Below are 72089 nucleotides of genomic sequence, written 5' to 3'. Positions count from 1 at the left end.
CAACGAAATAGGATTCGTATACTGACTCCATAAGTTATCTCTCCATGCTAAGTAATAACCCTGATGGGTCGTGTCCCGATGACCTCTCATCATAGTCGGACTCAATTGATATGACCCCTAGGGTCGGAATAACAACTATCTTTCTAGACATTACCGAAACAATGGTAATGACATACTTGAATAAATCAGAATCAATTACTAGCTTCTTGATAACCTTGTGACTTCCCCTGATCCAAGCGTGAGTCCTGTGCTTCCGGTAGTATAGATCTCTACTACCATTCACACCTACTCATACTCGTCCCAGGTATTGTCTCGCAGTTAACCAAGTCACCATACATAAATCATATAATCATTCAACACATCAGATAACAAAACTAGGATTTATATTAATTCTTGAAACTATTACACAAAAGTTCAAGTTCACCCTATACTATGCCTCCAACAGGCTATGCCTCCTGATACAGACTTTACCGACTTTATATATTAATATGAAGTCTTCATCCTTTAACCCTCCCATCTCTTTCTGCTTCGTTGAGGAACATGTTGAATGCCCTTGGCTGTGGAGGTGTGTTTTTCTGTGGGCAGTCTTTAGAAATATGACCTTCTCCATTACACCTATAGCACATCTTCTTGTTAGGTGCGCACTTGTTGGCATAGTGCCCTGTCTTCCCACATTTGTAGCAAGTCAACTCCTCGCTACATTTCCCGAAGTGTTTCTTCTTACACTTCTCACACCACTTAGCTTCATCTCTTCCCCCAGATTTCGAGAATTTACTTTCTTTGTCGATTATTGAAGATCCTTCACGCTTCCTTTTCTCTCCAACTTCAGCCCTTTCCAGACCCTTTTCTTTTATTTGGGTCTCAACATTTTTGGCTGCCCAGATGGCGGCTTTCAGAGTGGTTGCTTGTTTGACTATCGGACCAAAGTCCGCTGGTAATCCATTGGCAAATTTGTTGACCTTGGAAAGTTCAGTCGGAATTAGGTATGGAATAAGCTTCATCTTCTCCGTAAAGCTCGTAGCGTATTCAGTAACGCTTAATTTTCCTTTCTTCAGATTCTGGAACTCATTGTTGATTTCCAGAAGATCCTGCTCAGAGCAGTATTGCATTTTCATTTGCTCCACGAACTCTTCCCAAGACATCTTGCTAGCTTCCCCCTTGGGCATTGAACCAGCCAGTAACTTCCACCAGCTCAATACTCCAGATTTTAACAGAGGGATTGCAAGAGCGGTCTTCTGTTTGTTGCTACACTCGCAACTTTCAAACATTGTCTCCATCTCGGAGATCCAGTCCATGACTTGCACCGGTGTCGGGCTCCCAGAAAGACATGGTGGTTTGGATGCCATGAAATCCTTGTACTTGCATCCACGTCCATCATTTCCTCTATCCTGGTTGTTTTGGCGAACTATTGGTGGGTTGGCTTGACCAACGGTCCCACTATAGTTTCCTCCTTCAGAATGCCCTCCATTTACTTCGGGCTCTTCTACTCGAATTGACAATTCCTCGCGATTTTGTCTGATCAGACGTCTAGTTTCTTCCATCTGATTATTCAACATTGCCTGGATCATCACTTGAACTCCGGCCATTGTCATTGGTTCAGGCGCTGCTGCCACAACAGGTATTTGTTCAATTACTGGTACTTGATTCCTGTTCTCATCAGCATTTCCAACTCCACTCCTCGTTCTCACCATTTTTGATCTATACACCGAATATGATGAAATTAGATCCTTAATCACGATAGATATTCAAATCATCCTTATCACTCCGAAACGTTTATATGCTAGTTCTAATATCGTAGACGTACGCTTAGAATCCTATACACATAAGGTTTCCAGATCCGGTCGGCAACAGACCATAGATCCGAACAAATAATAGCATCAATATAGCTACCACACAAAACATTTAGCACGCAAAAGCATTTTAGGCAATTTTCCTAAAATAAAATAGTGCCTGTGTCAATTTAGGTGTACTACCTAAAATATAATGGACACACTCAACTCGCAATCATTGCTTAGCATTCTAAGTTTAAGTCTAGAAATCCTACAAATTCCTAGTTCGCTTAAACTAATGCTCTGATACCAACTGTGACATCCCCAATTTCACGGCCAGAAAAGACCGATTTGTTTATGCTTTGTTTTCAAAATCAGAGTGATCGTTTAAAGAAAACGGTTGCGGAATTTGTTCCCAAAATAAAATATGATAACCATTTTATCAAAACATTTCTCAAAAAGAATGTATTTTTATTAAATAATAAAACCTCGGGATGTCATGTTCGTTACAAACCAAAAGCATAAACAACATAAAATAGACCTTACAATAGTTATTCAACTACTGATCTATAATCCAAAATCTCTCGTCAAGTCCGCCGACTTATACTCTTGTGTCATTACCTGTAATGAAAAGAAAACTGAGTGGGTCAGGCTTGGGAGCCTGGTGAGCATATAGGGTTTTCAACCCACAATAATACATTTGTTATATTCAATTATCAAACAATCAACCCAAATACCCATCCCCATTATCTTCTTAAGGTTTCACCCTAAGAACCAACTATCCTTCATTCACTTATTCCTAAGGAATCGGCACGAAATCCATTGCTGCCAAAGTTTATCTATCGAGTACTAGATCCATAGTTATCAGACGCTAACTCCATAGTCGTCGGGGTTTACTCAAGCGGCGCTAACTCCATAGTCACCAAGGTACACTTAACAAGCGCTAACTCCATAGTCGCCAAGATTCATCAAATAGGCACGAAGTCACATCGTCGCCAAGGTCTATACAATAGGTGCTAACTCCATAGTCACCAAGGTTTATACAAAAGGCGCTAACTCCATAGTCACCAAGGTTTACCTAATAATAGGCGCTAACTCCATAGTCACCAAGGTTTATCTAACAGCAGGCGCTAACTCCATAGTCACCAACTAACCCATCTACCCATGTTCTACCCAACAATATTAGTAGATAAAAAAAATATATATACATTTGTATACATAGTTTAAAGAAAACCTGTATAGCATGCTTTAATCAACACATATATCAAATAACAGATGAGGCACACACACACGTAACACATATCTCATAAAGAAATAAGCAGATCTGTAAGATAGAAGAGAGTGAATACTCATTCACACATAACACAACCAAATATATACACATAGCACGTATTTTTTTTATATAAAATACTTCGTATTATTGTATTAGAAGAAATAACTACACACTCACTTGATCAGAAGACGATCCGACAGCACTACGGCTTATAGAAGTAGTAATCCATCGTAGATCTGGAAGATCTCCACAAAAATCGAACTTCTCGCGGGCAGAGCTTCGGCTCGGGAACCGCATTTCTCGGGATCTTCGGGATCTCGGGACTTGCCTCAGGGCTAGAGAATAATACCGGGGCTTCGGGGTATTTCTGGCACGCAAAACGATGCAAAACGGGAGAGAGAAGAGAAGAAATTGGCAATTGGGTCGGCTGCCCTCGCATCCTATTTATAGGAGGCTGGAGCCTCGGAGTACGCGGGGCGTACGCCAGTACGCGGGGCGTACTGGTCCGAAAAACGTCACTGCGTGCGTCATCCGAAGCCACTTGCTGCGAATGTCGACACTTCGGAGTACGCGGGGCGTACTCGAGTACGCAGCGCGTACCTCGGATCAGACCGGTGACTCCTTCGGATAATGCTTCCGAATTTCCTTTTAAATTTAAATACAAATTGATTAATAAACTTCGGAAATTCATATCTTCTTCATACGAACTCCGTTTTCGACATTCTTTATATCCACGCGAAGGTGAGACCACGCTCTACAACTTTCGTTTAGACTCCGTCGGCTAATTTTGACTTTTATTTTTATTATTTATTTTTAATAGGCCGCGACAGAAAACTTCGTTATAAATTCATAACTTCTTAGTTTGACGTCCGTTCTCGCCTAACTTTTTATCGCTTCGATACCAACAACGAGATCTCCGATTCTCGTTTAGATTGCTAAGGCTAAATATCGCTCTAACGTAAATTCACTTTTTACGTCGCGCTGCGTCGTGCCGGTTCTGTCGCGAAACTTCGACAGGTCATAACTTCTTCGTTATAACTCGGATTTTGGCGTTCTTTATATGTACGGAAACCTTGTAACATATACTACAACTTAGTTAGGATTATTCATCCTAAATAATCTTCTATCAAAAAGTCATTTTTGACTCTTATTGTCTCTAAATTGACTAGCCCTGATCTACGGGCGTTACAAAGTGGTAGTTGTGGGAGATTCAACTTCGGATATGCCTCTTTAGTTCAAGTAGCGTTGTGGTGATGTCAATGAAGGTTCGACCTGCAATATAGTAAAAGGACCTAAGTACCCCCTTCGTATTTAGAACTATAGTAAGATGGTAGGGTATTGTAACAGAGATGTTCAAGTTTTTAGGGTGTAAGGTTTCAGATGATAGAGAACACAAAAGGATAGTAACAAACTAGTGTAAATTTCCTAGACACATTCGTTCAGTAAAGGGTCACGTTAGATGGATCATTGAATGCGACTACGTATGAGTCTAGTAATGCATCGTTATTATCTTAAGCTTCAAGACAGGATACACTTTTGGTTCAGTGTTTTCTTATAGGAGTGAGTGTGAGTTGATAGAAGACTACAGTTGAACGATAGCAATCACAAGTTAATATAGGGCGACAAGTTAGAATTTAGAATTCATACTACCATGTAATCATATGTTAATGTGTCATTATTATCATAGGTTTAGTAATTCCTTTGTTGATAAGCATGAGACTTAATGTAGAACTATGACCAAATTTTAGCATTCATATGTTGACATAGGATGACGATTAGACTTTAGCATCCGTACGGTGTAGATTAAGGACCTCAGATTGGTTGTAGCCTCAGAAGTTTAAGTAGCAAAGATTTGTTATGATTAACAGATATCAAGGAAGGATGATGGTTGCATTCTTTCAAGACAATGGTATAATGATGGTGAGTCTTCAAGACCGATGGGGATGATGACAACAGCGGTCTGGCATCCTAATCCCAACAGTTGGATAGCTCCACGACGAGTCGTAAGCAGGAATAGGAACGAATTGCTCGAGCAGTAGTTATACCTTGATACACGTAAAGTATTTAGAACCTAGAAAGAAGACTATTGGTGAGCTAGTGTTCATTATAATCTAGTAGGTTGGACTATGAGCAAGCCTTATAATGAGTCCATCAACAATACTAGAGTATTGGTTCCAGAGTTTTCAAACCAGTGAACCTGTTATAGTAGCCTTGGTTAAGTTTCATGATGAAGAAACACCTGAACTAGGTAGAGAGACCACATGCAATCTAGTTTAGTGTGTGTTTTAAGGGTATACCATAGGAATATGTCATGGGACACAAACTCAAAACGATATACCATAAGCCTTTTGAAGGGGGTGTTTCGGAAGGTAGATTCTGTTAGGATGTCATAGATAAATTTCCCTAGTAATTCGCTTTATAACGAGTCGACGGTTTCCCTAGTCAAATGAACAAATTAACATTTTCCGTGTGAAGGGAATCGCCGATCGTAGAGTAAAATTATGGAAAACCAGACCGACAAGTTCCCATTTTCTGAAGACTTTTCAAGGAGTTCGGGAGTACGTCTAAGGTGGAGAATTAAGCTCTACTGGAAAATATTGATGCGTCAACATTGGCTAGATCATAAGTTTATCTCGATAACTCCAATAATATGACATGTAGGAATTATCTTAAGTTTCACTAATATTAGGATTTCTAGCGACAAAACCTCTGTAAGTGGGGGAGAGTTGTAACACCTGATTTTCACTTCACGATAGAATTAAATATAAATGTTTGTTTATAAAACTCGAAGTAGAAAAATATTACTTCTTAGCCAAAATAGTAACCAATATAGTTTTATTAGTCATGATGCCGATTATGTGGGTATAAAGAACGCCCAAATCTGACTTCGTATGAGGAAATTATGACTTTTCGAAGTTTCAGTACAACACAGAACAACAGTGTGCGACACTGAAATGGAAATTAAAATTGGTTGGGTGTTAGCCAAAACAATGTAACTGAGAGTTGAATTTCCCATCAATACCAATCTGTTGATATATAGAACATCGAGAACGGAGACCGTGTGAAGGAGTTACGAATTTTAGACGGTTTTTTGTAGTGTATTATTCATAGACTGTTAAATTTAAAATAGGATGCGAATTGTCCGACAGAGTCTAAATGAAATTTGTAATACTCGTCGAGAGCTACACGTCGATATAAGAACATTGAAAACGGAGCTCGTATTCAAAAGATACATTTTTAGAAGATTGAGAATTTTACCTGAATAATCGCGACGCAACACCAGCCACATCATGACACATGTCATAACCAGAGCCACCCCTACTACCTACCTATAGACACTGTCCACCCTAGTCTGGTGTGCGTCGTGCCTCCCCTATATAGGCCTATAAGTAGCAAGTCGGCCTTTACTTATTCATCACACCAACTCCCTCTTAACTTTCTCTCTCTCTCTCTCTCTAGTACAAGTCTTTGAGGCATTTTGGGAGCCTAGAGACTCGTGTCGAAGAACAAATGGCAGATGGGCTATAAGTCTAAACACACATAGACTCGTGTTGAAGACGAAATAGAAAGCAAACCGTAACTCTAAGATACACATATTATTGGTGGATCGGCGAAAGGTCGCTATCTAGTTAGTGGATTGGCGAAAGGTCGTGAGTCATTATTTCCATGCATGTATATGTATTGTGGTATATGGTTTTTGGGAAACTCACTAAGTTTTTTAATTACCCAGTTGACTACAAATGTATTCAGGTACTTCGTCGGATCCTGAGAAGGGCAAGGCTTGACTGCACACACGCATTGACATCATGTTTTCCGCATGGTTTAACTCTACTCTGATTTAATTGAATAAATAAAAATGAAAAAACTTATGTTAACAATCAGGACGTTACACTTTTCTTGCCATCCACCACATTTTAATGGGAAGAGGGATCATATTGTTAGTATGAGGTGAATTGCGGACATTGAGGATGCTTTTCATCCCAGTTATTTCCTGAAGGAGGAAAAGGTTCGTCATTCTAAGAACATTCTGAGAGATGTGTCCATGGATTGGTGGAAACTTATCGGTAACACCCGTTCACCTGCAGAGATGGTGACTATGGCATGGCCTGAGTTCTCGGAACTATTCAAGGAGAAGTTTATTCCAGCTGTGGAGATCCAGCAACTTACTGGGGACTTTATTTCTTTGAGACACAATATAGAGACTTTGAATGAGATTACTGCAATGTTTTACGAGAAGTCATTGTTTTTTCTAGAGTATCTAGCTACAGAACCCATCAAGATGTCCAAGTATAGTTCTATGTGGAAGGATGACATTTGCAAGTGTGTGTCATCACCGCAAGGTGCAAGACTATCCGTAAGATGATTGAGGTAGATCGCCTTCGTGATATTGAACTTGAGAGATAGTTGAATCTGAAGAGGCTGACACCAACTCAGGCGACCAGTAAGCCATAGAAGAAGTTCAATATAAATTGAGGCAAGGGGGATCGTAAGAGGATTATACCCAGGTTTAGCAAGTGTGCAAGAAATCATCCTGGGGATTGTAGGGTTCATCCTACCATGTGCTACAAGTATGGAAAGTCAAGGCATATCAACAAGGATTGTAAGGAGTCTTCAAAGTTGTGCTTCAGATGCAATCAGTTTGGTCACTACAAGGAAGAGTGTAGGAGCAGTACCGGTCAACAGCTCATGGCTCTTGCTCCTGCCAAATTGAGGATTCCTGAAGGAGGGCATAAAAAGCCCGAAGACACAAGGGCATTTAAGCTTACAGCCACAGAGGTTGTCACTGCCCCAGACGTTGTGAGATTTATATGCTATTTCCTAGTCTATATGAATTTATTACAATGGTATGCTTATTTATGTGTTATCAGGTACTTTTCTGTGAATTATATGCCTGTTCTTATTCTTTTCGACTCAAGGGCGATCCAATCGTTAGCCTTTATTGCTTTTAGCAAGAATTTTAGCATTACTTTAGGGGTGCTTGACTCGCCAACGTTAGTTGATATTTATAATGATACACTGGTTAGTGCATCTGTGGTTTTCCAAGGTAGCTCTTTTGATATTTATGATAAGAGATTTTTGATTGACCTCATCATGATTCCTATGGGGGAGATCAATTTCATCATGGATATGGATTGCTTAGATCGTCATCACGTATTTATTGATTGTAGACATAAAGTAGTTTGATTTCAAACCATAAGTGGAGGAAAAATGGCTATCTATAGAGAGAAGAGGAAGAGAAATTTGGTTATATGTTCCACAGTTAAGGCTTGGAAGTACCTTCAGTATGGATGTGTCGGATATTTGGTGTATGTTGTGGATAGAAGGTGTGGTCGTCGGCAGTTATCTATCGATGAGGTCGCCATAGTCAATGAGTTTCCATAGCTGTTTTATGATGATTTAAAGGGTGTTCCTCCCAAGCAGCAAGTCGAGTTCCGGATTAATATTACTCCAGACCCAGTCCCACTTGCTAGGGCACCTTACCGGTTGGCGTCTCCTAAGATGCAGGAGTTATCCACTCAGTTTCAGGAGTTATTATATTTGGGTTTTATATGTCCCAGTAGTTCTCCATGAGGGGCACCAGTTCTTTTTCTTCGTAAGGATGGGTCCCTCCGTATGTGCATTGATTATCGGTAGTTGAACAAAGTCATCATAAAGAAAAATTATCCATTACCTAATTTTGATGACTTATTTGATCAGTTGCAGGGAGCGTCTTGGTTTTCCAAGATCAATCTACTCTTTGGGTATCACCAGATACGAGTTTGATAAGAGGATGTACCTAAGATGGCGTTTCTGTGACAACCCGAAATTTCTAGCTTTCATTCTTCATTGTTATTAAAGTTAGCTTCGATTTGCTATTTTATAATGAAGTTTTGGGTCTAAAAGAGTGCTTAAAGCTTTGTATAAGTGAGATACGTGTCGGAGGATGGGTTAGATTGGGTGTAGCATTGGAAAAACGGGCCAAACACACCAAATTAAGTGTATGCGGCCGCACACTAGAGTGTGCGGCCAGCCAGCCGCACACAGGCCAACCACACACACCTCCAGCCGCACTCACTCCCCTATATATACTATCCTTAGTCATTTTAATCATTTCTTACACTTCTACAAAACAAGGACCCGAAAATCCTCTCAAGTATCATCCAGAAAGGTAACATCTTTCACCAAGAACACCAAGAACACCATGTTTTTTGGAAGCACACGTTTTCTGGCAGCACACCTGGCCGCACATAGGTCCGCACACACGTGCTGGCAGCACACCTGGCCGCACACACACATATAGTGTGTATTTTGGCCATACACTCTCTTGTATAGCCTTATAACCCTTCATACAATCATATATGGTTGTAACACTTCAATATAAGTGTTTACTGGTCCCTAAGGTGGTCCCAATTCATTAATTAGTTGTTCATAACACTAATTATATTCATATATGTGCCAATATATGCTAAATAGGATTCGCGTGTGGACTCAAGTCACCACTTGGTACTTAGCAACTAATCCAACATTGTCATCGGAACCACTCACTACAGGTGAGTTCATACCCCTAAATTAACCTTTGAAATGTTTTTAAATGCTTTTATGGGGGGATACAAGTTGAACAATTATAGTTATTACATCAATCACATGTGATTAATGACTACCAAGCAAATGGTTTTCTTACTTTCCAAACTATTTATCAAACTGTTTTACCTCAAACTGTCTTACAAACTCCTTTAATTGTCAAATACTTTTACTTAAACTCTTTTAAACTTATATTTTGTGTATCTGTATAAATATAGTTATATAAGTAGGATTAAAAGGACTTAGGACTGCTAGTCTATCCTGCTTCCTGTTCTTGTTTGATGTGGTGTTAGGGTATCAAGGTTAGTTGTCCGAAGGTCATTTGAATCCTAGATATATATTATGTATATGTATATAGATATAAAAAAGGTTATTTCTTTCATTCAATTCCATGCCCTTGGGTAGCAAGGGTATACAAACATGTTCATACTTTACTAGTAAGCTACCATAGGGGTAGTTTAGGAAGATACTATTACTAGAACAATGAAACATACAATGAGTCAGTTCATACATGAGTCAATACATACTATGATGAGAATCAAACATGAAATAGAGTGATGAGAAACAAACAATAGACACTATGATGAGAAACAAACATATAGGCTAGACAGAGAAAGAATACACAAGACAGCTAGCACACAAATCACATTGCATATACATTAACCACATATATGTGAGCCATTAAGCAGGGCATGGCACTACCTGCCATGACTGTTTTTGTATCAGAATCTCCTTCATTGGGGAGCGTATTGAGTTTGCGTATACATTAACCACATATAACATTTTCCCTTTACTTTTTACTTTGTGATAATCACACAATAAACAATAATGTAAAAACTATATTTTGATTAATGATAGTCGGATTTGGGAAGATACACACTTTTACAAGAGACACACACACAAATACTAGATGCCTTGGTAGAAGGCTACTTGTAGTAGAAAACATTGGGTTTTCTAGGAGAGTTCAATCAAATACAAAACTTTTAAAAACATACACAGTACATCTTACAAAACACCTTACAAATGATTTCATACAAACACATACACTAATATACTTATGATCTCACCAGCTTTAAAGCTGATACTCGCTTTCAAAATAACTTGTACTCTCAGGTCGCCAGTAGACTGGTACAGGTGCCAGGTTTTGAGAAGAATGAGCTCGTTCAAGACTCCTCTTTTATTTTGATGTATATAATTTTTGGTGTCTATATTGTTGGGTTTTGAGCAATCTAACACTTCCTAAGTGTGCATGCAACCCTAATAAACCTTGGATCTATGTTTGTCTAAATACATGCAAAATAATAATTTTCCAAGGTTCATAACCTATCTAACATGGCATGGGGAACATTTAAACATAAAAGAGTTAGATGAGATTACATACCTTTTGATGAGATTGATTCTTTGGAGTTTGAGAGCCAAGCACCAATAATGTGAATGCCTCAAATGGAATCACAAATCACCACAAACACTTGGAAAACTTTGAGAGAGTGTACACACACTTATATTTTCGGCCAACACAAGCACACACACTAGTGACACTAGTCACACTAGTGGCCATTTCATGCAACATAAGCATGCTTATATAGTGTACATGATTAGGGTGAAACCCAAATAACCCATGACCTTTCCTTTTCCAAGGATCCATGGGTTAAAAGCTCCATGGATCATCCATGGACTTCCATACAAGCCTAACCCATTAACAAATGAGTGTTAGCCCACACCATATAAAACCAATAGCCCACAATCTAATTAGCCTTCCTTTAAATCTCTAAATTAATTCAAAATTAATTTAAGACTAAGACTAATTAAATAACATGACTTCATATTAATATATTATAACTTATAATATAACTCTCATAAAATTGTCCATAAATAGTTCGGGTGAAGTGCAACCCAAATGGACCATGCCGGGTCGGGTCAAGTATGTACCAAATAAGTTATGGACTTAGACACCTTATCCAACAGACTCCCACTTGGATAAATCTAATAACTATATTTGCGTATGTTACTTCAGGAACCAACCACCAATCGTAGCTCTCGAAAACTCTGTTGAACTATGAAGCGCCATTTTAGATAAGTGATCATATACTCCTCTGTTCTCATAATATCAGCCGGACAAATACATGGAACAACGTCGTACTTATTGTCCAACAGTTTGTTTCCCGATTTTCGATTTGTTTGACAAAGAACTTAATCGAACACATCAATTTAGTTCTGACCGGCCGGTACATAGGTCACAACAAAATCAACGAGGGGCCCAGATATCGCTTCTATTTCTAGAAGGAACAGATAAATTTCGACTCATATGCTTGTTCTACTACTTGTTGAATTGTCACAAAGGCACGTTTTATAACATCAAGTTACTGATGCGTTTACGTGCAATCAATGCACAACCAACTCATAGGTAACAACTCATATCTCTAGGTTTGAAGATTTATATAATATTACCGTCTCACGATCACTCGAGATAAATTCCATGAAGTGATACAAGTGAGCGTGGGTTTATTCCAATACTCATAACTTATGAGCACTCATGAATGTTGTAGCAACCATTGCTATGACTAAACCCATTTAGCCATCTACAAACTCGATTCATGACAGTCTTGATTCATACCTACTTCCAACATATGAACGACTGTGGAGTGTTTAAATAACTTAGTCATTCGGAAAGAATAACCTAGCTATTCTGGAAGTCAAAACGTGCAAAGTGAAACACAATAATAATCGAATCCAATATGGTCTCAGAACCCTTTTGAATATAAATAGAACCACCTTTTATTTATCACCATATTGATTACACATTATTCATTGTATAATGTTTCAAACAATCAACTTAAGACTTGAATAAAAAACAACAGTCGTCCCATGCTCCTAGCATGTACACTTTGTTTTTCTAAACAATAGTTATGCCATACTCCAAGTATGCAGACTATGTTTGTCTATGATCCTTACATTGTGATGTAGATCAATTGAACATGATTCCAATGATACTCATTTCACAATCCCAAATCCTTATTGTAAATGTGAGAATCCCCGATTCCTATCATTTACCCAAAAAACTGTTAGATTTTAAACTTTTATGCAATGTTCCTCTTGTAATGATTATGCACAAAGTCACCAAAACCTTGTCACCAGTCATTACAGAGTATTCCAAAGAAGGTCAACTTCTATGGAATGAAAGTCTCATATTCAAAGTACATTGCTTTGAACATCCTTCTTGCATTAAGGTTTTCTAATCTTACATAGATTGAATAACTTCCACCTATGGAGACATTTCCATAGTCCCATTTTGACTATCACTTCCGAACAAGAGTTACTTTTTTTCAGAATATGTCAATATGGTCCTTTCCGACAACTTACATCATACTTCCAACTGTCCCTGAGCAACCAATCTTTGGCGAACCTCAGATTCGTCCTCGACAATTGCTTAATCACTTTAGTCATATCCAGTTCTAGACTTTTCCCTTCTCAATGCCTTAAGCATTTGGAAAATTTAGAAAAGATGAATATTATAGCACATGAAATCGATCCTATATCTGAATCATATGGGACACGATTCATGATGTCTCACATAAAGACATGATACTAGACCAGTCTTTTGCTACAATATTTTTTTGTTTGCCATGTTTTCAAAATTTAACTATGAAGAGGGATGCCGTAGTCATAATTGAATTTTGAGAACGCAATATATATAGAATTTCCTTAAGTCGAACCATTCAGACATAAAATTCATATATATGTCCTTGACTAAAGATGATTAAAATCTCAATCTAAGCTTCTAGAATTGAAATGAAGTATAAATTCCTCTCCCTTAATTATAGCAAAACGACTTTTCAACCCCTGCAACTTCACGAATTGAAACTTTGTTTTCTATAATTAACATTGCTAACTTGCAACACTAAACGTAATAATCATGCTCCCACTAACATGATGATTATCAGCATAACACTTATGCTCCCACTAGCTCTGACATATTTCCAGAAATCTACTGGACTTCTGAAATTTAGATTCATACACCCTTTCTTAGATAGCTCACATGTGTGTCTAAACAATTTTCAGAACTATGAAAAGGGATACTGTAATCATAGTCTTAATTGTTTTAGACATTTGCCATTTCTCACAAGTCCATGTTAGTGTGCCGGTTAACCACACGCGCTCCACTAACGACTTTTGAAAATGCAAATAACACAATTGATATCTACGTAAAATCTACTTAGTGAAAGCGTTTCCTCACCATCATTTTCACGAATCGGAGAGAAACCTTATGACACTTAGATTTTATAGTGTATGAGTTCCTATCCATGTGAATTTGTCAAAACCATAATCACAAGATAAGGTTAGTGACAAATTCAGCCTTACATGGATTAAACTTGTTCAGTCTTAGTTTCTTGTCACCTTGGTAGCACAAGGCCCACCAATGCTTCCAAGTTGAACTCGGATAACTCACATGCAAATTCAACTTATTTGAAGTAGGTACAGAAATAAGAATTATGTCAACACGGTAGGTTGCAAACCTTAAGTCGTGTGCTAGTGATAAATTATAGGTTTTACTCTTGATTAAATCTTGAAACTCTTTCAGGATCTTTAAGGCTCCCACTGTCCCCTTGACATATAAGTTTCCCTAGTCAAGAACCATTCCTTAACAAAACAAACATTCAAGGGACAGTGCGGATTCTTATCAAGACTAACTCTTCACACAATTGGTCTTAGTTGGTCTTTGTCTCATCCAAGACATCACAACTTACCAATCTCAAATGTACAAGAGTAGAAAACATTTTACTCTTACATTTGACTAGTGTTAATAAATCTTCCTTTATGTCACTCAAAGTTACAATCTTGGAGTATGACTCTAAGAATTGTTTTGGAACGAAGTATGACTCATCTTCTTGATTTTAACCAATCCAACAATTCATTACCTCTCTTCTTAGCCATAACAATGCACTAAGACGTCCTTAGAGTATGAATTTGTGATATGGTTTCATAATCATTAAGATGATCATGAAATACGATACTAAAGTACTCTCCCATCCTTTCAGATTTGAGAAACTTTTATCTTTCTGCCTAATTTGATTCTTCTCATTTGTTTTGTCATACATTGTAACCTTTCCTATGTTACAGAATTATACTTAACCTCATAAGTATAATCATATTTACTAATCTTTAGTAAATCATGACAAATCAATCTTTGTGGTGGACCTTGACCAACGCACACCCAGTGTACCTAATTCCTTAGTCCTTCAATTGACTCACATATACATGTGATCAAAGAGTTAGTCTTAATTTTCAAAGATGAAAATTTTCATTCATCATACAATACAACTTGTATGATTCCAAGTTTCTGTCCAATTGAAACTTGGGTGATGAAAAACTTTCTTCATTCGGTAAATTCAGACACTACCACAAATGAAGGAATCAAATCCACTTTCCAATATTGCTATTACTGGAAACATATAAGCAACAATTTTCCACAGATGCCATTGTAAGGATATTTTTAAAATAAATAAAATTAAAACCCCTTTTTTTCTTTTATTTTAAAACTTTGCGGAAAAACTTATCCTTACAATCCACATGAAAACCTTGTTGTTATCTATTCATAAGCAATATATTATAACTCTTAAGCAACATCTCAAAATTCTGATTACCGAACCATGCGATCGAAACCCACCTTTGCAATCAGAATCAACATATACTTACTTTAAGCTTCCTATCTTTTCTTTGATTCTTAAAAACATCAGCATGTGACCCATTCACATTATGTAATAAGAATCTCCAAATAGGAACTTAATAGAGTTAGATAGTGGACTTTACCCGAAGTAGAGTCAAACCTCTTGATTTGATCAACCTTATGACTTTTCAGGTGAATAGGGCAGCTTCGCAACCAATGCCCCTTCCTTTGGAAACAAAACACATGGACCCTTTGGTAATGGCACATGAGACTATCTCAGAATTTGCATTTCTCTTTACTATTTGGTCAACCGAGTTGACTATAGCCGATCCCTTTCCATTGGGAAGAGAAATCATTTTCTAGATATCCAATGCTACCATTGTCAATGTCCATGTAGACTTGGGAAGTTGTTCTTTTAATCAAATTTGCTTTACTGGTGTTCCGAATCATTGCTGATTCCATAACACCAAGCAAAAAGATAACATCATTAAGGGTCATGTCATAGTCTGCCTCATAGTAGTCCCAAAGAGACTCACTATGTTACTAAGAAAGTGATTGAACATCTAACTTTCACGGGACTTTGACACCCAACTCTCCCGGCTTGTCAATATGTGACTTTATCTCCAAGATGTGAGCACACATAGACTATGCTTGCCAATAGGGATTGAGTGACTTTAAACATTTCAAGAACTTATGGGTGAGGGAGAATAATTGGAGGAGGTGGAGGAAGTGAAGCATGATGTTGAGGGACACCATCTTCAAGAGATTTGGGAAGATCATAGTTGTCTGAACCAGACATCTATAATGGGAGAAAATCAAGTTAGTTGATTCAAAGTCCTTAATATAACACCCAATATGAAATATTAAGGCTAGGACCCAACACAATATTTTATAATTTGGAAGAGGGATGCCGTAATCCAAGCTATAAAATATTTGAAGGTAGGCGAATGACGATTCACCAATTTCCACCATGAAAAATGAAATAATTTATTAGGTTTTAATTGGATTTGAAATTCCTAGATCTTTTGAGATTCATTGAACTTTTCAATGGCATGTTTCAATCTCGAGTGTGCCCTCTCAAATTTTGTGACTGGGATGCCGAGGATCACAAAACAAGGTGTGAATAACCATACCAATTCACTTGGTACCCTTAATATTATCACCCAATCAATGTGCCGGTTAACCACACACGCTCCATTGATCTATGACAAACATTAAGTTACCCTTCGTGATCCTTACTAGTCCAAGTTAGTGTGTCGGTTAACTACACACGCTCCACCAACGAGTTGGTAAGGTACAAAGTGTGAATTCCATGGGCTAGCACCAAATTCACATTTTTCCTAAAGCAACTAAGATTGGGAATTAAATAAAAAATATTTAGTTACTTTATAATAATCATTATACTTTTAATGAGAATTTAAAGTCATTGTCCTACCCGTTCGGCTAACGACCCTCCACCGATCAAGCAAGCGGTGGGTGAGAGTGGACATCCATTAAGTTGCCATTTTATAGGCAACAACCTTATACCCACCTTATAGACCGGCTTCGTGAATGAGGCCTACTAACGGTAAAACGACTTGTTCTTATACATATATATAATAATTAACCATTAATCTTATAATAGTATAAGGGTAGAATTTTAACTTTTAAAACTTCTAAGGGTTGGAATTAAAGTTTATTAAAGTGTGTGAAACTTTACAAATTCCAAAACTTGAGGGCAAGTTTTGTAACTATCCAAAACTTTTCATTTCATAACTTATGAATTAAAGGTTCATAAAAATGAAGACTCTTCATTTTCATGTAACTTATGTGTTTAAATGTGTGTGTTAAAGAAAAGTGACCTTTGGATATCCATAACTTGAGGACAAATTATGGACTCCATTAAAACACATAAATGATCAAGAATTAATTCTAAACAATTCAGCAAATAATTCCAATCATCTTCTAAATTCATAAGAACATGAACATGATCATCAAAATTTCAAGAATTATATGAACACATAAGAATCATGGAATTTTGATATATGCTATTGTAAATGGATTAGAACAACCATTACACCAACTAAAACAAGTTTTAAAACACCAAAACAGTTTAGGGTAATGTTTCTAGTCCATTTCCAGCAGCAAAAGTCGAAATTCTGCATTCTGATCATTCTACTCGCCGAGTGCACGAGCCTACTCGCCGAGTAGGATGAATTTTGCCTTGAACTCGGCGAGTCCATCAGCCAGACAGCAACAATTTCAACCTTTTTCACTATTTTGCATCAAGTATCAAACAAGCAAGCCTAGGCTCTGATACCACTGTTGGGTATTGAGCAATCTAACACTTCCTAAGTATGCATGCAACCCTAATAAACCTTGGATCTATGTTTGTCTAAATACATGCAAAATAATAATTTTCCAAGGTTCATAACCTATCTAACATGGCATGGGGAATATTTAAACATAAAAGAGTTAGGTGAGATTACATACCTTTTGATGAGATTGATTCTTTGGAGTTTGAGAGCCAAGCACCAATAATGTGAATGCCTCAAATGGAATCACAAATCACCACAAACACTTGGAAAACTTTGAGAGAGTGTACACACACTTATATTTTCGGCCACACACAAGCACACACACTAGTGACACTAGTCACACTAGTGGCCATTTCACGCAACATAAGCATGCTTATATAGTGTACATGATTAGGGTGAAACCCTAATAACCCATGACCTTTCTGATGGGATTAAACAACTTTTAATCTAAGAAGATCGATTAGATCTTGAACAAGTATATGAATATGAAACAGCAAGAACGCAATATTAATAACAAAGCAGAACGCAATATTAAGAACAAAACAGCTTGAATCAATGGTGTCGAATGATTAAATAAAATCCTTAGAAGAGCTCGATTAAGAACATCAACTGTAAAGGATTAGAAGATTACAAGAAAGCTATATCGTAAAACTCTGGAATCTTAAATCTGAAATCTTGAATCTTAACCTAATATGCATGCAAGCATTAACTTAAATACTATACATAAAAGGCTCTCGGTTGGACAGGCCCAAACCGGAGAATACAAGGCTAATCTAACGAGACCAAAAGACGCAACATCAAAAATTTCAGCCCAACAATCTCCCCCTTTGCGTCAATTTGGAGCGAGACCTTCACTTCTTACTTGGGCCGGCAGCTGAAGCTGGTACCTTCTTCTTCACGGTACTAAACAGACACTTGGTTATTGAAAGGATGGTCTGTCTAAACCGGATGTACCAATTGATCATATCACTGAAGTACTTGATGTCATCAGCCGAATTGTCTTTACACCTCTTGACGATTGATAGAACGTGTTCCAAGCAGGTAGTGGTGTAAAGGTGCTTGTCAGCTAAAGCGAATAGACATTTCTGTCCTTCGGCTCTGGTGAACATCACTGAGTTTCGCCTTGGATCTATCTTGCCCATTTTCATTGTGTTTAGATCACTAGCCGATCCCACTGGTGCTACTTTCGATTTCTTCTTGAAAACAGTGGCGACCTCCTGATCCATTTGGGCAACCTCCATGATGTAGCAAGCCAACATCCTTTTGACATGGTCTAAGATGGGACCATATTCGGCTTCGTTTGTCAGCAGGATATTGTACAAGACTATCCAGTCATGAGGATTCAGATTCGGTAGATCCGCCAGGGTGATGATGTGAGCAGTTCTTGCAGATCCACGAATAAGCTTGAACTTAACATTCGTGAATTTCCCCACGGCAAAAGGCTTCATCACCCGAACATTGACAATCTTCTGGGCGCTCCATGTAAGGTATTGAGGGCGAGCGGCCTCCAGGTAGAAGTCAATGAGCTCCCTGTCAAGCTCATCGTTCGGATGCGGGACTTCAAAAATATTGGAGAAGGCGTGGAAGATGAACGCCTTTCGAGTTAGTGGCATATCGAACTGCGAATCGATGGTGTTGTTGCAGTCGAACGATATCACCGGCTCGAGCCATAGTATGCTTGGAGTCTCTATGGCCTCTTTTATTAAACGATCCCTGGTCCAGGCAGGGAAGAGCAGCTTTCGGCTCTTAAGGAGATCGTGGGCTTCTTTTTGCTTTCGTTCGGCTTCTTCAGCCTCACGCGCCACACGACTGGCATCATCTTCAGCATTGCGACAGTTTTTCCGTTTCAACATGTCGGCAATGGTCTCCTTGTCTTCATCTTCATCTTCATCTTCATCTTCATCTCCTCCCTCTGCTATGTTTTTACTCTTGTTCTTCACACCCGAATCCGAGGCATGACCAGTTAGGGGTTGTTCGGTGGTGTGAGTAGCTTTGGAGGAAGGAGGTGGTTTCGATCCTTTCTTCTCATCTCCCCCTTGTTTTGGAATGGACACGAAACTTGGTAGGCCTTCAATCTTGCTTAATAAATCCATGGCCGGGGAGAGCTTTTCAGCGAGGGTGCGCCTCACCGAATGATTAAGGACGGGATCGTGTGCTTCCAGGATGTTGGATAGAGCAGCGTGGACATCCGAAACACACGTCTTTATGACTTCCCTCTCGGATCGAAGAGCTTCCAATTGTTCTTGAGAGTTGGAAAGCTGCGTGCTCTTGACCTTTAGGGCAGTTGTCTTACTTGCCAAAACGTCCATTAGAGAGTTCTCAGCTGCAAGATCCTCTTGTAGCTTTGCCAGGCGGGCATCAATGGAGGCACGGAGTGCCGAGTTGTCGTCGCTGATGTTTTGTCGGAGGATAGCAAACGAAGTCAACTCCGTCGAGACGAACTTGGCCAATTGCTGAACAATCGGTTCCAGAGTTGTCTTTGTGGCATCAGCGCTTTCCTGCAGGGACTTCACCAGGTCAGAAGCGTCGGAGAATAGTTTATCGACTTTTTCGGTCGATGCCTCACAGGCTCGGGTGGAGGCGTCTATCGCAGCAGTCGCTGAGGCTACTGAATCATGTTGAGCCCTGGAGAAGGCATCAACGATTTTCTGAATGGCAGCTTCAGACAAGGATGACTGCTGGGTGGAAGAGGAGGCGAGAAGTTGATCAACCTTCTCGTTAAGCTCACGAAGATGTTTCTTTGTCACTGGAGCATCATCCTCCTCATCACTCTGAACTTGAAACGGACTATAGTAGACCGAATCAAAGTTCATGTGATCACCACCTAGGTATTGATCATCGCCATCGGAGGCGTCTTCTGGGGATTGAGGTGGTGGTGAAGCTGGAGGTGTTATTGGTTTGGTTGGTTCAGGTTGAGTGGGTGGAGGATTAGTTTCAGGTGGTGGTGATGTATGGGTTTCGGTTTGTGGAGGTTCGGTTACAGGAGGGGTTTCGGTTACAGGTGGTGTTTCGGTTGATGTGGTGAATATGGGTGGGGGTATAGGGAATGAGGTTGGGGGTATAGTGGGGTTTATGGTAGGAATGGAAATAGGTATTGTGGGTGGAGGTGAAGGAACTGGGGATTGATGAAGTTCCATCTCCGGGGTTGGGGACCGAGGGGGTGTGTTGCCTCGTTGTGGAGATTCGTCTCCTTGTGAGCCCTCAGAGTCCGAACTCCCACCTTCGGATTCGCTTGAAGAGGAGGGTATGAGGAGCTTTCGCTTCGGTTGGGTCTTCCTCCTTTTCGGTTGTGGGGATGAAGCAGGTTTCTGTTGTTTACGCTTCTTTGGAGAAGGTCCCTTTGGAGCTTTGGACACTTGCTTCCCCTTGTCACCCTTTTTGCCCCTGGCCACCGGTTTGTCGGCATCATGAATCGATCGCAGCATGTCCGGTGTCAGTTCCCTCGGACCAGTTTGGCGAAACTCCTTGATCGTTCTGATCAATCTGCTATCTGCTGGCACATCAGCATACATCGACTCCGGGATAGAGCCAATGAAGGAGAATTTGGAAGCATCTGATACGATGATCTTCTTGGTATGAAACGTACCAATAGAAGACATCGGTGCACCGTCAGCTGTGGGGACGTTAAACTTGTCCATGGCCCATCTTGTGATCAAGATCCAGAACCGGGCCAGCGACACCTCGGAGTGTCGGGAAGAGGAAGAAAGGCTTTGAATCAGTTGTTGCCAAAGGACAAACCCATAGTCCAGATTGATCCCGTTGTACACCCCATACATGATTGACAGGAAAAGACGACTGGCCCCGTCCGATCCTGAGCTCCTTTCTGACAGTCCCTTGAAGAGGACTGTGAATAATCCATTCCACTGGGGCGGCAGGCAGGACTTCTTGAACCTGGCGACGGAGGTGAGAACTTCCGTGTAGCCCATGTTGTAGAACATGTTGTAGAGCATACCAACCGGAATCGTCTTCGGGTGAACTCGTGATGGGTCAGCAGCAAACCCAAGCATGGTGCAGAAGCGGGGACGAGAAATCGACGTCTTGTGTTCCGCCACTTCGAAAAATACCTTGTCGACAACCTTGTCGTAGTAAGCCGTCGCGTAGACCTGAGATAAGGCCACCATTGGCACCGTTTCAATCCGTGACAGTGCAGGAGCAAGCTGGGAGTACTTGAGACACTCGATGACCGGCGACATATAAGAATCATACGCCAGTGGGTTGAGATCAATCACGAGGCATTGCTGAGGAGGGATTGGAAGAATCTGAGAGGTAGCATGGACGGAAGATGATTCAGCCATTGTTGCAGGTTGGGAGAAGAAGATGACCGAGAGAGAGTTTGTAAGTATTTTTGCTTTGGAAATTATGGGGGCAGTAAAGAGGTAAAAGGTGGTGTTGATGGGTTTTTATAGTAGGTGATAGGAGAGAGAAAAATCGTTTCAAATCTCTTATGGAAATACGAAACGGGTTTTATGAGTGACTGATTAGTGACAGTTGGGACGTGCGATGATCACGTAGGAGAGAGAGTGTCAGATTCCTAGGATCACGCCGCCCAATATGCGCCGGTTCAGAGAGAGGAAACATTTCCATTTCCACACGCGCCATTAATGCCAGATGGGTGACGCTTCAATACTGCACACGCGTCCAATAAGTGTCAGAAAAAGCGCGGCCGCTTCAAATTCACGCGCCCTCCTTTTTACCGTCGTTTGAATTTCTATCCATTTAACTCCCGCCGAGTCAGCAACTTTTTGTCTTATCCCCTTTTTTTAAACGGCTGTTTCCAATTTATGATCCACGTGGCTAATTTTTGACCACAACCTCATTTGTAACCATCCAGTAAATATCCAGCCTGTAAAATAATTAGTAACGGAATTTTTGAAAATCTAGGATTTTCGTGCAAAGAGTGTAAAAAAAATAAAGAAATAAAGCAACTCTATTTAGGATTATCTGTGATGTCAATAATGACACGAAACTGATGATCCCAGGCACGAATCTCTTCCTTCAAGGTCAAGAGAGACCTCAAAGTGTTAGTGTGGAATCCCGTTGAATTACGATCAAACATTTATTAATAAATGTTGAAAGGCTTCTTTTAATAAGGCAAATTAAGGGTGGTTTTGCTTTGATTCATCAATTCAATTCTTGATATAAGAACGAATGTGAACAAAGTACTTGTGAGACCAGTGTAGTCTGTTGAACAAGTAGGTTTGAGTTGATTTTGTAGTGGCTTGGATTAATATGAAATCTCAGATAAAAATATAAAATTGGATCCCATGGGAAGAAATGTTATGGTGTGTAACAATTTCATTGGAATCACGCAAAAAGAAAAGAAATTGAGATTCCATGAAGGTACATTCGTCAATTCATTGGTGAACACTTGATCAAGTTAATTGGTCACCGTCAATTCGTTGGTGTTGAATTTTGGGTTTCACTCAGCTCGTAGTGGCACAAAACTAAGATCATAAACACAGATGTTGTGTAACCATAAACCTCAGTGGTAGTTTCTGAGAGTCTCAAGGGTTACAGTGATGAAGTGAATGTTATGGAGAAGTGTAATATGGATGGTGAAAGAAGACATAGTACCTCTGCTGCGAACATAAGGACCAAGCAGGAGACTCTGAACTCATGTGAGAAGAGAGTGAGGTAGCTCACGATTAGAATAAATGAGTCAGCCTTATTGGGAAGACAAGGTTTGTGTATACCAGGTCATGAAGGCTATTATTCAAAATCTTATGAGGCTTGGGACACATACAGCAGCATGCTTCTAGGGACACTTCAGTAAGTTATCAAATATAATCCCATAAACAAATGAGCACACGAAAAAATATTTTTGGAGTTTTGATATTTTTTAAAAAAGATAAATAATAGAAAAAGAAAAAAAAAATAAGACTTAAAAAAATATAAAAGATTGAAAAGAAAAAAAAACAATAAAAAAAACTTTGGAAAAAATGAAAAACCGAACCCGAACGTTCGGTTGGTTTCGGTTGGAAAAAGTTGAGAAACCGAACCCGAACCTTCGGTTGGTTTCGGTTCTGGAAAATTTTGAAAAACCGAACCCGAACCTTCGGTTGGTTTCGGTTCTGGAAAATTTTGAAAAACCGAACCCGAACCTTCTGGAGGTTTCGGTTTTGGAAAATTTTTAAGAAACCAAGGAGTTTAGATATGCAATATGGAAAAACTTTTTACACAAAGAAAAACAAATTTTGCACACGAAATGTACAACACAGAAAAACTACCTTTGAAGTAATGAGCGAGAGAGATGGTTGAACCGAACCCGAACGTTCGGTTGGTTTCGCTTCTTACGTTTGAGGTTGAGAGGTAGTGTGAGGTACTGACTCTGATTCCATCATTCCTAGCCCTTGCAATATTTTATTGAACGATGCTTCTGGAAGAGCTTTGGTGAAGACGTCAGCCAGTTGATTAGTGGTTCTTACGAAGTGAACTTCTACATTTCCATCTTCCACATGATCTTTGATGAAGTGATACCTCAGTGCTATGTGTTTGGTTTTAGAGTGTTGCACTGGATTATGACAGATCCTAATTGCACTTTCAGAGTCACAATATAGAGGGATCTTCTTCATATTGAGTCCATAGTCTCGAAGTTGACTCTGGATCCAAATCACTTGTGATGTGCAGGATGCAGCGGCAATGTATTCCGCTTCAGCAGTAGACAGCGACACACATGTTTGTTTCTTGGATTGCCAGCTGACTAACTTCCCATCAAGAAATTGAAAGCCACCTGTTGTGCTTTTGCGATCGAGCCCACATCCTCCAAGGTCAGCATCAGAATAAGCTTGAACGAAGAAGCCTGAATTGGATGGATACCATAGTCCTAAGGAGGCGGTTCGCTTGAGATAGCGTAGGATGTTCTTCACTGCCAGCATGTGAGGTTCGCGTGGGTTAGCCTAAAATCGAGCACAATAGCACACAGAAAACATGATATCAGGCCTGCTAGCAGTTAGATACATCAATGAGCCGATCATTTGACGATAGAGCGTGATGTCGACAGCCGGTTTATCTAGTGAAGGGGTAAGTTTGGTGCCGAATGCCATTGGGACTTTGACTTTTGAGTCTCCCATCATGCCAAACTTCGCTAGGAGAGTCTTCGTGTAAGCTTCCTGATTGATAAAGATGCCTTCGGGTCCCTGTCTTATATTTAAACCAAGGAAAAAATTAATAGGACCCATTGAGCTCATTTCAAACTTAGTCTCCATCAACTTTCTGAATTCAGCTGTTAAGCTGGGATTCGTAGAGCCAAAGATGATGTCATCGACATAAATTTGAACTATCATAAGGTGGTTACCTTCCTTTTTGCGAAAGAAGGTTGGGTCAACCGAACCTTGTTTGAATTTGGACATCTTTAAAAATTTTGTAAGCGTTTCATACCAGGCTCTCGGAGCTTGTTTAAGGCTGTACACAGCTTTATCCAGAATATAGCAATGATTTGGATACTTTTCGTTCACAAACCCAGGAGGTTGCTCCACATACACAGTTTCTTCGAGTTCTCCATTTAGAAATGCGCACTTGACGTCCATTTGGAAAACCTCAAAGTTTTTGTGAGCAGCATAAGCCAGAAATATTCTAACCGATTCTAGCCTAGCTACTGGAGCGAATGTCTCTTCGTAATCTATCCCTTCCTCCTGACAATATCCCTTTACTACCAGACGAGCCTTGTTCCTTATTACATTACCTTCCTTGTCCATTTTGTTTCGAAAAACCCATTTGAGACCAACAACTGAAGCATCCGGAGGAGTTGGAATGAGGCGCCAGACTTTGTTCCTTTCAAATTCGTTCAGTTTGTCTTGCATTGCTTGAACCCAATCAGAGTGATTGAGGGCAGTGTTCACTGTCTTCGGTTCAACTTTTGATACGAATGAGTTAAACATACAAAACTCAACCTTTGAAAATAAGGATGTCTGTTTTGCCTTCAGTTGAGATCGGGTCAGAACTTTTTCAGATACATCACCAACTACTTGAGAGATAGGATGATCTCTGGTCCATTTTGTAAGAGGAGGGTAATTCGGATCGAAGGTTGGATCTAGTTCAGCATTGATCATCTCTTCAGGCTCAGATTCGCTATCGAAATCAAGCGTCATATCATCATGCTCCCCCTCATTTGATGAGTCTTGAGAAACATGAGGTTCAGGGGTTTCTTGCGGTGCTGGACTTTCAGGCATTGAAGCACCTTCATTTGGAGGGGCAACTTCGGTTGGAGAGTTACCTTCGGTTGATGAAGGACCTTCGGCTGAAGTAGTAGAGCTTGGCTCCCCCTGGACTTGTGAGCGTAGCTCCCCCTCGACATGAGAACTTGGCTCCCCCTCAATTGAAGCATTGTTGGTTGGAGATTCATCAGTGGGCGAATTTCCTTCATGCATTCTTCTTGCAGCATCTTCGACAATCTGCTTCATATGATCTATTTTGTTGTCAGCTGCACCTGCTTCGGAGAGAGAAGCTTTTTCCGGTTCGTCAAAGAGTTCCAGAAAATTGTCGTACAAATTGGCGATTGAGACTGTGACTTGGCCAGTTTGAGGAAAGATTTCCCTGGCAGTGTCATCTATGGCCTGTAGCTTTTTGACATAGTTATCGTCGAAGGTCACATAGTATGTCTCTTCAATCCTCCTTGAACGTTTGTTTAGAACTCTGTACGCCTTGGAAGTGAGCGAGTAACCCAGAAAGATTCCCTCGTCGGCTTTGACATCAAACTTGTTGCGGTGTTCTTTAGAGTTAAAGATGAAACACCTTGAGCCAAAAATGTGGAAAATTTTCACATTGGGCTTCCTGTTGTTTAATATCTCATATGGTGTGAGCGTGAATCGCTTGTTGAGATAGGACCTGTTTTGTGTATAACAAGCAGCAGAAATAGCGTCAGCCCAAAAATAAAGAGGTAAGGAAGCGAAACTTAACATAGTTCGGGCAGCTTCACACAGAGATCGGTTTCGTCTTTCGACAATTCCGTTCTGCTGTGGTGTGTAGGGAGCTGAGAAATTATGACTAATTCCCTTTTCTGCAAGAAAGTCTTCAAACTCCTTGTTCTTGAATTCGAGACCATTGTCGCTCCTGATGTTTCGAACGACCTTCGTGAGCTGGAGTTCAATTTGTTTGATAAACACTTTCAGCTTTTGAGTCGCTTCAGATTTGAGCTTTAAAAAGAACACCCATGTAAATCGAGAGAAGTCATCAACGATAACAAGAATATACTTGCTACCACCGATGCTTTCAATAGATGAAGGACCACACAAATCGATATGAAGCAATTCGAGTGGTTCTACAACTTTCGTGTTAATTATGGATGGATGACTTTGACGACTCTGCTTTCCCATTTCGCATGCAGCACATAAATGCTCTCTGTCAAACTTGAGCAATGGAAGACCCCTAACATGACCTCCAGTGACAAGTCGGTTGATATCTTTGAAATTGAGATGTGTGAGCCTTCTGTGCCACAACCAGCTTTCGTCGGATTGAGCTTTTGATAGCAGACATATTGCTGGGTTTCCTTTGATGGGTTTCATGTTCAGGGGAAACATTTCACCCTTTCGCTCTGACTTCAGAATCACTTTCTTTGTCTTTTTCTCTATTATTTCAGAACCTTCATCATCGAATGAAACTTTGAGACCTGTACCTCCAACAAGCTGAGATACACTGATGAGATTGTGTTGAAGTCCTTCCACATAGGCCACCTTCCTTATGGTAAAATCACCATTCGTTATCATCCCATATCCCTTTATGGTGCCGAAAGAGTTATTTCCAAACTTAACATTGCCACCATTTGCAAGAGATCTGTATTCCCTGAGCTCCTCTTTCCTCCCTGTCATGTGACGCGAGCAGCCATTGTCGATGTACCATTCTTCGTCAAACTGCTCGTCACTAATAACCTGCAAAAATTAAGCAGATTTAGGAACCCAAAGTTTCTTGGGTCCATGTGAGGTTTTCATGGGAACAGGAATAGTAAGAGAGATGTCAACTAGATATGTTCTTTTAATTAGTGTTGTTTCATCTTTCTTTTTAATGGTGAAGACTTTTATTTTGTTAGGATTGGGTTTGTTTGCTTTGGAATTAGGTTTGGATTCATCGACTTTTTGCTTTGCCTTCTGTTCAGCTGAAGAATGAGGTTTGTGAGGGCAAGCGGGATTAGTTTTGGAACGAGATGGAGATGAATGAGTAGAAGTAGAGGGACGAGAAGAATTAGAACGAGAGAATTTGGATGGGGAGGACTTCCTGGCTGATGACTCAAGGTTATCCTTTTGCTTTTGATCATTAGAGGGGCTGACCTTCGAGTCTTGTTCTCTTTTGACTTCAGAGCCGAACCTCTGCGTTCGGTTGGAGTTGTTCTTGGAACCGAACCTTTGGTTTCGGTTGAAATCCTCTTGTGAACCGAACCTTGGCTTTCGGTTGTTGTTTTCTTGCGAACCGAACCTTGGTTTTCGGTTGTTGGAACTATCAGGCTTTCTTACGGGATTGTTTTCATACTTCAGATTCTTGTCTTTGTGTGAATAGTATGCATTCTGGGAGTGCCAGAATTGTTTCCTTTCAGAAAGGTTTTTCCTGTATCTTAGGTTCCTTTCTATCTTTTTATCTCTCATCTGTTTAGGTTGATGATGAACGTTCGCTTTCGCTTTTCATATCACCTTGGCTGGTTCCTTTTGAACTTCAGGAGTTTTTCTTTGAACCGAGGGAACAGAGGGAATATCTGAAGAAGATACAGTTTTCCCTGAGGAAGTGGAAGGAGTATCTGATGAAGTTTCACTTCGAGCTGTTGGTGTTGAAGGAATGTCTTCTTTTGCTGAACTATCAACCTCTTGAGGAATGTCTTTTGTACCACTTGTACTTGGTTCACTGAAATTATCAGGCTTGTTCAAGGGTTCAGGTATGTATCTCCCTTTCTTCATCCAGGAGGTTCTTTCAGATAGGCCAACGGTTTCGTTTCCATTATCAATAGGAGCTTCCCAGAAGAACTCATCACAGCCATTAGCATTGTCTTCGTTAACAATAGCCGTGAGTTCAGCTGTTTGATGTTCGGTTACTCCAGTCACCTTGTATACCTGATTCGGAGTGGTCCTGACCTTTTGATACACAACAGCTTTTTCTACTAATTTCGAGGACTTTTGTTGGGACAATCTAGCGAATTCCACAGAATTTTCAGAAATAAGATTTTTGTGGTTTTCAGTTTCGCTTTTAACAAATTCTGAGCAGTCAACCGTATCCTCTACAGAAATTTCACTCATGTTTTCATCCTCGTTAAGCTCAGACGCATTTTCAACGTCGATTTTGTTTTCTGAGCTTACGTTGGCATTTAGAGAGTCAAACTTTTGTATGGTTTCGGCTCTCAGTTTAAGTCTGTCATTTTCATCCAAAAGATTTTTGAGCATGTCCTTGTGGTCTTTGGATTTAATGAAGGACTCAATTTTGTCCAGTCCAATTTTATAAGTTGGGTTGACATCATCAGACGATATCACACTCTCACAATTATAAGCTTCGGCATCGATTTCATCCTCCTTAAATTCTAGGAAGGGCAAAATCATACGATGGATCTTTTGGCCTATCTCACAGTCCAAGTGAAGTTGAGTAATATTGGAATATAAACGTTTAGCTATTAAACAAAAAACATTTCGTTGTTTTAACAATTTCAAATTGTCTCTCTGCAAATAAATGTTTTCGTCTTTGACTTTAATTGATTCCGAATCTTTTAACTCAATCCACATACGCCGCTCCTCACTCTTCGACGCCACCCTGCTTAATTGATCAGTCAGGTTAGAATTGGTGACTCGAGTTTGAGTTAAGCTACTATCTAAATGAGAAATTCTTGTATTAACGTTTTTTAGTTCTTTCTCATATGAGGATGATGGTACTTTAGATGAAATAAAAACAGATTGTACCTTCTTTATCAGCTCATCGAGCTCATTGAACTGCTGGCTGAGTGGTTTGGCCGTAAAGCACATATCCTCCTGCACCTTCGGTCCATTGCTTCCTCCATCGGTATTGTATCCCCTCATTTGAGATACGCCAGACACCATGAAGCATTTTCCACCACTGCTTTCCTCCTTAGCCATATAAGCCTTTCCATGAGTAGGCTTCCTCACTTCTTCGTCTTCTGAGTCAGTAGACCAAACTTCGGTGCTACCGAACTCATCGTCATTGACCGAACCCTGCACAATAAGAGCATTAATAGAAGGGTTAGTGGTAGACTTTTTCTTTCTCAACTCATCCAATGTCTTCTGCAGCACGGCTTCCTCATCCTTTCCGTCGTCCTTTTCAGCCATCTTTTTAAGAACACAGTCCTTAGCATAGTGGTTCTTGCCCCCACAGTAAAAACAGCTTACTCCGGAATCGCCATCTGCCTTCGGTTCCTTCTTGGGCTCCTCAGCCTTCGGTTCATTGTTCGCTTTTTCAGAGCTGTAACTCCCCTGCCAGTTTCGGTTTTTGTTGTTGGGAAATCTCTTCTTTATGAACCTCTTAGGATTGGATACCATCATGGCATAATCCTCAGTTGTGAGGTCATATTCTTCCAAGTTGAGCTCTTCATCCTCCATCACGGCTTTACTTTTAGATAGGAGGGCCAACGAACCAAGACTAGAAACAACGTTCTTTTCTTGAACCACAATCTTCTCTTGGGACTTTAGAATGCCCACCAGTTTCGCCAAAGAGTATGATTTAAACTGTTCATGGGCTTTGACTGTGGAAACTACTGCTCTCCATTCAGATCTCAGTCCGTTCAAGAAAGTAACCTTTTGTTCGATGAGCTTCCTTTCAATGTCGTGTTTGATCATCTTGCTGAGAAGATGATTGAAGCGATCAAACGTCTGGGTCACCGTTTCTTCGGCCCCTTGCCTGAATTCTCCAAACTCAGATAGAAGCAAGGTTTGGATGGAGTGTTCAAGATCTTCGTCTGTTGAATACAGTTCGCGAAGTCTATCCCACACTTCCTTTGCCGTAGTGCATGAGCTGACCAATCTGAATGTGTCGGACTGAAGGGCGAATCTGATCAACCTTAGTGCCTTAATATTGCACTGGAATTTATCTTTCTCATCTTGCGCAATATTCGTCACGTCCTTTAGCAAATCGTTGTATTCTTTTTGCGTCTTGATTATTCTGGATGTAGCAGAATGAGAAAACGGCCCATTGATGATGGCTTCCCATATGAGAAAACCATTGTCCTCCGATCCAATCACGTAATCTTCAAAATGATGTGCCCATACTTCATAGTCATGGGTGTATAAGATTGGAATCTTTGTCGTCGAACCAATGTTGTTGGAAATATTAATAGGGTTTGATTGCGTCGCGTCCATTATGATCGTAATAACCTGTTCAAAGATCAGACTTGTAATAAAGCAGATTAGGGCAAAACAATAAATACTAAGATACGTCAATTAAGATGACGGCTCAATAAATATCGATGATTGCGGAAAAACCCTAATGGAAATCTTTTTCACAGAAAAGATGTGTATCGATTACACAGCCTCCTGCTCTGATACCAATTGATGGGATTAAACAACTTTTAATCTAAGAAGATCGATTAGATCTTGAACAAGTATATGAATATGAAACAGCAAGAACGCAATATTAATAACAAAGCAGAACGCAATATTAAGAACAAAACAGCTTGAATCAATGGTGTCGAATGATTAAATAAAATCCTTAGAAGAGCTCGATTAAGAACATCAACTGTAAAGGATTAGAAGATTACAAGAAAGCTATATCGTAAAACTTTGGAATCTTAAATCTGAAATCTTGAATCTTAACCTAATATGCATGCAAGCATTAACTTAAATACTATACATAAAAGGCTCTCGGTTGGACAGGCCCAAACCGGAAAATACAAGGCTAATCTAACGAGCCCAAAAGACGCAACATCAAAAACTTCAGCCCAACACTTTCCTTTTCCAAGGATCCATGGGTTAAAAGCTCCATGGATCATCCATGGACTTCCATACAAGCCTAACCCATTAACAAATGAGTGTTAGCCCACACCATATAAAACCAATAGCCCACAATCTAATTAGTCTTCCTTTAAATCTCTAAATTAATTCATAATTAATTTAAGACTAAGACTAATTAAATAACATGACTTCATATTAATATATTATAACTTATAATATATTAATAAACATATGTGTATAACTCTCATAAAATTATCCATAAACATATGTGTATAACTCTCATAAAATTATCCACCACCACCTATTTCTCAATTTGATACAGCAGCCCACAATGCTGTTGTAGCTGCAGCTGTGGCAATAGCCATGGCTGAATATCATTCCTCAAGTTCCACTGGAGGAGGGACTGCTATTCCAACTATACAGGTTGAAACCCATGTGCACTCGAAAGAGTGCTCCTACAAAGATTTCACGAACTGCAAGCCATTGTCCTTTAAAAAAACTGGCAGAGTCATTGTACTCTCTCAATGGTTTGAGAAAACCGAATCGGTTTTCGCAATCTGCTCCTGTCCAGAAGGGAGCAAGGTGAAGTTCGCAGCTTGCACCTTTCAAACAAAATCCCTAACGTGGTGGAATGGCCATGTAAAGTCACTATCTCTTCCAGTGGCAAATGATATGGGTTGGGATACTTTGAAAGACCTCATGAGTGAGGAGTATTGCCCGAGGGGCGAGATTCAAAAGCTGGAGGAAGAACTTTGGTGCCTAACCATGAAGGGCTCTGACATCGTCGCATATACCGCCAGGTTCTGTGAACTGGTGGCCCTCTGTCCCAATATGATTCATACAGAGGGAAAGAAGATCGAAAGATTTATATGGGGGCTGGTGCCACCATACCAGGGCAATGTTTTGTCATCACGCCCTACTACATTCGATAGTGCCAAGCGATTGGCACAACAACTAATTGACCATGGGGCTCGCACCCCGGCAACGACAACCACCCTAGCCATCTCAGAACCCACCAGAACCGCAGAGTCCAAGCGGAAATTCTAGGATGACAAGAAAAAGAATAAGGCTGCCAAGAAACAACAGATCGTGGCAGTTCATGCTGCTACGGCACCTGCCACTGCTGCTATTCCATTAAAGCAATATTCTGGAAGCTTGCCGCTCTACAACAAATGTAACTACCACCATGTGGGAGCCTATCGGGAAATGCAGTGTGTAAACTACAACAGGAAGGGGCACACTGCCCGTTTCTGCAAAGCTCCGGCGAGGCCAATTACCCAAGTCCCCGGCGCTGGAGTGGGCCAAGCTTGCTACAACTGTGGCGATGTATCTCACTACAAAAGGAACTACCCCAAGACAGGAAATGCTGGTGGACTAGGAAGAGTTCTGGCTATAGGCCATGAGGAGGCGATTGCCGACCCCACAGTGGTCACTGGTACGTTCCTCCTTGATAACTCTTATTCATGCATTCTATTTGATAGTGGAGCGGAGAGAAGCTTCGTGAATCAAAAATTTGCTCTTTTACTTAAGCAAAAATCACAAGCACTCAAAGAACTGTTCACAATAGAAATGGCTAATGGGAAGACAGAGAGTACTAGTTGCATATACATAGGGTGTACTTTAACTTTAGATAGTCATTCATACTCGATCGATCTCATGTCAGTCTCAATTAAAAGTTTCGACGTCATCATTGGCATGGATTGGTTGAGTCTTCAGCGTGCCGACATCATGTGTTACGAAAAGGTTGTCTGCCTTAATCTTTCGTCTGGCGAAACCCTAGTAGTTTATGGTGACAAACCAGGCATGAACCTTTGTATCATCTCAACCATTCAAGCTCAGAAATTCTTGCGAAAGGAATGTCGCGCATTCCTTGCTCATGTTGTCAATGTGAGCCAAGAAACGAAATATATTCAGAACATTCCAGTGGTACGCGACTCTCCCGACATTTTTCCAGAAGAACTCCTAGGATTACCTCCACAACGTCATGTCAAGTTCCGAATCGACTTAGTTCCAAGGGTTACCCCCGTAGCCAAATCGCCTTATCGTCTAGCACCTGCAGAGATGCAACAACTATCATGTCAACTTAACGAACTGCTCAGCAAGGGCTTTATAAGACCAAGCTTCTCACCCTGGGGAGCCCCAGTCTTGTTCGTCAAGAAGAAAGACGGATCGTTTCGAATGTGCATCGACTACAGGGAGCTCAACATGCTAACCGTTAAGAATCGTTATCCTTTGCCAAGGATAGACGATTTATTCGATCAACTTCAAGGGGCAAACTTCTTTTCAAAAATCGACTTAAGATCCGGATATCACCAACTACAAGTGCTAGGGGAGGATGTTCCGAAGACAGCCTTCCGAACTCGTTATGGGCACTATGAATTCGTAGTGATGCCGTTCGGATTAACAAACGCACCCGCAGTATTCATGGATTTGTTTCTAATAAAGTTGGTATACTATATTAGCTTCTATCTTCAATATATGTAGTGATTAATCCATATATGGAATTAACGTAGGACCCAATTCTCTTTCTTTCTGAAATAATTGTTTTACTGAATAATTGTTTTACTGTTATATAATACATTTCTCCCCGTCAGATACACTCTTCGTGGTTAAACAATAGAATTGAGAAAATATCGTTATAATGAATGAGGAGCGTCGTCAATTGGTCAATTCATTTTTTTGAGAGTTTGCTGCTTCAGAGAATCGAGATTTTCCCGATGAATAGGGTGTGTCGTCCTTACTTAGATCAATTCGTCATCGTCTTCATCGATGACATACTTATCTACTCTTGAAGTAAGGAGGAACATAGCCAACATCTACGATTAGTCTTAGAAACCCTGCGTGTGGAGAAGCTTTATGCGAAGATCTCGAAATGTAAATTTTGGATCCGCCGAGTCGAATTCTTAGGGCACGTAGTTAGCGAAGAGGGAATACACGTGGACCCTTCTAAAATTAAAGCCATTGAGAACTGGTCAGCACCGAAGACGCCTACAGAAATTCGTCAATTTCTAGGCCTCGCTGGCAATTATCGCAGGTTCATTCAGAACTTCTCCCGCATAGCGAAGCCTCTTACAACACTTACCCAGAAAGGCGTATCCTTTGACTGGGAAGAAAAGCAGGAAAGAGCATTCCAAACGCTCAAACAAGCCTTATGTACCGCACCAATACTATCCCTCCCCGAAGGGATAGAAGACTTTGTTGTCTATTGCGATGCGTCAAATCAAGGACTCGGATGTGTTCTAATGTAGCGAGGTAAGGTCATCACCTATGCCTCGAGACAACTGAAGACACATGAGGTCAACTATACGACCCACGATCTTGAACTAGGAGCAGTTGTGTTTGCTCTGAAAATCTGGAGACATTACTTGTACGGAACGAAAAGCACTATCTTTACAGACCACAAGAGCCTACAACACATATTCGACCAGAAGGAGCTCAACATGAGACAACGACGGTGGGTCGAGCTACTCAGTGACTACGAATGCGAAATTCGTTATCATCCAGGCAAGGCCAATGTAGTAGTTGACGCCCTAAGTCGGAAAGAATATTCTGGTCGTAGGGTCAAATCATTGACTATGACTATACATTCACACTTATCCACGCAAATACAGGTGGCTCAGCTCGACGCTTTGAAACCTGAAAATGTGACCAGTGAATCCCTGCGAGGGATGGATAAGAACATGGAAGTCAAGGGTGGCGGAGCTTATTATTTCATGGATGGGATCTGGACCCCGAAACTTGGTGGTTTCAGAGACTTGGTCATGAACAAGGCGCACAACACTCGTTATTCCGTCCACCCAGGTTCAGATAAGATGTATCTGGATCTTAAAAAGTTATACTGGTGGCCTAACATGAAAGCAAAAATTGCTACTTTCATGAGTAAATGCCTTACTTGCGCAAAGGTCAAGGTCGAGTACCAGAAACCCTCAGGCCTCCTTCAACAGCCCGAGATCCCAGAATGGAAGTGGGAGCGGATCACTATGGATTTCATTACCAAGTTGCCCAAGACAACGGGTGGACTTGATACCATATGGGTCATCGTCGACAGATTGACCAAGTCTGCGCACTTCCTACCTATCAAGGAAACAGACAAGATGGAGAAACTTACAAGAACTTACATTAGGGAGATAGTACGACTGCACGGTGTTCCCATATCCATTATCTCGGACAGAGATAGTAGGTTCACTTCTAGGTTCTGGCAGTCACTATAGAGTTCCTTAGGAACTAGGTTGGACTTGAGTACAGCCTATCATCCGCAGACAGACGGAAAAAGTGAGAGGACTATTCAAACCTTGGAAGATATGTTGTGAGCCTGCGTGATCGACTTTGGGAAGGCATGGGATACTCATTTACCCCTTGTCTAATTTTCCTACAACAACAGTTATCACACAAGCATAAAGGCTGCTCCATTCGAGGCCCTTTATGGCCGCAAGTGCAGATCCCCTTTGTGCTGGGCTGGGTGGGTGATACCCAGTTAGCTAAAGGACGAGTTCCTGAAAGCACTCACACATGTTCGGAGATCATACGGGAAACGACGGAGAAGATCGTTCAGATCCGTGAACGATTGAAAGCCTCCAGAGACCGACAGAAAAGCTACGCCGATAAACGTAGAAAACCGTTGGAATTCCAGGTGGGCGACCGGGTTTTATAGAAGGTCTCACCCTGGAAGGGCTTAATACGCTTCGGAAAGCGTGGAAAGCTAAATTCAAGGTACATTGGGCCTTTCGAAATTCTTGCCAGAATCGGCCCAGTAGCTTAAAAACTCAATCTACCGAGCGAACTTAGTAACGTAAATTCTACCTTCCACGTATCGAACTTGAAAAAGTGTCTGTCCGAAGAGACTCTTGTAATCCCACTCGACGAGATCGAGATCAATGAGAGCCTCAACTTCGTGGAAGAACCAGTAGAGATCATAGACCGAGAGGTCAAGCAAACAAAACAAAGTCGTATCCCGATAGTGAAGGTTCGCTGGAACGCTAAGCGAGGACTTGAATTCACTTGGGAACGAGAGGATAAGATGAAACTGAAATACCCTCATCTTTTTACTTATTTACTTGTAATTACTTATTTGCTTAAATTCTAATTTCGGGATGAAATTCCTTCTAAGGAGGGGATGATGTGACAACCCAAAATTTCTAGCTTTCATTCTTCATTGTTATTAAAGTTAGCTTCGATTTGCTATTTTATAATGAAGTTTTGGGTCTAAAAGAGTGCTTAAAGCTTTGTATAAGTGAGATACGTGTCGGAGGATGGGTTAGATTGGGTGTAGCATTGGAAAAACGGGCCAAACACACCAAATCAAGTGTGTGCGGCCAGCCAGCCACACACAGGCCAACCACACACACCTCCAGCCTCACTCACTCCCCTATATATACTATCCTTAGTCATTTTAATCATTTCTTACACTTCTACAAAACAAGGACCCGAAAATCCTCTCAAGTATCATCCAGAAAGGTAACATCTTTGATAAGTTTAAAACTAAACTTGAAGATCGATTAGATCTTAAACAGGTCAAATAAACAGTAAACAACAAGAACACGAAAGCAGTAAACAACTCAAGAATGAATCAAACGTGTCGAATGATTATAAAACAATCCTCAGAAGAGCTCGATGAAGAACTACAACTGTAGAGGATTAAAGGTTTACAGGAACGATAAAGAAAGAAAACTGTAATTCTATCGTCTTCTAGATCGTTAACCTAATATGCATGCAAGCATATTATTATATAGTAAACCCTACAAGCTCACGGTTGGACAGGCCCAAACAAGCTGCTCACACAACCGAACCTCCTCCTACTGGTCAGACTTCGGGTTCGGGTGTGAAGGATAAAGGAAAGAAGATAGCTGAGGAAGAAGATGAAGATGATCAAGAAACCATTGCTGACTTGCTGAAACGCAAAAATAGTCGCAATGTTGATAATGACAACATTCGTGTGGCGTGAGAAGCTGAAGAAGCTGAACGCAAGAAGAAAGAAGCCCACGATCTCCTCGAGAGCAGGAAGACTCTTTTCCCTGCTTAGACTCGAGAGAGAATGATTAAGGAGGCTATCGATACTCCGAGCATCCTATGGCTCGAACCGGTGATCTCTTTCAACTTTTACAATTCTGTCAACTCGCAGTTCGACATGCCCTTAACCCGAAACGCGTTTATCTTCCACGCCTTCTCCAACGTTCATGAAGTCCCTCATCCTCATCTGGAGGTTGATCGGGAATTAATCGAATTCTATCTGAAGGCCGCTCAACCACAGTATCAAACATGGAGCGCTCAGAAGATCGTTAACGTTCGGGTTTTGAAGCCATATACCGAAGGTAGATTCATCAACGTTCGGTTCAGGGTGATTCGAGGGTCTGCAAGAACCGAACATCTTATATCTTTAGCAGATCTACCAAACCTCAACCCCCATGACTGGATTGTTCTGCACAACATCCTCTTGACGAATGAAGCTGAATATGGTCCAATCATAGACCATCTCAAAAGGATGTTGGTGTGTTATATCATGGAGGTAGCACTGATGGATCAGTAGATTGCTACTGTCTTCAAGAAGAAACCGAAGATCTCTCCTGTTGGCTCGGCCAGTGATCTGAACCAGATGAAGATGGGAAAGATTGACCCAAGGCGTAATTCGGTCATGTTCACTAGGGCTGAAGGACAGAAATGTCTCTTTGCCATAGCGGATAAACATCTTTATACCACTGCTTGTCTAGAGCATGTGCTGGAGATCATCCATCGATGTAAAGAGAATGCAGCGGATGATATCAAATACTTCAACGATATGATTCAGTGGTACATCCGATTCAAACAAACGATACTTGCTCTTATCTCTCGTCTGTTTCAGACTGTAAAGAAGAAAGTTCCTGCTGCTGCTGGCCCAAGCAAGAAGTAATGATCTCGCTCCAATTGACGGAAAGGGGGAGATTGTTGGGTAGCATAGGAATTATTTTGTATTGCGTCATTGGGCTCGGTTTATAATCCAGTTTTGCACTCCGGTTTGGGCCTGTCCAACCGTGAGCTTGTAGGGTTTACTATATAATAATATGCTTGCATGCATATTAGGTTAACGATCTAGAAGACGATAGAATTACAGTTTTCTTTCTTTATCGTTCCTGTAAACCTTTAATCCTCTACAGTTGTAGTTCTTCATCGAGCTCTTCTGAGGATTGTTTTATAATCATTCGACACGTTTGATTCATTCTTGAGTTGTTTACTGCTTTCGTGTTCTTGCTGTTTACTGTTTATTTGACCTGTTTAAGATCTAATCGATCTTCAAGCATGTCCTTATCAGATACGTTGGTTGTAACCTTTGTAGTGGTTGTGGTTGTTGTATCAGTGAAAATGGGTGGTGGTATAGGGAAAGAGGTTGGAGGAATGGTGGTATTGGGGGTTATGGTGCGAATGGAAGTGGGAAATGTTTGAGTGGCAGAGGGAATAGGTGAGTTATGGATTTCCATGTCAGGGGTAGGTGATCTGGGTGGGGTATTGCCTCTTGGAGGGGTTTCGCCTCTTTGAGAGCCGTCCGAATCCGAACTCTCACCTTCCGACTCGCTGGAAGAGGAAGCGATAATGAGCTTTCGCTTGGGTTGAGTCTTGCGCCTCTTCTGCTGAGGAGACTGAGCAGGTTTAGTAGCCTTCCTCTTTTTGGGAGAAGGGCCTTTAGCCCCTTTCGCCACTTGCTTCCCTTTTTTTGCCTTTTTGCCTCTTGAAACAGTCTTATCGGCATCATGTATAGACTTGAGCATCTCCTGTGTGAGCTCCCTCGGTCCAGACTGCTTGAACTCCTTGATAGTCCGGATGATCCTGCTGTCAGATGGAACATCGCCATACATGGTCTCCGGGATGGAGCCAATGAAAGAAAACCTCGATGCATCTGAGACGATAATCTTCGTGGTATGGAATGTACCAATCGAAGACATCGATGCACCGACAGCAGTGGGAACATCGTGCTTATCCATCGCCCATTTAGTAACGATGGTCTAGAACCTGGCATACGACACCTCAGAATGTCGTGAAGAGGAGGATAAACTCTGGATGAGTTGTTGCCAGAGAACCAATCCATAATCAAGGTTGATGTCGTTGTAAACCCCGTACATGATCGACAAGAAGAGCCGACTGGAGCCGTCTGAACCTGAGCTTCGTTCTGAAAGACCCTTGAAGAGGACAGTGAACATACCGTTCCACTGTGGCGGCAAACATGACTTTTTAAACTTCACGATGGAGGTGAGCGTCTCCGTGTACCCAATATTGTAGAACATATTGTAGAGGTGCCCTAACGGAATCGTCTCCGGATTAACCCTAGAAGGGTCAGCAGCAAACCCAAGCAATGAGCCAAATCGTTGCCTGGAAATCGAGGCTTTGTGATCAGCAACCTCGAAGAAGATTCTATCGACTGCTTTATCATAATGTGCATTCGCATAGATCTGCGATAAAATCTCCATGGGCACTGTTTCCACCCGTGAAAGTGCAGGAGCGATAGGGGAATACTTAAGGCACTCGATAATTGGGAACATGTATGAATCGTACGCCTGAGGGGTTAGATCGATCACCAAACACTGTTGAGGGCGAATGGGAAGGATGTGGGAAGTAGCGTGAAGTGACGAGGATTCTGCCATTGTTGAAGTGGAGAAGAAGATGATGAACAGTTAGGTTTTCTGGGAGTTTTTGCTCTCTTGGAAATTTGGATGCGGTAAAGAGGTAAAAGGGAGATGAGGTCGCCTTTTATAGTGGTTGAAAGGAGAGAGAAAAATCTGTTCAAATCTTCGATCGAAATACGAAAGGTTTTTCGGAATGACTGATGCGTGACAGTTAAGGCATGCGATGATCACGCATGAGAGAGAATGTCAGATTCCTTGTAACACGCCGCCCAACAAGCGCCGTTTCTGAAGAAACCGTTTCAAATCCACACGCGCCTTTATGTGCCAGAGTGGAATCGCTTCAAATTCGCACTCGCGTCCACAGTGTCAGTTAAAGAATGGACGTTTCATTTTCGCATGCGTCCCCGATTTACCGTCGTTTGAAATTCAATCCATTAGACTCCCGCCTGAGTCAGCAACCCTTCATCTTATCCTTGTAACGGCATCTTTTGAATGATACTCCCACGTGGATTAGTGTTGACCACGTCTTTTAATTAACCACCAATTCAGTAAAACAACCTGTAATTATTAGTACCAGAATTTTGGAAAATCATAGATTTTCGTGCTAAGGGTGTAAAAAGAAAAGAAATAAAGCAATTCTTTTTAGGAATAAATGTGATGTCAATAATGACACGAAACAAATGATCCCGGGCACGAATCTCTACTTTCAAAGTCAAGAGAGACCTTAAAGTGTTAGTGTGGTTTCCCGTTGAATAACGATCAAACACTTATTAAGAAGTGTTGAAAGGCTTCTTTTAATTAGGCTCTTTAGGGTGGCTTTAGCTTTGATTCAACAGTTCTAATCTTGAAATAAGATAGAAAGTGAACAAAGTACTTGTGAGACCGGTGTAGTCTATTGAACAAGTAGGCATGAAATAATGTTAAAGTGATTGGTAAATAGAAATCTCAACAAAAAAAATTAAAACTGGATCCCAAGGGAAGAAATGTTATGGTGTGTAACAATTTCATAGAAATCACACAAAAGAAAAACTTGAGATTTCATGAGGATACTACCGTCAATTCATTAGTGAAAACTTGATCAAATTAATTGTTCACCGTCAATTCAGATTTGGTATTGAATTTTGGGTTTCACTCAGCTCATAGTGGCACGAAACTAAGATCATAAACACAAATTTTGAGTAACCATAAACCTCAGTGGTAATTTCTGAGAGTCTCAAGGGTTACATTGATGAAACGAATGTAATGGAGAAAGTAATGGAGATGGCGTGAGAAATCAAATTACCTCTGCTATAAACGAAGGACCAAGCAGAAAACTCTTATCTCATGTGAGAAGATAGTTAGGTAGCTCTTGATTAGAATAAATGTGTTAGCCTAATTGGGAAGACAAGGTTTGTGTATACCAAGTCATTAAGGCTGTTATTCAGAATCTGATGAGACTTTGGTCACATACAGCAGCATGCTTCTAGGGACACTTAACTAATCCATTAAAAAAAATTTCCCCATAATCGAACGAACACTCATAGAAAATGAAAGACTAAAAAGTAAATAAAGAACAAAATATTTTTGGAATTTTGGATATATAAAAAAAATTAAAAATAACAAAGTAAAAAAATAAGACTCAGAAAGAAATTAAAAAGAGTTAAAAAAAACTTTGGAAAATTTTGGAACCGAACCCGAGCGTTCGGTTGGTTTCGGTTGAGAAAAATTTTGAGAAACCGAACCCGAGCGTTCGGTTGGTTTTGATTTTGAAAAATTTTGGAAAACCGAACCCGAGCGTTCGGTTGGTTTCGGTTTTGAAAAATTTTGGAAAACCGAACCCGAGCGTTCGGTTGGTTTCGGTTTTGAAAAATTTTGGAAAACCGAACCCTAGCGTTCGGTTGGTTTCGGTTTTGAAAAATTTTGGAAAACCGAACCCGAACCTTCGGTAGGTTTCGGTTTTGAAAAATTTTGAAAACCGAACCCGAACCTTCGGTAGGTTTCGGTTTTGAAAAATTTTTAGAAACCAAGGAATTTAGACTTTCAATTAGGAAATACTTTAGACGAATAGATAAACAACTTTGTACATGAAATTTACAACCAAGAAAACTACCTTGGAGAGGATAAGCGATTACAGATGATGCAACCGAACCTGAACGTTCGGTCAATTTCGCTTCTTACGTTTGAGATCGAGAGGTAGTTTGTGGTACTGATTCTGATTCCATCATACCTAGGCCTTGTAGAATTTTGTTGAATGAGGCTTCAGGAAGAGCTTTGGTAAAGACATCAGCCAGTTGATCAGTGGTTCTTACAAAGTGTACTTCAACGTTTCCATCTTCCACATGATCTTTGATGAAGTGATACCTCAGTGCTATGTGTTTGGTTTTGGAGTGTTGCATTGGGTTATGACAGATCCTAATTGCACTTTCAGAGTCGCAATATAGTGGGATCCTTTTCATATTGAGTCCATAGTCTCTGAGTTGACTCTGGATCCAAATCACTTGAGAGGTGCATGATGCAGCTGCAATGTATTCAGCTTCTGCAGTGGACAAAGACACGCACGTTTGTTTCTTTGACTGCCAGCTAACCAACTTCCCGTCAAGGAATTGGCAGCCACCAGTTGTGCTTTTTCTGTCGAGTCCACAACCTCCAAGGTCTGCATCTGAATAGGCTTGAACGAAGAAGCCTGAGTTGGAAGGATACCATAGACCTAGAGAGGTGGTTCACTTGAGATAGCGTAGAATGGTCTTCACTGCAAGCATGTGAGGTTCGCGTGGGTTTTCCTGAAATCTAGCACAATAACAAACTGAAAACATTATGTCAGGCCTGCTAGCAGTGAGATACAGCAGTGAGCCTATCATCTGTCGATAAAGCGTAATATCAACAACCGGTTTGTCCAGGGATGGGGTGAGCTTGGTGCCGAACGCCATTGGAACTTTGACTTTGGAATCTCCCATCATGCCAAACTTTGCTAGGAGAGTCTTCGTGTAAGCTTCCTAATTGATAAAGATGCCTTCGGGTCCCTGTCTAATATTTAAACCAAGGAAAAAGTTAATAGGACCCATTGAGCTCATTTCAAATTTAGTCTCCATCAGCTTTCTGAATTCAGCTGTGAGGCTACGATTCGTTGAGCCAAAGATGATATCATCGACATAAATTTGAACAATCATAAGGTGGTTATCTTCCTTCTTGCGAAAGAAGGTTGGGTCAACCGAACCTTGTTTGAATTTGGACATCTTTAAGAATTTAGTCAGCGTTTCATACCAGGCTCTCGGAGCTTGTTTCAGTCCATACACGGCTTTATCCAAGATATAACAATGATTAGGATACCTTTCATTTACAAAGCCAGGAGGTTGCTCCACATACACAGTTTCTTCGAGTTCACCATTGAGGAATGCACACTTGACGTCCATTTGGTAAACCTCAAAGTTTTTGTGGGCAGCATAGGCTAGAAATATTCTTACAGACTCCAGCCTAGCTACAGGAGCGAACGTCTCTTCATAATCAATCCCTTCCTCCTGACAATATCCTTTTACTACCAGACGAGCTTTGTTACGAATTATGTTTCCTTCCTTGTCCATTTTGTTCCTAAAGACCCATTTAAGACCAACCACCGAGGCATCTGGAGGAGTTGGAATAAGAGGCCAGACTTTGTTCCTCTCGAATTCGTTCAGTTCATCTTGCATAGCTTGAACCCAATCGGAGTGATCAAGAGCAGTATTAACTGTCTTTGGTTCAACTTTTGAGACAAATGAATTAAACATGCAAAATTCGACTTTAGAAAACAAGGAAGTCTGTTTTGCCTTGAGTTATGATCGAGTCAGAACCTTTTCAGATACATCACCAACAACTTGAGAGATAGGATGATCTCTGGTCCATTTGGTGAGAAGTGGGTAGTTTGGATCAAAGGTTGGATCTAATTCAGCATTTATCATTTCTTCTGGTTCGGACTGGCTTTCATAGTCGTAAGACATATCAGCATGCTCCCCCTCGATAGATGAGCTTTCAGGAATGTTTTGAGCTTCAGAGGTTTCTTGAGGTATGGAGCTTTCGGGAGTTGATGCACCTTCGGATGGTATGGCACTTTCGGTTGGTGAAGTGCTTTTGGTTGGCAAAGTGCTTGGCTCCCCCTCAACTTGTGAGGTCGGCTGAGTTGATGATGGTTGATCCTCCCCCTCGACTGAAGTATTATGTGGTGGAGGTTCGTCAGAAGTTGATTCTCCATCATTCATTCTTCTGGCAGCTTCTTCGACAATTTGCTTCATGTGATCAACTTTGTTGTCTGCTGCGCCTGCTTCTGAGAGAGTGACTTTCTCTGGTTCATCAAAGAGCTCCATGAACTTCTCGAATAGATTAGCGATCGAGACTGTGACTTGGCCAGTTTGAGGAAAGATTTCCCCAGCTGTGTCTTCATTGGCCTTTAGCTTTTTGACATAGCTATCATCAAAAGTCACGTAGTAAGTTTCTTCGATTTTCCTCGAATTCTTGTTTAGTACCCTATACGCCTTAGAAGTGAGAGAATAGCCCATAAATATTCCTTCGTCTGCTTTGACATCGAACTTGTTTCGGTGTTCTTTGGAATTGAAAATGAAACACCTAGAACCGAACACATGGAAAAACTTCACATTGGGCTTCCTGTTGTTGAGAATCTCATAAGGAGTGAGCGTGAATCGCTTGTTGAGATATGACCTGTTCTGTGTAAAACAAGCAGCAGAAATAGCATCAGCCCAAAGATAAAGAGGTAAGGAAGCGAAACTTAGCATGGTTCGGGCGGCTTCACACAAAGATCGGTTTCGTCTTTCGACAATCCCGTTCTGTTGAGGTGTGTAGGGAGCTGAGAAGTTGTGACTAATTCCCTTTTCTGCCAAGAATTCATCGAATTCTCTATTTTTGAACTCCAATCCATTGTCGCTCCTGATGTTGCGAACGACCTTCTTCAGCTGTACTTCAATCTGCTTGATGAACACTTTTAGCTTGTGAGTCGCTTCAGATTTAAGCTTCAGAAAGAACACCCATGTAAAACGCGAAAAGTCATCAACAATAACAAGAATATACTTGCTACCACCGATGCTTTCGATAGATGAAGGACCACATAAATCAATATGAAGTAATTCAAGTGGTTCAACAACTTTAGTGTTTATTATAGATGGATGACTTTGACGACTCTGCTTCCCCATTTCACATGCAGCACACAGATGGTCTCTATCGAACTTGAGCAGTGGAAGACCCCGAACGTGACCTCCAGTGACAAGTTTGTTGATGTCTTTAAAGTTAAGATGAGAGAGCCTTCGGTGCCACAGCCAGCTTTCATCAGATTGAGCTTTTGATAACAAGCAGATAGCTAGGTTTCCTTTGATGGGTTTGAGGTTTAGAGGAAACATTTCACCTTTGCGTTCAGATTTGAGAATAACTCTTTTCGTCTTCTTCTCAATTATTTCAGAACCCTCATCATCGAACGAGACTTTGAGACCGGTACCTCCAACAAGTTGAGATACACTGATGAGGTTGTGTTGTAGCCCTTCCACGTATGCAACCTTTCTTATCGTGAAATCACCGTTAGTAATCATTCCATATCCTTTTATGGTGCCGAAGGAGTTGTTTCCAAATTTGACGTTTCCACCATTTGAAAGAGACCTGTATTCCCGTAGCTCTTCCTTCCTTCCTGTCATGTGACGTGAGCAGCCACTATCAATGTACCATTTGTCGTCAAACTGCTCGTCACTGATAACCTGCAAAAATTAAGCATATTTAGGAACCCAAAGTTTCTTGGGTCCTCATGAGCCTTTCACAGGAACAGGAATAGTAAGAGAGATGTCAACAAGATATGTTCGTTTAATTAGAGTTGTTTCATCTTTCTTTTTGATGGTAAAAACTTTAATTTTATTAGGATTTGGTTCTTTCGGTTTTGACTCTGGTTCAGACGGTGAAACCTTCTGTTTTCCCTTTTGTTCTGCTGATGATTGAGATTTTTTAGAAAGAGCAGAATGGGATTTAGAACGAGGTGAAGAAGAGTTGGAAGAATTAGCAGAATTAGATGAGATAGAATGAGAGAGCTTAGATTGAGATGACTTCTTGGCTGGAGACTCTAGATGACCCTTTTGCTTTTGATCATTGGTGGGACTGACCTTAGAGCTTTGATCTCTTTTGATTTCTGAACCGAACCTTTGCTTTCGGTTGGTGTATTTCTCTGAACCGAACTTCTGCTTTCGGTTGAAATCATTTTCTAAACCGAACTTCTGCTTTCGGTTGATGTTTTTCTCCGAACCGTACCTCTGCTTTCGGTTGTTGTGTCTCTCTTGCGATTCGATAGGATTTTTCTCAGACTTTAGGTTCTTGTCTTGATGAGAGAAATAAGCATTCTGGGATTGCCAGAACTGTTTTCTTTCAGAGAGATTCTTCCTGTATCTCTGATTCCTTTGATGTTTCTGATTTCTCATCTGCTTCGGTTGATGATGGATATTAGCTTTCGGTTTCGGTTTTTCTATGGTTGGTTCACTCTGAACTGAGGAAGTTTCACTTGAAGTTGTGACTTCTTTTGCTGGAATTCCTTTTTCTTGAGGAATGTCTTTCGTACCGCTTGTGCTTGGCACATCGAAGTTATCAGGTTTATTCAAGGGTTCTGGTACGTATCTCCCTTTGCTTTTCCATGAGGTCCTTTCAGACAAACCTACTGTTTCATTAGCATTATCGATTGGAGCTGACCAGAAGAACTCATCACAGCCATCAGCATTGTCTTCGTTTACAATAACTGTGAGTTCAGCAGTCTGATGTTCGGTTACACCTGTGACCTTGTATACCTGATTTGGAGTGGTTCTAACCTTTTGATATACTACGGCCTTCTCTGCAAGAATCGGGGACTTTTGTTGGTACAAACGAGCGAACTCCAATTTTCTGAAATTAGATTCTTGTGGTTTTCAGGTTCGCTTTTTACAAATTCTGAGCAGTCAACCGTGTCCTCTACAGAAATTTCACTCATATTATCGTCCTCATTAAGCTCAGATGCATTTTCAACATCAATTTTATTTTCTGAGCTCAAGTTGGCATTTAAAGAATCAAATTTTTGTATGGTTTCGGTTCTCAGTTTCAGTTTATCATTTTCATCCAAAAGGTTTTTAAGCATGTCCTTATGGTCTTTGGATTTAATGAAAGATTCTATTTTGTCCAGTCCATACATATAGGTTGGATTAACGTCCTCAGATGATATCACACTCTCACAATTATATGCTTCAGCATCAATTTCATCCTCCTTAAATTCAAGGAAGGGTAAAATCATGCGATGAATCTTTTGTCCTATTTCACAATCCAAATGAAGCTGAGTAATATTAGTGTAAAGACGTTTGGCAATTAAACAAAAAACATTTCGCTGTTTCAACAACTTTAAATTGTCTCTCTGTAAATAAATGTTTTCATCTTTTGTTTTGATTAATTCCGACTCCTTTAGTTCGATCCACATGCGCCGTTCCTCACTCTTCAAAGACACCTTGCTTAATTGATCAGTTAGGTTAGAATTGGTGACTCGAGTTTGAGTAAGACTACTATCTAGATGAGAGATTCTTGTATTAACACTTTTTAGTTCTTTTTCATATGAGCTTTGTGGGACTTTAAATGAGACAAAGATAGATTGTACCTTCTTGATCAGTTCATCAAGCTCGTTGAACTGCACACTAAGCGGTTTGGTTGTAAAGCACATATCCTGTTGCTCCTTCGGTTCATTACTCCCACCATCAGTGTTGTATCCCCTCATCTGAGATACATCAGACACCATTAAGCACCTTCCTCCACTGCTTTCTTCTTTGGCTACACAAGCCTTTCCATGGGAAGGCTTCCTCACTTCATCGTCTTCAGAGTCGGTTGACCAAACCTCCACGCCACCAAACTCGTCATCAGCAACCGAACCCTGCACAATTAGAGCGTTCATAGAAGGGTTAGCGGTAGATTTCTTCTTCCTTATCTCATCAAGCTTTTTCTGCAGCAAAGCTTCCTCATCCTTTTCAGCCATCTTTTTGAGGACACAATCCTTTGCATAGTGGTTCTTTCCACCACAATAGTAACAGCTTACTCCAGAATCACCTTCTGCCTTCGGTTCCTTCTTAGACTCTTCAACCTTCGGTTCATCTTTAACCTTTTCAGAACTATAACTCCCCTGCCAGTTTCGGTTTTTGTTGGAGGGAAATCTCTTCTTGATGAATCTCTTGGGGTTAGACACCATCATAGCATAATCCTCAGATGTGAGGTCATAATCCTCCAAGTTGAGGTCTTCATCCTCCATCACAGCTTTACTTTTGGACAGGAGGGCTAACGAACCTAGGCTTGAAACCACATTCTTTTCCTGCAATACAATCTTCTCCTGAGATTTGAGAATGCCCACCAGTTTCGCCAAGGAATATGATTTAAATTGCTCATGGGCTTTAACTGTGGACACCACTGCTCTCCACTCTGATCTTAGACCATTTAAGAACGTAACCTTCTACTCAATAAGCTTCCTTTCGATGTCATGTTTGATCATCTTGCTAAGAAGATGATTGAATCGATCAAACGTTTGGGTCACAGTTTCTTCGGCTCCTTGCCTGAATTCACCAAACTCGGACAAAAGTAAGGTTTGAATGGAGTGTTCAAGATCTTCGTCTGTAGAGTACAATTCACGAAGCCTGTCCCAAATCTCTTTTGCCGTTGTGCATGAACTTACCAGCCTGAAAGTGTCGGACTGAAGGGCGAATCTGATCAATCTTAACGCTTTGATATTGCACTGAAATTTGTCTTTTTCATCTTGTGCAATATCTTTAACATCTTTCAGAAGATCATTATACTCCTTTTGAGTTTTAATAATCCTTGAAGTTGCAGAATGAGAAAACGGTCCATTGATGATTGCTTCCCAGATGAGGTATCCATTATCCTCAGATCCTATAACATAATCTTCAAAGTGATGCGCCCAGACTTCATAATCATGGGTGTACAGGATGGGAATCTTCGTTGTTGATCCAATGTTGTTCGAAATATTGATGGGATTCGATTGCGACTCGTCCATAATGATCGAATAACCTGTTCAAAGATCAGACTTGTAATAACTCAAATTAGGGCAAAACAATAAATATCGAGATACGTCAATAATGAGATGACGGCTCAATAAATATCAGTAATTGCGGAATAACCCTAATCGAAACCTTTTTCACAGAAAAGAAGTGTATCGATTACACAGCCTCCTGCTCTGATACCAATTGATAAGTTTAAAACTAAACTTGAAGATCGATTAGATCTTAAACAGGTCAAATAAACAGTAAACAGCAAGAACACGAAAGCAGTAAACAACTCAAGAATGAATCAAACGTGTCGAATGATTATAAAACAATCCTCAGAAGAGCTCGATGAAGAACTACAACTGTAGAGGATTAAAGGTTTACAGGAACGATAAAGAAAGAAAACTGTAATTCTATCGTCTTCTAGATCGTTAACCTAATATGCATGCAAGCATATTATTATATAGTAAACCCTACAAGCTCACGGTTGTACAGGCCCAAACCGGAGTGCAAAACTGGATTATAAACCGAGCCCAATGACGCAATACAAAATAATTCCTACACTACCCAACAATCTTTCACCAAGAACACCAAGAACACCATGTTTTCTGGCAGCACACGCCTTATGGAAGCACACCTGGCCGCACACAGGGTCGCACACACGTGCTGGCAGCACACCTGGCCACACACACACATATAGTGTGTATTTTGGCCATACACTCTCTTGTATAGCCTTATAACCCTTCATACAATCATATATGGTTGTAACACTTCAATATAAGTGTTTACTGGTCCCTAAGGTGGTCCCAATTCATTAATTAGTTGTTCATAACACTAATTATATTCATATATGTGCCAATATATGCTAAATAGGATTCGTGTGTGGACTCAAGTCACCACTTGGTACTTAGCAACTGATCCAACATTTTCATCAGAACCACTCACTACAGGTGAGTTCATACCCCTAAATTAACCTTTGAAATGTTTTTAAATGCTTTTATGGGGGGAATACAAGTTGAACAATTATAGTTATTACATCAATCACATGTGATTAATGACTACCAAGCAAATGGTTTTCTTACTTTCCAAACTATTTATCAAACTGTCTTACAAACTCCTTTAATTGTCAAATACTTTTACTTAAACTCTTTTAAACTTATATTCTGTGTATCTGTATAAATATAGTTATATAAGTAGGATTGAAAGGAATTAGGATTGCTAGTCTACCCTGCTTCCTGTTCTTATTTGATGTGGTGTTAGGGTATCAAGGTTAGTTGTCCGAAGGTCATTTGAATCCTAGATATATATTATGTATATGTATATAGATATAAAAAGGTTATTTATTTCATTCAATTCCATGCCCTTGGGTAGCAAGGGTATACAAACATGTTCATACTTTACTAGTAAGCTACCATAGGGGTAGTTTAGGAAGATACTATTACTAGAACAATGAAACATACAATGAGTCAGTTCATACATGAGTCAATACATACTATGATGAGAATCAAACATGAAATAGAGTGATGAGAAACAAACAATAGACACTATGATGAGAAACAAACATACAGGCTAGACAGAGAAAGAATACACAAGACAGCTAGCACACAAATCACATTGCATATACATTAACCACATATATGTGAGCCATTAAGCAGGGCATGGCACTACCTGCCATGACTGTTTTTGTATCAGAATCTCCTTCATTGGGGAGCGTATTGAGTTTGCGTATAGATCTATACTAGATTGACTATTCTACACCTTGCTGCTCGCTACAGTGGGACTTGCAAGTCTACGGGTGCCAAACGTCATTTTTACGACATCTTATGTTGTCGTTTTCAGCTAAGTCGGTAGCAAGATACAGGCCGATCACATGTTACCTTAAAATTTACATTTGGCTTAAGGTAGTTAGTACAGCAGTAATTACTAATTACTACATTACAGTACTATAATATTTTCCCTTTACTTTTTACTTTGTGATAATCACACAATAAACAATAATGTAAAAAATATATTTTGATTAATGATAGTCGGATTTGGGAAGATACACACTTTTACAAGAGACACACACACAAATATAGATGCCTTGGTAGAAGGCTACTTTTAGTAGAAAACATAGGGTTTTCTAGGAGAGTTCAATCAAATACAAAACTTTTACAAACATACACAGTACATCATACAAAAACACCTTACAAATGCTTTCATACAAACACAGACACTAATATACTTATGATCTCACCAGCTTTAAAGCTGATACTCGCTTTCAAAATAACTTGTATTCTCAGGTCGCCAGTAGACAGGTACGGGTGCCAGGTTTTGAGAAGAAGGAGCTCGTTCAAGACTCCTCTTTTATTTTGATGTATATAATTTTTGGTGTCTATATAACTTGACAGAACACACCTGTATGAAATTATACTATTAATGCAATGGATGATGTTGTTGCTTGTTTACTACTTTGCATTGTTGTGATACCGTACATGACGTCCTCCACCCCAGAACGTTTCCGCCGTTCATCGGTTTTGGGGGTGTGACAGTTTCGCACTCATTATGGGAATTATGAGCTTGTAGTAATGCCTTTTGGACTGACGAACGCCTGTGTAACATTTTTGGATATGATGAACAGAGTATGCATACCCATGCTAGATAGATCAGTGATAGTATTCATAAATGATATTATGGTGTATTCAAAAACCTTCAAGGATCACGAGGTACATTTAAGGGACCTATTGGACACCTTGAGGCATGAGAAGTTGTATGCTAAATTCAAGAAGTGTGATTTATGTTTGTGGGAAGTTTAGTTCCTTGGTCAACTTATCAATCAGCGAGGGATTTCGGTTGATCCAGACAAGGTGGAAACCATTATAAATTGGGAGGTTTATAAAATTAGCATCAAGATCAGGAATTTTCTCGTTATGCCGGATGTGACATCCCCATTTTCACGGCTAGAAAAGACTGATTTTGTTTATGCTTTATAAAAATCAGAGTCCCTCTTTTAATAAAAATGTTGCATAATTTGTTCCCAGTAAAACATGATAAATACGTTATCAAATCATTTCCGAAGAAAAGTATTTTTATTCATTTTAAAACATTTGGGATGTCATCGTCAATACAAAAACATAGGCATAAACAGAACTTACATTCATTATCACTAGTGATTTATATCTCCTTAATCTCTCAGTGTAATGTGACTCCATATCAACACCTGAGATATAAATAAACTGAGTGGGTCAAGTTGGGAAACCTGGTGAGTACAATCAACCCACAATAATATAATTATTATGTTTAAACATCAAACAATCAACCCAATTACCCATCCCCATTATCTTCTTTAATCTTAAGGATCTACCCTAAGAATCAGTTATTCCTCGTTCATTCATTCCTAAGGATCATCCTAAAGAATCGGCACGAAGTCCATCGTTGCCACGGTTTACACAACGGGCACTAAGTCTGCATAGTCGCCAGGGTTTAGGCATCAAGTTTGCATGATCACCAAGGTTTAGGCATCAAGTCTGCATGATCACCAAGGTTTAGGCACCAAGTCTACATGGTCACCAAGGTTTAGAGTACACCGGGTGAACACATCGTTCACAACACCTACAGGTTTCGAGCCTGCTAGTGTTCCACTGGACTGTCTAGAATAGTCTGTGGTTGTCGTCCATACTCTGCTGAATGACGGGGCCATCGTTTGGGAAAAAGGCTTCTCACATCGTCCACCTCTCACCCTCACCTCGTGGTCTATAACACCTCTCAACTCATCATCCAACTCATATTCCATCTATTACATCTACCCATGTTTTACCCCAACATTATCGTAGATATAAAATACATATACAGTTTAAATCATTTAAAACATGTATAAAATCGTTCATCCAACATAGACGCCAAGTACTCAGATAATATGCACACATAGCACGTAATTTATATAAAATACTTCATATCTATGTGTAAGATGAAAGTAACTATGCACTCACTTGATACGGTGGTGACTCGGTACTCGGACAGCATTTCGTTACTCTTAAAACAAATTCCCTCGACAAAACCTAGTATCATTACCACTAGGGTTTAGTTCAGTATTTACCGAGACTAAATTAATAGTCTAGTTGTTATTATTATTATATAAGCGTTAAACAACACTATATAACTCATAATAATAGCCCAAATAATTATTTTAAGGTCCTAATAATGTTAGTATAATTAATTAGAAGCTATATTAAAAATAGTGTAGGCGTAACTCACTTACAGTGGGTTTTATCGAAAATCGGGTTTTGCATGGAGCAGCATTTCCGAAACCGAAAGACCATTTTTCTCGGGACTCCGGGAGCCTCGGGGCTTCCTTTAGGTGCTAGGGATATTTCCTAGGGCTTAGGGGTGGTTTGGGGAGCTAGAGAGAGAAAGAAACTAGAGAGAGAATGAGATTTGGTGTGAAAATCCGGAAACCCTCGCCCCCTTTTATAGCATGCGAGCCCTCTTGGAACGATGGGCATTCAGCAGCTACGCGGGGCGTAGCCTCGGAACACACGTCGCTTCGCTGGTGGTGCATCGTGGCCACTCTTCAGACCAAGTAGAACGAGTACGCGCAGCGCTCCCTTCTCGCACGCGGGGCGTACCTTGTACGCGAGGCACTTTTGGGCTACGATAAGCGTCCAAAGTACAGGTGTCAGCATCCGAAGGCGAAGCGTGATCAGCAAACGACGGCTAGGATCCGGCCACATCATCGACTTCGCTCCAGACTTCGCAATTTCGAATGCAACCTTTAAAAATTCGTAACTTTCGCGTACGAGCTCCGTTTTCGACGTTCTTTATATCCACGCGAAGGTGGGAACATACTCTACAACTTTCGTTTAGATTCCATCTACTAGTTTTGACTTTATTTTAAAAGTTATATTTTAACAGGCCGGGACAGGATTGATCCGTTAAAAAATCATAACTTCTTCATCCAACGTCCGTTTTCGCCTGTCTTTTTATTGTTATGTTACTAATAACGAGATCTTCAATTCTCTTTTAGGTTGTGTCAGCTAAAAACCACTCGATCTAATATTCAAACTTCGGGTTGTACACTGTTAAGCCGAAACTTCGAAAAATCATAAGTTCCTCATACGAAGTCAGATTTGGGCGTTCTTTCTATGGACACTCTCGGTTTAATGTATTCTACGACTTTTGTTTAGATATCTAAGGCTAAAACTCGTTCTATCATAAATTCACTATTTACGCTTCCCGATGTCGTGCTGGTTTTGCCGTAAAACTTCGACGGGTCATAACTTCTTCGTTATAACTCGGATTTCGGCGTTCTTTATGTGTATGGAAACCTTGAGACATATTCTAAAACTTGGTTAAGATTATTTATTCTAAATAATCTTTTGCCAAAAATTCATTTTCGACACTTACTGCCTCTAAATTGACTAACCCGGATCTGCGGGCGTTACACTAGATATTACTGCTAATTCATTCGGCCAAGGTGGAGCCCTGGTGTTGCCATGTCACCACGATGCGATTGTCATTTAGTGATCGTGACGTGACTCCTCAATGTGCATAAAACCCTAAGTTTCGGCTTTGAGCCTATGGTTTCAATGAATCTCATGCTCCATCCCTCCTTTCAAAACCCTAGACTCCATGTCCATTGTTTTAAGAGTTTGGAGATATTGATAAGCTTAAGGAGCCAATAGGTGCTCATCTTGGTGATTAGCTTCTATTTTATGCATAAAAAATCACCTTCACGTCCTTATTTATGCATTATAAATCTTTTGGACTTTGTTTCATCCTCATTTATGCTTAGATCTAGAACCATTCTGAGTTTTTGGGACTTCTAGGGAAAATGAACTTCATGTTCTTGGAGTTGAGCAACTCCAGAACTTCAACTAGCACTTGAGCAAGTCTCTGACCCTCTAGATGAAGAAAAATATATTGGCTGGTGTTCTTGACCAGACATGCAAACAGCATCCTTATGGTTTGCAGATTCCAATTTTCTTTTGATTTGGTCCTTATGGTTTAAAAATTTCATTTAACATCCTTATCAGCAGTATTCATTGTGGATTTGGTCAATGTTAAAACTAAAAAAGGCTTTTATACTTTTTCATTTGTTTTTTATTTTTGTTATATAGTTCTAATACTTTAATAATTATAAATTAGCAAATGACCCTCTCTCTCTTTCAAGAAATAATCCATATGTTCTTTATTTTCATTAGGTTTATATGCTTTTTAATAAACTCGTCATTTACACACATACACACTAAAAAATATTCCACATCAATCAAACTCAAGTCTAATTTTGTCCAATGGAATGTGGAGGTGGGAGGCAACATCTAAAGAATTGAGACAATGAGTTGTCCGATTTCATTTGCTCACCACCACCGGTTCACATTGATGCTTCTAGGTTATTCGAATTTACAAAGAAAGGATATTAAACTAATATTGTCGTTTCTTACTGATTATGTAATTTTTAGACCATTATACAATTTTTAAACTATATGGACCAAATTCAAATAAGTCTACAAATCACACAAAAGAGAGAGAGAGAGAGAGAGAGAGAGAGAGAGAGAGAGAGAGAGAGAGAGAGAGAGAGAGAGAGAGAGAGAGAGAGAGAGAGAGCATTTCTTATTTTATGATTATTAAAAAAATAATATTATTTAACAAAAATTAAAAAACAAATGAAAACAAAAAACAACAATATTTTAATTTTGACAGAAACCAAATCCACAAATTAAACATATTTATTATGTAATTTTTAAACAATTATACAATTTTTTTACAATAGGAACCAAATCCAAATAACTCTACAAATCAAAGGGATCAATTTTATAATTTTTCTTTTAAGACTGAAAGGTGTGATATCACCCTTACCACATTCATTTCTTTGTCATGTAGAAGTCACCTTAATACCATGTCATTTTTATTATAAAAATATGGTTTCTTTGCCATACACTAGGTATGGAAACCATAACATGCCATAATATTTTTCTTTTTAAATAAAAACTAAAAAGTTATTAATTTGAATAAAAGAAATACATAGTATGCTTATAAAAAACTTAAAAACACAAAGAACATTTAAAAAAAATAATAATAATAATAAATAAAATAGAAAATGAAGAAAAGTGAAAATATATAATAAAGGGTATTATGTTAATAAAAATAAAAGATTGAGAGAGAGATGCGGTCAAAATGTGTTGCATTTGGCTTGACGGCGGTCAGAGACGGCTCAATCAATTTGGAGACTCTAAGCAAAATAAAAAATTAAGACCGTTTAAGTTAGCAAACAGTTTCAAACTTAAAACCTTTAGTTTTATAAACCATCCATTTTACCATCATGCCAAACTCCAATTTATCTTTGTAACCCAAGATATATATATATATATATATATATATATATATATATATATATATATATATATATATATATATATATATATATATATATATATATATATAAAATAAGCTTTAAATTTTGAGACCTTTAAAATTAGAGACCCTAAACCCTTTGCTTAATTTTGCAAAGGGTAGAGCTCGCCTTGGCGGCAGTTCGAACCACATGGTGGTGATGGTGAGGCTCTTGATTAGACTTAAAGAAGCGAAGGATGTCATGTCATGTTGGCACATCATAAATACCATTAGATTTTTACGGAGGGAGTCAAACTTGGTAAAAAGAAATAAAGACAAAAGAAATACACTCACATACATATTCTCTCTCATCAATACTACCATGTTAAAGGGATGGTGTTTATACTTTATATGGCGTGAAAAGCAAATAGCCTTTTTTTAACACCCACTCCCCAAGCCGTACATGACAAACTATGGATGCTACACCCTCATGTCTAAAATGAATAGCACAATCTTAGTATACGTTTTTTAATACCATCTACATATACATTAACTCAATAAAATGAACAACTCAAATCAATTCATATCTTCAAAACTCTACTAAATCAAGATATGAAAACATCTCCTTTTTATGACAATCAAGCGTATATCCCTATGAAAAGTCTAACGGTGACTCTTACCTAATATTTGTTTCTTCTGCATACTTTTATTTTAAAATAATTAAAATAAAACCATTGACCATATTTTTCACATAGTGGACGACACTTTAAACATACAACCATTAACCCATCATCAATGCAGGATGACATGTACCCTCTGCATTAAAACTTGTAACACCCATAATAACATAAAAGCTCCATTAATTACCATAAAAACAGATCAAAATTAAATAATAAAAGACTTGTCTTTTAACACTTGCAGTAGCAGCAACTCAGAAACACCCCTTCGGACGGCTCTAATAGCACAAGAAAACCCAAAGGACTCTTCAACAAAAACATAATAAAAAAATATTTAAAAAAAAAAAAAAGACATGTAAATTAAACAAAACCATTGTTTTTCAAGAGGATTATACTCTAAAACCCTTGAAAAACTCTCTTCTAATTGCTGCAAAATTTATAGGCATGCGATATTAAGCGGCTGTTCGTTCATCAATGGCTCATCCACCCTCAATGTGTTCATCCAAGCAAGTTCTTCAGGATTCAGTTCATCAAAATCCCAATCTGGTAATTCACAAGATTCGTTATCTTCAAATCCACAAAGCTGGAAATCATCAAGATCGCCAAATCCGTCGAGTGGTGAAGCGAAACTGTCAAAGAAAATGGAATCCAGCTCCAATTTCATGTCTAACCCTTCACCGATTTGGGCTAGAGTTAAGGTTTCTTCCATCGCCGGAGATCCGACGGCGGCCGGAGGTGGCTCGGGTTTGTTTGCGAGTTTGCTTTCCGCGTTGCAGGTTTCAGAAGCTCCGGCGGAAGAGATTATCTTTCTAGAAATGGAGGATGATTCAGTCGGTGAAGATGGTGAAATGTGAGAAATTACACCAACTGATTCCTCGGAGATGGCTGGTTTTGGAAGCTGAGAAACAGCTGACGACGGAGCTTTGGTGGTGGTGGTGGTGGTGGTGCTTTTGACGATGTTGGAACCACCCTTTGAAGCTTCAGCCATGGCTTCAAACTCGAGTTTTTTGACTTCATAAGCTCTGGACGCTTCTTCAGCAGTATCATAAGTTCCAAGCCATACCCGGCGTTGCTTAAACGGGTCACGAATTTCCGCCGCCCATTTACCCCATTTCCGCTGCCGGACGCCTCTGTATTTGGAGGCGGACGGCGGCCGGGGTTGACCGGGGGTTTTGGTCGAAACTCTTTTTCTCTTCCCACAACTTTTCTCACCGTTGTTGCTATCTTGACATGAACTTTCAGTCTCCTGTTCTTTAGTCGCTGTCATCACCGTCGTACAGCCACCGGAAAAGCCACCGTCGCCGACCGGAATCTTTATTTCTCGGACAATCCGCTTTGACCCAAAGGGTTTTTTGTTGGGCTCATCGTCATCTGATGAATCGGTCAAATCCGGGTCGTAACAGATAACCCGGATCTTCCGCATGAGTTTGTTTGGTTCCATTATCTTCGCTCTGTTTCTCGACTTCTTCTCTTGATTCATCGGCGGTTGTGTTATCGTTTTCAAAACTCCGGCGGCTTTTGCAGCCTCAAAACATACCCAAAACTAAACAAAACTTTCAAAACAAAAATAAAAGCCGGAAAATAAACCAAAATTGATTTAGGGTTTATGTCAAAGGCCCTCTCAAGAACAAGAAAAGATCAAACAACCTATTTATGTGAAAACCACCGAAACACTCGACTCCAGAACAAGTCCTGCAAAAAATAAGAACACCCATTAAAGATCCGCAAACAAACACCCAAAATAAACAGATTTACCAAAAGGGTTTGTCGATTTTCTTACCTTTTTGGCCTCAAACGCATCGAAACAGTCGGAACACAGAGAAGAAGACTCTGCTGGGTGAAACAGCAGAGATAAGAACAGATGAACAACGCAAAAGAAATACAGAGCTTCAATGGAGCCCCAATCAGATTCAATGAACCTGCCGACATAAAACCCAGCTCTTCTTCTCCTTTCTCTCTCTCCCTCTCACACTCTCGCTCTAGAACCAGTTCTTCTCTCTCGCTGTAAACCCCTTTTAGAGAGATTTTTGCAGTCTGGAAGAGCAAAAAAAGAGTGAAACCAAGATGAGATAGACGATATATATAGAAGAAATCAAAACCCTAAGAAAGATGAAAAACCCTTTTCTCCTAATCGTGTAGTCAGATAAGGGATCAGGAATCTATGGCCAAGATTTTCGATAAGAAGAAGGCGACAACTAGTGAGAAATTTACAGAGCAATAAGAGTGAAAATAAGGCCTTAATTTCGAGTACCCACTTGGGTAAAGAGAAAGAAGGAAAAAGGCATAAATTAAAAGGGACTGAAGAAGAACGCAAATCTCAATAAAACAAGGAGATTAATTTATATATAGAAATGCTGCAAAAACATCGAGAATTGCATAAAGAAATGTGATACCTGTGTGTTTTTTTCTCCCTTGGTTTCTCTCTCTCAAACCCCACACTGTTTTCAAGTGGACTGCTTTTTCTTCTTTTACTGTTGTTGTTCACACTCTCGTCAACAGTCGAATTGTATCGAAGGCGATGAGTACACTATTTATAATCGCCTTTTCGGTTAACTTTTGATTTACCAAGGAGTTAATGCAATTCTTTTATTTATAATATCATAATAATAATAATTATAGTTTAAGTTATTTGTCAAACTGGTTGTTAATTAGAAACTAATTTTATCTGAGATCGAACCAAATCATAACCAACGTCGGACCGGACCGATCTTACATTTTACGGAACAGTTTCCGATTCAATCATATAGTTTAATAAGGTTCTCGGTTCTACCTGACGAAACTACGGTGATTTAATGGATCTGGAAAACGACTTAATGGGATTGGGAAGCGACTTTGGAACCGAAGATGAGCACTGACACAGTAAGTGGTTTAGTCCTTAGTTGTTCGGTTCCCGATTCTTCATTTTAGTTTCGATCGGTTCCCAATTCTTTCAGTTTTGGTCTAGTTCATATCGTTTGTAGAATCGTGCTCTTTATGCTTTATGAGCTGTCAAAGAACAAGTGTTTTATCCCCAACAGTTGTCATCGATATGACGTTACTGTTGTGTCTATAAATAGTCGTTGATGTTTAATTTTGGTAAATAAATTTTTATAGTACATGTTGTAAATGCTTTCAATCATCTTACTAGTGAAGCACACTCAACTCTAAATTTGTGGTTTGTTATACTTTATGAGCTGTCAGATAACATGTGTCATATCATATGTAGTTATCGTAGATACTCACAATCATCTGACAATTATTTTGTCTATAAACAGTTGTTCAAATTTATTTTTGCACGTAATGACGTGTATAATGCACCATATCTATTTCCTGATCTTATCTTTTGATTTTGATATTTGTCATGATCTAATGAATAGTAAGATAAACAGAAACATTTAGTAGGAGGATATTGAATATCTCCTCTCATAATCATCCAATTAGTAACACATACTTACCCTTATTTTATTCTATTTTTTTTAACTATTAGGTATTATCATTTGTTGTTCTTAGTTCGTTACTCTTTCATATTCATTTGTTGTTTTAGAGCATCTTCAACCAACCCCTAAATGTTTTTTTTTTCTTTCGTTAATCTCCAGCTTTACTATATTTCCTCCCCCATTTTTAGAGAAATTGATAATATTATTCCAAATATGGAATAACACTATTCATTCCTAAAAATGGGATTGAAGTTTCACTTCTTTTTTTTATTTTATATATTTCTAGTTTGTTTTTATCTACTAGTTTTACTTTAAAATGTAATATGTTAATATTTGTAATATCCAGGTATATATTAAATTACATTAACTAATCATATATGTAAAGTTTAATATTTATATATGGAATTAATATAAAAATTAAATAAATATAAAAATTTGTTGGATTAAGTGTTCAAGCTCAATAATTACTTGGTAATATTTGTACTAATAGTAGAGTCTTTTTGGGTCACCCTCGTAATTCAACTAGGCAAAAAGGAATTAGGAGAAAACAAGTTGTTAATTTATTATGAATTATTAAATTAATTGGAAATTATTTTTGAATTAATTAAATAGGTTGAATATTGATTCATTCATTTAGTAATTAATTGACATATTCCAGAAACTCCCAGAATAATGAACGAATCGATTGTTTCTATAGATAAAAGATATAGATTAATTCAAATAAGGATAATGTTTATCCTTGAAAATATGAATTAAAATGGAGACTATAAATTAACTGTCAAGGGTTACAATCCTCATGATTTTTTTTTGCTCTTTGTAACTGTCTAGCTCTCCCCTCTTTCTTTCTTAGACGAAATCAATAACCCTCATTGGGTTATTGAGATTTTTGAATCTCTCTCCTAAGTAACTCTTTTTGTTAGTTGGTGGTTTAGGTGTGATTTCATTAGGGGATTCCTGGTTTGGCTCATTGCCATATTTTGCAAGTGTGGATGTCATAAGATCTCAATCGAGAAATCAATAAAAACCAAAGGTTAGTGAATTCTTATTAATGAAAGTGGATTGCTAGTATAGTAAAAAAACATACTATATCCTTAAGATACATCATACATGAATACATAAGGTTATTTGTTTGATTTCATTGCATAAAACTAGTGTGTATAGATCATATAAAATCCCAACAAAAATTTGAAACACAATTATAAAAGATTATAATTGAAATATATCTTATAAATGTGATAACATATTATTGTAACGAAAAAAATATAAAATATATATTTATTAAAAACTAATTAATAGAAGAGTATGTTTGACATATATAAGTTACAAAAAGTGAAAATATTGTGAATATACCTTTAGGGTTAAAAATTGAGTAAAAACTATAATATAGTTTGAGATGAAACACTATTTTTCTCATATTTTATTTTATTTTTTAAAGGAAAAATGTAACTGAATACTGGAATATGATTTGAGATGAAACGCTATTTTATATTTTATTCTATTTTTAAGGGGAAAATGAAAATGATCAAAGATGGTCATGGTTCCATATTTTTTATATTTTTTTACTAACTATGAGTTTAAAGTATAAGTAGAAGAATTAACATATTGTAAACAAAAAATCAATACAGCGAACAATGCCATTTTATAGTTTGTTTATGTTTTTTTATCGGTTTTATAAAAGATAAAATTGAACTTATGAAAAATCGGTATTTTAATCCCCAAGAGGGTACATTTCAAGGGCTCTATTTGTGATATTTTTTGTGGTTTAATTTTTGGTTTTGTGCTAATAATTTTGTTGGTATGTAATCAAACACGTATTTTATTACATTTAAAATCATGATTTCATAATTGATTTAGCAATATCTTTGTAAACATATAAGATATGAGTTATTTTTTTATTAGTTTATAATTGTCAACAATATATTTTATAAAAATATATCTTGTTAAATGTTAAAATAAATATATTGTAGAAGTTACATAAACATAAAATTAAATACAAGTTACAACGAAGTTAATAAATATTGTAACAAAAATAGCACATACAAAAAGGTTGAAAGTCAAATATTCGATTAATATAACATTTTAACATTAAAATAGGCATGTAAGTGGCGCAAAAATGTTATTAATCGATTAAAATAGTCGTGATCTAAAGTTAAAATATACTGGAGTTATGTTTTCATCCATATTGTATTTTATTATTTTATGTATATAAACCTAATTATCAAAGGGAAAATTCAATATATTAATACAAACTTTTACTATTACTTCAATATCCTTAAAAACTTTTAAATTACATATATATCCATCAAAAACTATAAAATTTACATACCTATCCAAAATCATACTTTAACTAGAATTATATCAATTTTTTATTAAATATTATATCTAGTATTCGAAATTATATATTGGTTTACCAAATTACCATTTCCTAATTAATTTCCAAATTAAATCAAAAGGCATATACATATCATATCTCTAGTTCGATTAAGGGGCCTTCGATATTGGTCTATCATTTTCTTCACTACGTACATAATATCCATTAGTGCTTAATTTCGCATCTTCTTCATCACAAGTATTGTTTGATTTAGGGGCTACCCGACCGTTTGTATCACTTACGATAAGCAAGAGATTTGCTAGAGCTCCGGGGGAGTTGGATTGTCCTCTAGATGTCGAGATTGTTGATGATAGGTTTGTTCAGGTTGCGAAGGTTCATCGGGGTTGTACTCTCTAGTTATTCAGCGAGTAGTATCCAATTAATTTGGTTCTCATTCCTTTGTGTGGGAACAAGGTTATCGTAGGCATGGATTGGTTAAGCCCTAATGGGGCAGTGATCGACTATGAGCAACATTTAGTTCGGTTTCGGACCCCAAGTGAGGGAGAATTGGTGATTCATGGGGAGAGACCACGACGTGGGCCGATTTTGTGTTATGCAATGAGGGCCAGACCCTACCTTCAGCAGGGTTGCTCGGGTTGTGTCACCTTTGTCATAGATACCTGGGATAAGGGTAAGGCAACAGTGGATGATGTGTCGATTGTGCGTGTGACACCCGTCAATTTCTGGTCAAGTCAAAGTCAAATAAAGTCAACGAGTCAAACCGGTAAACTCAAATAGTGCTTGCATGATAGGGCGTACTCTATGTTTACTAATGTACAAACTCTTTATCATAATACTAAGTGTCACTCGGAATTTCATAAGTTCATAAATTCAAACCCCTAAGCGAAGTGAGTGATGCATCGACTCGATAAAGCACTATTATGTACCTCTCGGGGGCGTAAAACACTCATAACAAGGCATAATGGGGTTTACGAACCTTGCCTTACGGGGCCAAACACTATTGAAGGCCACCGACAAAGTCTCTCTCAATCTCTCTCACTCTATCTCTCTATCTCTCTCTCCCAAATCTCTCTCAACTTTTTCATAAACATTTGTACCATCCCGACATTTCAATTAGTTGAAAACTCCTTAAAACGGGAAGAAAATACGAAAAACAACACAATAGGAGCGAGACCCTCTCAAGAAGTGAACCCTCCTAGGCCATTTCGCTTCTGATACCCTCATGCCTAGCCGAGAAGTTTCACCCTTAGCCTCGAAACAAAGCCCCTCTCGCTTCGGACACCTTCGTTTGGCAAACCAAGGAATTTGGCCGTGTCGACCGGATTCGCTTTGGACTTAGGATGCGAACCTCACTTTCACTTAGGAGCCGACCTTGGCGCAAACCTACCTTCGACTCAACGGCTCTCGCTTCCAACCTTCCCTTCGCGACCTATCTTCCCACCCTTGCAGGTTCGCTTCTTAAGCCCGGTTTTTGCCCACTTTCACATTTTAAGCCCGTTTTTGACGTTTTTAACGCGAGATTTTCACCAAATTCATAATTTTAACATTTTAAACCCTTTAAACTCACATTTTATCCCCATTTTGTAGATTTATTTAATTTAAATCATATTTTACTTAGGATAAAATATCAAGAGTACATAAGGGTACTCTTTGACTTTCTCATAAAGTTATCATACCAACCACTCTCATACCAACTTCATGACAACTTTATGTCACTATTCACATTTAGCTAGTCAATTCATTTAGCTTATTCAACACTCTTTCCATTCAATCAAACTTTATGAACAAATCCAAGGGATTTGCTTTACTTCCCCAAGATTTCATTCACTATCACCAAAAGCAAAGTTTCTCTTTCCCTTTCTCTCTCTCTCTCTCTCTCTCTCTCATTCTCAGTCACGATTACTCCAAGAAGTTCTTGGGCTTTCCTCCCTTTGATTGGTAAGTATGTTCTCTGAACTTCTACACAGTCTTCATACAAATCGTGATCATTTACACAAATATTCACCTATTTGTTCTTAGGATCTTCAAGTGTTCAAGCACCTTTCAAGTGTTCTTCACTTGAAATCCTTCATCTTCAAACTTCCCTTCTTCATGAAATCATAGAAGGTGAGTTCATACCCCTACATTTTTATGTTTTCATCAAGTTTTATGAGGGAAATACAAGTTACAACACCCAAAACATATTCTAAATTAAATCAACAACTTTCAACAGAAAAGTTATGGTCTATTCACGAACTGTTTTGACCGTCTTAAACATAATATTTTTCAAAACTGTTTAATATGCATTTAGTTCAGGTTTATAAATTTCTAATGACTACTTTCACACGTTCATACGATTTTTCTACAATTTATGGCGATTTTTACAAAACTGCTTATCACTTCAAAAATGATTTCGAACCAGTCTGTGAAGATGGACATTTTCACACTGGTTAGAGACCCCTAAAAATCAAAATAAAAATTATGAACAAACTAGACACATTTTCTAAACTCTTAGAGTTTGCGGGTCTAGTTTTTGACTTATATTGATTTTTCTACAATTTTTCTAAAAACAGTGTCAGGAATGTTAAAACTTGTAAAAAACAGTGTACAAGTTTATTAACACTTTGTAACATGTTGAGCAAAGTGTACAATCATGTTTAGCTACATATTAAGTGTTTTTAATGCTATTTTACTTTCACTTAACAGAGTTAGTTATTCATAAGGGTTTTCATCCACTACAACATGTAGGATAAACTATAATAGGTATAGTTTGTGGTACAATAACACTACAAACATACTAAGGAAGGTACACATATGATAAACTATAATAGGTATAGTTTATGGTACATTAACACTACGAACATACTAAGGGAAAGTTTCACTCACTTTAACGTAAACTCGTTAAATCCGGTTGTGAGACACTACTTCATTGTACTCTTAGAGTACTGTTTAAAGCCCTGTATTATAACCATAATCTCTTGTAGGGAGAGCATGATACTTGTGTATAGATCTATATTGGGAGTGACATTCATGCACCCTAAGTTGCTTACAATACCTAGACCAGCAGGTCTGGGGTAACAAATGTCAAAACATTCTGATGCTTGAAGAACGTCGTAACATGCTTACTATGTCAATTGCATGGTTATAATAACTTACATAGGGAAACAACGACACATATAGTTTACGGGAATTTCTACATTCATAAGGGTTTTATTCATTTAAAATTGCACTTACTATCATAAGTATGGAAGATACTTGTACAATTTGGTCTTTGATCTTTAAGACTACGACTCAATCTATAAGGAAAAATGTTGGATTTTTCTTGAGCACACATTACAATTACAAAGGAATTAGTTCAAATTACGCATTGCTATATTGTATCCAAGAACAAACACTCACTTTCATCGATCTTAGGGTAGTTAAGACTACATATCGCCTATAATGGTTAGATTCTATCTATAATTGCTACGTGTATGCGGTAGGTTTATATATAATTTTAGACTCAATCAACTCGGAAATGGTTGGGAATGCCTTAGATCCTATTCCTCGTATGGTTGTGGACTTAGGGCAGACCCATTATATTCGACGGTTTATTCGATCTTGATTCTTATATGACCTATATACGCTGGGGGATTATAGAAGGAACTTATAGGTCTTCCTAGGAGTACACTATTTTATGACACAAAAGCTCACGTAAACGGGGTAACTTAACCCGAGAGCATGCATACATAAGGGTTGTATCATCATAAAACTACATTGCATTGTTTTCAAGTACAAAACAACTCTCATTTTGGAAATCATGCATCCAAAGGGTTTTATACAAATTTAAAATCTACGTAATATTACCACTCAGGAATACGATGACATTTATACATTTTGGTCCGAAGGGACTAAAACTACATTCCATTTTTACTAAGAAAATATAGGATTTTCTGGAGGAACATACGAACATTTCAAAGAACAAAGAACTTATTTTCTAAAAAAAAAAAAGAATACTTATGAACTCACCAACTTAAATGTTGATACACTTTCAAAATTACTTGTATTCTCAAGAAACCAGTAGGCAGGTACACGCGCAGGTTTGCAAGATGACGGAGCATAATAGCTTTTAGTCTTAGTTTTTACTATATACATTTGGAAGTCATTCAAGCTATGTTTCAAATACAATGTAAACACTATGGTATCAATACAATGGTTGTTGTTGCTTTGATTACTATTATTCAATTGTGATTATATTGTACATGACGTCCTCCACCCCCGAACGTTTCCGCCGTCTCGGTTTGGGGGTGTGACAGTGCGTAATTACCAGAATGTGTTTCACGGGGATTTCCCTGGGATGCCTCCGAAAAGGCAGGTTGAGTTCAAGATTGATCTGGTTCCTGGGTTGGCTCCTCCCGAGATGCACGAGTTGTCTACACAACTGGAGTAACTGTTAGGAAAGGGATTTATTTGACCGGGCTGTTCGCCTTGGGGAGCACTGATTCTATTTGTGAAGAAGAAGTATGGGTCTCATCATATGTGTATCGACTATCGGGAGTTGAATAAGGTGACGGTGAAGAAACGTTATCCATTCCCGAGGATTGATGATCTTTTTGACCAGCTTTCGGGTGCATCTTGGTTCTCCAAGATTGATTTGCGATCGGGCTATCATCAGATGTGGGTCAGGGATGAGGATGTGTAGAAGACAACTTTTCGGACTCGATATGGTCATTATGAGTTTGTGGTGATACCTTTTGGGTTCACCAATGCTCCAGTCGCGTTCATGGATCTCATGAACCGCGTGTGCAGACCGATGTTGGATCGGTCTGTGACTGTATTCATCGATGACATCTTGGTTTATTCCAAGACTGAATAGCACTTTAGGGAAGTGTTAGAGACGTTGAGAAGGGAAAGACTTTTTCGCAAAGTTCTCCAAGAGTGAGTTCTAGTTACGCGAGGTGTAGTTTCTAGGGCACCTTGTCAACCAGAACAGTATTATGGTCGATCCGGCCAGGGTCGAGATTGTGATGCAGTGGGAGGTTCTGAGGTATCCATCTAAGATTCGAAGTTTTCTTGGGTTGGATGGTTATTATCGGAGATTCATCCAAAATTTCTCCAAGATAGTTGTTCCTTTGACCCGACTGACCAAGAAGACAGTTGCATTTCGCTGGGGGCCTGAGCAGCAGGCATATTTCGAGACTCTGAGACAGCAGTTGTGTGAGGCGCCGATTCTGACCATGCCAGATAGTGTTGATGATTTCTTGGTCTCTTATGTTGCTTCGATCACAGGTTTTGGGCAACGTTGATGTAGAGGGGTCACGTGATCGCTTACGCTTCGAGATAGCTGAAGCCACATGATGTGAATTATCCAACACATGATTTGGAGTTGGGGGCCGTTGTTTTCGCCCTCAAGATTTGGTGGCATTACCTCTACGGGGTTCGTTGTTTACACTGATCACAATAGCTTGAGGTATTTGATAGATCAGTCGAATATGAATACGAGGCAATGTCGATGGTTAGATGTGGTGAAGGATTATGATTGTGAGATCCTTTATCACTTGGGGAAGGCCAATGTGGTGGCTGATGCTATCAGCCGCAAGGCTCCGATAAGAGATATATGTTTGAGGATGATCATAATTACTACATTGTTGGAGCGGATTCATGAGGCTCAGGCCGAGGCTATAAAGGAAGAGTACCGGAAGGTTGAATTTGACCAGAATGTTGACTTTGACCAGGGGTAAAATGGTCATTATACCCTAAGACAGATTATTGGATTTTGACTAAGTATTATTGTGATAATAATAGTCGGGAAGTCGTGGGATCAGCCGTTAGAGTTTCCTTACCATGAGATTTTGCAGTCAGCTTTACGAGGTGAGTTTCCTCTTGGTTTGAATGGGTCGAAGGCACCAAGGTTGGCCCGTATATGTTATGCGTATTGATTAGTAGCTGAGTGTGGGCGAGGCTCGTATCTCATAGATAGTTGAGTGTGGGCGGGGCTGGTATCTCATAAGCATTATTTGAGTATGGATATAGGACTGATTGATAGATATGATTATACTTGTTGTCTGTGTGACACTTGTATGTATGCTTGCAAGCTGAGTGTGGGCGGGGCACGTATCTCATAGTTATCCGAGTGTAGGTGGGGCCCGTATCTCGTAGTTAGCCGAGTGTGGGCGGGGCCTGTATCTCGTAGTCAACGGAGTGTGGACGGGGCCCGTATCTCCTTGTTAGTGGAGTGTGGGCGGGGCCCGTATCTCCTTGAGTGTGGGCGGGGTTCGTATCTCCTAGTAGCATGATTATGTGTACGCTATGTGGTAGTTTGGGGAGACTCACTAAGCTTCGTGCTTACAGTTTTCAGTTTTGGTTTCAGGTACTTCCGGTAGCAAGGGGAAGAGCTCGGGATAACTACAGTGCACACACCATTTGTTTAGTCTGTGATGTTTTTACTCTGATATGTTTGACAAATGTTTATGATATTTTGAGATACATGACTTATGATTTTTATTTGATGAATTGTTACCTATGGTTTTTTTAATGATTTAAAATGAAATTTTTAGACAGTATTTTTGGGATGTTACACTGAGGTTCAAGGTCCATAAATTTTGCACCTTTATGGTTTAGAATCGCCCATGCATGAGTTTATGTGCATTTGGTGAAAGTATTATGCTATATCTTGAAGTTGGGTCTTTATGGGGCATGCAAAGTCACCAAGTTAGTGACCTTATGGTTAAAGACTTTTATTAGGGTTGATATTTGTGATTTGGACTTATAGACTTAAGCATTAAGAGCTTAAAGCGAAATTTAGCTTAATGAGTAGGTATGTTAGGCGTACAAGTCTGTACGCGTAATGTACACGTCTTTTTGCATGTACGCTTGGAGTACAGCTAAGTACGCCATGCATACTCAGTCAGGTGGTATTTTGCATCTTGGGCTTTGAGTTTGGGCTTTCTTTTAAGCTTAGGTGTTTGAGTTCTTTTTGGTCCATTTAATTGTAAGTGTTGTGGACTAGGAAAAATGGATGGGCTTTAGGGTAAGTCCCATGTAAGGGGTTTGGGCTCAATTTGGAAAATTAGGCCATAATTGGGCCTCGGTTGATTAATTGGCTTTTGGGCCCTTTAGATTGTGAGTTTGGGACTTAGTCTTGGACCAAGCTAGGTTAGGGATAAAATGGTCTTTTTACCCTAAGTATGGATTTGTGGTTTTGTATTGGAACCCAACTGTTAATTGGGTGTTATTTAGGTATTGATTAACTCGGGGATTCGTTGGACCAGCAGCCAGGGATTTTTAGTGAGATGCAGCAGTCGAGGTGAATTTCCTCACTGGGTTTAGCAGGTCTAAGGCACCAATTACGGTGCTATTGTTTATGTTAGGATGTTACGAGTCTGCATAACCCTTGCATGTGTTATGTGTTGCTATGCATACCGAGCGGGGCTCGATGCCCGGCGAGGCCCGATGACTAAAAAATATGCTATTCTTTTATGATCATTGTATGTGTTAGCATGATTATGTGATATATATATATATATATATATATATATATATATATATATATATATATATATATATATATATATATAGTGGGCGAGGCTCGATGCCGGGCGGGGCCCGATGGAGGGCAGGGGACCAGTATGTGTTATATTTTGTATGGTATGGGGTAGTTTGGGGAACTCACTAAGATTTGTTGTAACATCCCAACATTTACGACCAAAAATTTCATTTTAAATTAAACAATTACAAAACCATTTGTTTTTTTTAAACATAGTATAAATCCCAAAACATGTCATGACAAAAACAATATCAAATTATAAATCCCGAAGATATATTGTGCGGAAAATGCAGTGTGATGCACTGCAATCATGCCGACTTCTTTCCTTTCGAAGAGGAAGTACCTAAAGCCAAAATTGAAAAAGTAAGAACAAAGCTTAGTTAGTTCCCCCATCATACTAAATACCATACAATAATATATTGCCTACCATATTTGGGTGTTGGCCTACTCATTCTGTCTCTTTCAACCAGTAGCCGCCTAACATATCTGGGTACTGGCCTACCCCTTCGGTCTATTTCAATCGGTAACTGCCTAGCATATATGGGTGCTGGCCTACCCATTCAGTCTATTTCAACCAGTAACGGGGACTATTTCACCCCTACCACAACCACATATCATCCTAGTACATAAACATATAAGTCACATACTGCCTAGCATATTTGGGTTCTAGTCTACCCCTTCAGCCTCTTTCAACTGGTAACGGGGACTATTTCACCCCTCCTACCACTATCACATAATATCATAGCATACTAGCACATAAAGCATAACAGATAGTGGCATACCAAACAATTATCCAAAGACAATCATCTCAACTATCATCAACTACTAGTGGGCCGACATTGGTGCCTTCGACCCACTTCTACTGGAAGGTAACTCACCTCAATTTTGTGAAGTAGTTGAACTGTCCTCGGCTCAGAAATCAACTCCACTCAAACTCGTACACATAAAGATCCCTTTAATTACCCTTTCATGCTCATAACCCTTTAAGGGTAAACTTTGGTAAAGGTAAAGTCAAAGTCAACATTCTGGTCAAATTCAACATCCTGGGTTGACTCAACTCGCCGAGCTGGTCCATCAACTCGTCAAGTTCCATGAATCATAAAACCCTGAAATCGCGATCCAACTCATCGAGTTCTGTAACAACTCATCGAGTTCCTACTATTAATAGAATCGGGACTTCTCCAGTCAACTCGTCGAGTCGCCCTTGAACTCGTCGAATTCTTCCTTTTATAGAATCGGGATACCTCGACCCATCTCGTTGAGTTCCTCTATGAAATCATCGAGTTCTTCAGTCGGTTATGCTATCTTAATAGATTAAGCTTCTATCCTTCAGATCTAAGCTCCATACTTCATATACATACTGAAAATGTCCTTTTAAGGGTAAAGTTCCCAACTTTACCCGTTAATACCCTTCCTTAGGATTTAGATCAAACCCTAGCTCTAAAAGATCTAGATCTTGATCCAAGAGCCATTAATACTTCAAGCTAAGGCATGCAAACTTAGATCTAGACCCTAGATACTACATGAACATGTAAAGTCCCTGGCTTTCACTCCATGCATGGACTTTTGGAGCTTAAAAGGCCAAAATGACATCCTAAAGCTTGCGTGGGTCTCCAATAGCCATAAAGTTTGCACCTTTATGCCATGAAGGCCCTCCAAGGTCCTAGATCTGGAAGTATACTCACTTGGGACGTCCATTTCCTAAAAGCTAAAATTCTTGGACTAAAAACCTCATAAAAGTGAAGATGAAGAGATTTAAGTAATCATTAAGCAAGTTTGAGACTTGCTTACCAGAAAATGCTGCAAATGGAGTGAAGTTTCTGGATCTAATCACTCCTTCTTGA

The 72089-nt window shown here is 39.3% G+C and overlaps 2 protein-coding genes across 3 annotated transcripts; one reads left to right on the top strand and one right to left on the bottom strand.

The window, feature by feature from the left end:
* Positions 1-7599: 7599 nt before the first annotated feature.
* On the top strand, positions 7600-8226 carry LOC111910973 (uncharacterized). Its single transcript, XM_023906744.1, has one exon. It carries the CDS (start codon positions 7600-7602, stop codon positions 8224-8226), a length of 627 nt encoding a protein of 208 aa, XP_023762512.1.
* Positions 8227-57159: 48933 nt separating this feature from the next.
* On the bottom strand, positions 57160-59477 carry LOC111916840 (ethylene-responsive transcription factor ERF118). Of its 2 annotated transcripts, XM_052766000.1 has the most exons (3): positions 59387-59477; positions 58774-59027; positions 57160-58685 (listed from the first exon to the last, which is right to left on the bottom strand). In XM_052766000.1, the coding sequence occupies exon 3, from the start codon at positions 58471-58473 to the stop codon at positions 57430-57432; it is 1044 nt and encodes a 347-aa protein (XP_052621960.1). In that variant the 5' UTR covers positions 58474-58685; positions 58774-59027; positions 59387-59477; the 3' UTR covers positions 57160-57429. The 2 variants fall into 2 exon arrangements, with proteins under 2 accessions (XP_052621960.1, XP_052621959.1); XM_052765999.1 differs by lacking the exon at positions 59387-59477 and having other exon boundaries at positions 58774-59307.
* Positions 59478-72089: the final 12612 nt, after the last annotated feature.

The sequence above is a fragment of the Lactuca sativa genome, chromosome 8 (assembly GCF_002870075.4).
Source record: "Lactuca sativa cultivar Salinas chromosome 8, Lsat_Salinas_v11, whole genome shotgun sequence".
NCBI lineage: Eukaryota > Viridiplantae > Streptophyta > Magnoliopsida > Asterales > Asteraceae > Lactuca > Lactuca sativa.
This window is presented reverse-complemented; position numbering and strand designations above follow the sequence as displayed.

What these genes read in the sequence shown, in the direction of transcription:
- LOC111910973 (XM_023906744.1), top strand. Translation starts at nt 7,600, where the DNA reads ATGTGCTACAAGTATGGAAAGTCAAGGCATATCAACAAGGATTGTAAG.
- LOC111916840 (XM_052766000.1), bottom strand. Translation starts at nt 58,473, where the DNA reads ATGAATCAAGAGAAGAAGTCGAGAAACAGAGCGAAGATAATGGAACCA.